This window comes from Zalophus californianus, chromosome 10 (assembly GCF_009762305.2).
Source record: "Zalophus californianus isolate mZalCal1 chromosome 10, mZalCal1.pri.v2, whole genome shotgun sequence".
NCBI classification, from domain to species: domain Eukaryota; kingdom Metazoa; phylum Chordata; class Mammalia; order Carnivora; family Otariidae; genus Zalophus; species Zalophus californianus.
In genome coordinates, this window is record NC_045604.1 from 27,360,142 (window position 1) to 27,429,142 (window position 69,001).

At 55.2% G+C, this 69,001-nt stretch overlaps 3 protein-coding genes and 1 pseudogene across 9 annotated transcripts; 3 read left to right on the forward strand and 1 right to left on the reverse strand.

The window, feature by feature from the left end:
* The first annotated feature begins 2,635 nt into the window (after positions 1-2,635).
* CHI3L1 (chitinase 3 like 1) lies at positions 2,636-9,639 on the forward strand. Its single transcript, XM_027611239.2, is given in 10 exon segments — positions 2,636-2,755; positions 2,993-3,022; positions 3,959-4,160; positions 4,675-4,731; positions 5,502-5,652; positions 6,480-6,604; positions 7,743-7,866; positions 8,328-8,510; positions 9,114-9,230; positions 9,462-9,639. Coding segments are annotated over 10 exon segments (1,155 nt in total). The 5' UTR covers positions 2,636-2,730; the 3' UTR covers positions 9,603-9,639.
* Positions 9,631-21,369, forward strand: MYBPH (myosin binding protein H). Of its 4 annotated transcripts, XR_003523032.2 has the most exons (12): positions 9,631-9,768; positions 12,117-13,334; positions 13,419-13,553; positions 14,262-14,429; positions 16,852-16,940; positions 17,305-17,500; positions 17,683-17,822; positions 18,394-18,553; positions 19,846-19,982; positions 20,109-20,405; positions 20,621-20,668; positions 21,084-21,369. XR_003523032.2 is itself a non-coding variant. In XM_027611238.2 (11 exons), the coding sequence occupies exons 2-10, from the start codon at positions 13,127-13,129 to the stop codon at positions 20,635-20,637; spliced, it is 1,527 nt and encodes a 508-aa protein (XP_027467039.1). In that variant the 5' UTR covers positions 9,631-9,768; positions 12,117-13,126; the 3' UTR covers positions 20,638-20,668; positions 21,084-21,369. The 4 variants fall into 4 exon arrangements, 1 of the variants encoding a protein (XP_027467039.1); XR_003523031.2 differs by having other exon boundaries at positions 12,117-13,553; XM_027611238.2 differs by having other exon boundaries at positions 12,117-13,553; positions 20,109-20,301.
* A 151-nt stretch (positions 21,370-21,520) lies between these two features.
* Positions 21,521-56,236, reverse strand: ADORA1 (adenosine A1 receptor). Of its 4 annotated transcripts, none has more exons than XM_027611240.2 (3): positions 55,527-56,236; positions 54,266-54,663; positions 21,521-23,682 (listed from the first exon to the last, which is right to left on the reverse strand). In XM_027611240.2, exons 2-3 carry the CDS (start codon positions 54,604-54,606, stop codon positions 23,043-23,045), a joined length of 981 nt encoding a protein of 326 aa, XP_027467041.1. In that variant the 5' UTR covers positions 54,607-54,663; positions 55,527-56,236; the 3' UTR covers positions 21,521-23,042. The 4 variants fall into 4 exon arrangements, with proteins under 4 accessions (XP_027467041.1, XP_027467042.1, XP_027467044.1 ...); XM_027611241.2 differs by having other exon boundaries at positions 54,266-54,698; XM_027611243.2 differs by lacking the exon at positions 55,527-56,236 and adding an exon at positions 55,004-55,433 and having other exon boundaries at positions 54,266-54,698.
* On the forward strand, positions 34,883-35,033 carry LOC113933817 (annotated as a pseudogene).
* Positions 56,237-69,001: the final 12,765 nt, after the last annotated feature.

Below are 69,001 nucleotides of genomic sequence, written 5' to 3' on the forward strand. Positions count from 1 at the left end.
CTTATGCACATTGTAAAAGATTCGGGTTTCTTAAACTCAGAGTTCCTCTGTTGTGGTGCAAGACGTTGCATGCACAGCATTCATCTGGGCAGCTCCAACGTTACCCCCCCTGGAACGTGGGGCCAACGGAAGTGTGATGGGGCCCCACAGCTGGTGTGTTAAATGAAGAAAATGCAGATTATAACCTGCTGAATGAAGAGGCACAAGTCATCCACATGGGGTCGGCCGGTGGGCGCCTTCAGCATCAGAGCTCCCATTTGGGGGAAGTGAAAACCCTGGGGTCATTTTGACTGAAGGCATGGTTTCAATACAGTCACACAAGGGAAGTTAAGTCACAAGATTTTTTTACTTACAAATCCCAGAAACGAGGGTAAACGGCCATCACCAGGGAGAAGGGCCATCCTTTGTCCCAGGTCACGAGTGGGCAGGAGATAGAGAACAAGTACCTATTACTTATAAGGTGGTTGGGGCAGAGATAACTTTCACAGGCTCAACTCTAAGTGGTTATTTTAAAAGGTATATCGGGACAAGCCAAGCAAGAACTTGTGGCAGGAATCCTAAGCTTGGGTCCTTACCTAAATGTCCAGACTCTGAGTGTGAGCAGGGTTGTCATACTAGAAAATGCCCAGACAGCAATTCAAAATGGCTGCTTTCTCATCACAGAAAATGACACAAACATGAAATTCACGCTTCTTGCTGTGCCATGAATAATAAGTCCTTTGTCTCTGACCTAGGACTCTCGTGTCTTCTGTCAGAATCCATGAAACTGTGGCTGTCTCATTAGTTTGCAAACAGCATAAAACTTCAGGCCCTTCAGTTATTGATAGGCACGTCGATGGCATATGCAAAGACCCTGTGGTGGGCAAGGGTAGAGCAAACGTAAGGATATGAAAGAAGGCATGTATGGGTGGAGTGTAGGGAAGAGGAGGATATGAGATGAGCCTGGGAGGGGCTGAGCCATGGGACCCTCAGCCGTTGCTGCTGAGGCAGGCCCAGGGGTATCTTGGCCATTTGTTGTGACAATGCCACTTTCCTGTAGAACACGTGGAATTAATAAACGGGTTTGGAGAGGGACATGGGACAACAAGGTTTGTGCCAATCTGAGCCTATGAGATCATTTTTAACAAAGGAAGAGTGAAAATTGGAAGTGTGTTCTTAACATACTTCACCCTGTAATGAAAATGTTTTTATTGCACACTACTTTGTAATACTTCTTTTAAAGATTAGAGGATGTCCACTTCTCAGCACACAATGAACGAGGAAAAGTTATCACTGACTGGCATTGCTGTCTACCCTGTAGGGTCCAAAAGGAGGCACTTGCCTTAAAAGGGAGAAGCAGGGACCCTTTAGTACGTACAGAGTGACTCTGGACCAAGCACTTTTTATCCACTCCTCGACCAATAAAGAGAGGTCGTTCCAGTTTTATAGGGAGAGGAAAGGAGAGAAGGGGGAGAAGGGGAGAGACCTCACTCACCAAGGGAGGGCTGTGAAACTGCGGTGGCTAATGTCAGATTATTACCTAATGTTACGGTTAGGTAATAATAAATAAATAATAAATAAAAAATAAAAGGACTTTGTTAAGAAGCCCTCTGACCCACTCTGGCTCTTAGAGTTTGGAACATTTCACTCGCCGCCTATTCATTAAATTTTTTTTTCGCCTATTCATTAATGTGCAGCCTGCAAAGAATGGAGACATCTTGGATCTTTGGCCAAAGAAAGTATCCCTGAGCAGAGGGCAAAGCCGCACAGACTCCTTAAGAAGCTTTGGTCTTACCCTGACAGTGATAAGGAATCATTCAAGGCCTTGGGGAAGGGGTGACATCGTGAGGTCTGAGTGTCAGAAGCATCACTGAAAGAGATTATGGAGGTTCTCGATCTTCTGGGACTGTCTGCTCCTGGGGGAAATCTGGGGCTGCGGGGAATTGACTCCTTGATCCCTCACTGCAGCCCCAGGCTTGCAGCAGAACCCCTCTCGCTCCCTGGAACTGGAATTTCAAAAATGAAGCAAACCAGCATCGGGCCTCAGAGCAGCCGGGGTGGGGGGGTTCCATTCTTCCTCAGATTTCCCTTAAATTATCAGCACAGCAACTGCTCCCAGGCTGTCAGACCCTCACCTGACTCTTGGGCCAGGCTGTGGGAACCAGGCTTGGAGAGAGAAAGTCTGAGGGGGGAGCAGGTCAGGCAGGATGCTGCGGGCCTGGAGAGAAAGTAAATAACAGCCTTGTTTGGGACACTGCAGGCTTCAGAACTCAACTGTGCCCTGTTTCCACCTGGCCGAGGGCCTGGGCCTAGGGCTTCGTGATGCCAACCGAGAGGCTGCCAGAAAAGCCCGGAAACGGCAGGCAGAAAAGTGGGGGTAGGGCGTGGGGGGTGCAGAAGGCAATGAGGAAGGTGGCTGAGAATGAGGCTGGGTCACTCACCCGGGAGCCACCGTCTCGTCACCCCCGTGGGTGGCAGTTGCCTCCCAGAGACCTGGCCCAAACTCTCCAAGCTTTCTCAATCTTCCTCTGGTGGCCCACAGTGCTCCTCCCTTGCCCCTTCCCCGCTGGTAAATCCTTCCTTGAACAGCTCAGTTCCCATAAATGGGATGTTTGGGGGCTTGTGGAAGTGGAAGGGGACAGTATAAAAAGGAAGCGTGAAACCCAGGGAAGAGGCCCTGTCTAAGTGCCTAGACAGAGAGCTGAGGGCACAGGACGCAGCCACAGCCCGGCCCGCTCTGCTGCAGCCAGGATGGAGCTGAGGGTGCCTCGGACAGGTGTCTGGGCCGGTCGAGGCTGGCTTGGTTGTGGGCTTTCAGGCTGAGAGGCCCAGATGGCCCAGGGAGCCACTGCACCAAGGGGCTGGCCTCCTACCTGCTGGGGGAGGGGGTGGGAGGGAGGGGAAACAGGGGCAGGACAACTGGTGTTAACCCCTTGATTGCCTGGGTGGGGCGTGGAGCAGAAGGAAGGGCAGGATATCCTTGCAGGGGGTCTGACTCGGGATTTCCCTTCAGGCTTCGTGGTCCTGGTGCTGCTCCAGAGCTGTAAGTAACTCCTCTTTCAAGTCACGGGAGACGGGGGGTGTGCTAAGGGTGCTTTGGAGGAGATCTTGGCAGAGGCGAGCACTTTCCAGTTTCTTCTGTGATTCACATGGCTCAGAAATATTAACGTATGTCAAACCAAGGCGATATGCATATGGATGTTTATTATACTATCCTCTATTTTTCTGTGTATTTGGAATTATTCAAAATAAAAACCCTTCAAAGGTTCTGGTCCGCTGAAGGCCCGGACTCGTGGTCTGGTGGGCACCGCAGTTGGGCCCAGGGGCAGCATGGGCGGGTGACGCCCGCTGTTCTTCCTCTGTAACCGGAAAAGGCTCACTCTGCAGGAGGAGGACTTGGAATGGGGAGAGGAAGGACTTTCTGGTCCACTCTGATCGTGCCCCAGCTTGGGGGACAGGTTGAGGGGGGCTGGGGACTGCCCCTCTCGGTGAGTTGCAAGTTAGGGACACTCCTGCAGGAAGGCAGAGAAAAAACAGAACCTCCCAGATCGACGACCCCCTGCAGGTTCCGCAAGGCTCCACTCTGAAGGCCAGGGTCTTCTGACACTGGCTGTTTTGGGCTGGATCCCTCCTCTCCTTCCCTCTCTCCTAAGCCACTGCCTCCAGGAAGCCTTCTTTACTTGCCCCGAGTCCCATTTTACCTTTATTCACCAGCCCCCACGCTCACTGCACACAGTGCCCTGTCCTTAGTCTGCAGGATATTCATCTACTGCATTTAATCTGTTCAAAGCCTTTTCAGAATAGGCCTTATTGTCATCAGAGGCAGAGGGAACTGAGCCAGCCCCTTGTGTTGAGAATGCTAACTTGGCTCACATCTGGGCCCTGGCCCCCAGTACTCCATCGGTGCTCAGTTCAGGGCTCAGCCCGAGGGCCCCTGGCTCCGTCCTGGTTCAGGCACCACCCCAGACTTCTTCTCCAGATTCTGCCTACAAACTGGTCTGCTACTACACCAGCTGGTCCCGGTACCGGGACAGTTTTGGGAGCTGCTTCCCAGATGCCATCGACCCCTTCCTCTGCACCCACATCATCTACAGCTTCGCCAACATAAGCAACAATGAGATTGACACCTGGGAGTGGAATGATGTCACCCTCTATAACACACTGAGCATGCTCACGAACAGGTTGGGCCCCAGGCTGCCAGGACAGGAGGCAGATGGAGGGCTAGACTGGCTGGTCCCAGGGCAGGGCGCCTCTGCTCGGGAGGCTGTGGGACGGCCCCCAGGGACCCTGGCTGGGGAAGTGGAGGGCCTAGGCTTTGGTGGGAGCAGATGATGAGGGTACGTGCTAGGCCATGCCTGGTGGTGACAGAGGCAGGCTGTAGAACAAGGCCAGCTGAGCTCCCCTGGGGAAGGGGAGTCCTCTCCCCCACTGGGGGTGCCTCTCCAGGGAACGTGGAAAATACTCATGACCCTATTTTGCCATTTCCTGGCTTCCCCACTCAGGGGAAACAAAAACGGGCAGCATACCTCAGAGTAACTGCCGCAAAGTCTATGCCTCCTAGAACCCTGAATCTCAGGGTTGGAAGGACCTCCCACCCGATGCTGGAAGCCTGCAACAGCCTCCCACACATGGGGCCAGCCCATGTTACAACAGCTTCACTCCACCCTGGCCCTCCTGCCTCCCTGTGCCCCACAGGAACCCCAACCTGAAGACCCTCCTCTCTGTTGGAGGATGGAACTTTGGTTCTCAAAGGTAGGACCCACTCCTCAGAGGATGATGGAATGGGGAGAGAAGGCATAGGTCTCCCTTACCCACTGTAGAGGGCCACAGGGGCTGCAGACAGGTTAGGCACGGGGGACTAAATGGTTGCTGGGGGCCCGCCCCGTGTACAGCGAAAAAACCAGAGCCCAGAGAAGGAGAGAGCCTTGCCAAGAGTCACACAGTACGTTGTCCGTGGATATTCTGACCCCCGGCCGGTGTTCCGTCTACTGCCTCTCAGACCTGAAACCACAGGACTTCTGGGAGGTACTGCCCTTAGGGCTGGAAGGAGAGAGATGGAAGGAACAGAAAATTGGGGAGTGTAGAGAGCCTGGAGGGACTCCCTGGAGTGGGTAGGGTTGGAGCAGGGCTGAAAAGGGGGGCAAGACATGGCCCTAACAGCTCCCACTTACTGAGTGATGGCTCAGCTTCAGCCCCCCGTCTAGCCACAATCACAGGGGATCCCCACCACAGCACCGTGAGACACGGCAATTATCCCCACTTCACTGACAAGGAAACTGAGATGCAGGTTATGACCTTTCCAAGGCAGCTTGGCTAGTAGGTGTTAGAGCAGGGCCTGGAACCCAGACTGGCTGCTCCAGAGCTCTGTCTGAGATGCCTGGGGGTGGGTCCCGTCCCAGCCATGCCCCTCTGGAGTTCGGGGGTTCAGGCCCCTGCATCACAGGCCTCAGAAACCCCTGGAGATGCCCGAGGCCACCAGCATGTCAGTGCTGAGCACGTCACTGGGGTGATTTGGGCCCTAGATTTTCCAAAATAGCCTCCAAGACCTGGAGTCTCAGGACTTTCATCAAGTCGGTGCCACCATTTCTGCGAACCCACGGCTTCGACGGGCTCGACTTGGCCTGGCTCTACCCTGACCGGAGAGACAAGCACTACTTCACCAGGCTGGTCAAGGTGCTGGCCGGTCGGGGAGAGCGGGGGCGAGGGGCGCTGGCACAAGGGGACGGCCGCCTGAGGGCAGGCCGAGAGGGGTCTGAGGCCGCCTGGCCACAGGGTCCGGGAACCCGGACTGGGGAAGGACAAACTGGCTTGTGCCCTGAGATCTGACACAACAAGGAAGACATCTTGTGACCACGGTGGGAAGTGCGATGGGGTCCTCAGAGGCAGAACGTCACTAAGTGGAAAGCCCACCTAGTGGGGGAGCATCATTATCCACTGTTTGCTCCCAAATCGATGCTGCCACTCCCCAGCACGCACTGCCTTGGGGACACTTGGCCACATCTGATGAGGGCAGCCCAAGCATCTCCAGGGCCGCAGGGCAGAGTGATTATCTAAACAAATTGTCCACAGCACCAATATCATTTTAATTTTAAAGACCACTAAATATAAATCTAAAGACCACTTTAATTTTTGTAGTCTCATGTACTGGCAGGAACAAAACACAGACTGAAAAACAAGTTTCTTCCAATACAATCTGTGGGCCACCGAGGACCACTGTCTGTCTTCATAGTCCCTCTCGGGCAGGGAGCAATTGAGCGTTGATGGGTGTGTGTGGGGTGTGGGGATGGGATGGGTCCAAGCAGTGTTTTAGGAGAAGGGTGGGTGAGCCCCAGGTGGGACCACCAAGGGGCCGCTCTAGCATTCGCCCTGAAGCGCAGTCAGGCTGGGGTCCCAGCAGATGGGGAAGGTCAATGACATGCTCGGAGACCTCAGCCTCTCTCACAAGACTCCCTCGCACGTAGCCGGGGTCCCCATCACTCACCTGCCTCTCTCCCAACCAGAAAATGAAGGCTGAGTTTGCGAGGGAAGCCCAGGAGGGAACAAGACAGCAATTGCTTCTCAGCGCAGCAGTGTCAGCAGGGAAGGTGACCATCGACAGCGGCTATGACATCACCCAGATATCCCAGTGAGTCCCCAGCCCCGCCCGGCCCCAGCACTCCACGTGGAGTCAGAAGACTGGATTTCTATCCCCGTTCTTCCAAAAACTTGATGTGTGGCCTTGAGCAAGTCACTTCTGCTCTCCATGCCTCAGTCTCCCCATCTGTCTAAAGGGGCACCGTAATCCCTGTCCTTCCGTTTTTACATGGCGTATTGTGCTAAGCAGTTGAGAGAGTTTCTGTGAATGCATTTGTGGAAAAGGAGGTAGGAGATGATACCCAAACCGGCCGGCCGCTGCGGGGTGTTTTCTCCACCAGAGCACTAGTCACTGGAGACACAGCTCAGTAGCAGTAACACTCTGCTTTGCTAGATGCCTCGAGGTGCCTTCACACACACAGGCGAGCCCTCCCCTGTCCACCCCTCCTCCTCACCCTGCCCCCTTCTGCACGTGAGGATGAGCAGTTCACAGTCCCGAGGGGCTGATGTCTTAGTGGAATCCGAAGACCTGGATCTTAGGAAACACAGGAATAAAGAACAAAGGCTCTTCACTATGACTTTTCAGAATCTTCTTTATGATCTCGGGGAGGCATAGACTTTGTTTAAATTGATCGTTTAGGAGGTGGGAACTAGGTGGCTCTCAACAATTTGCCCCAAATATCCGAAGCTCATATTCATGCAATCCACATGTGGTCCCTCTCACCTGGGGTGTGTGTGTGTGTGTGTGTGTGTGTGTGTGTGTGTGTGTGTGTGTGTAAACCTTCCTCCCCACTCCAGTGGATCATAGGTTCAGGCCATCCTTTGGTCCAGCTTTTTCCCCACCAGGCTATCTGTTGATGTTACTCTTTAATCTGCTTTCACTAAGATGAACGTGGCAGGTGGCAGGCAGGGGAGGGTGGAAGGCAAGACAGAGGCCAGCTCCAGATCGTGTGCCGGGGACATAATAAAAGAACTCCATTCTTGCCTTAAATGCACTCGTGGGGCTCTGAGCCCACTCCCGGGTGCGGCGGAGGGGAAGTGGCCAGGCAGCTCAGACAGTGGATCACAGGGCTCTACGGGACCTGCCTCAGGGTTGCCTGCCTGCCCTGCTCCCACTGTGCTGGGGTGATGGGTGTGAGGCCAAGAGCCTTTCTAATTTCCTGTCTCGCCCTCTGACCTCTCTTCCCCAGACACCTGGACTTCATCAGCCTCATGAGCTATGACTTTCACGGAGCCTGGCGTCAGACCACAGGACATCACAGCCCCCTGTTCTGAGGCCAGGAGGATGCGAGTTCTGACAGATTCAACAACGCTGTGAGTGCCTGGAAGGAGGGTAGCTGGCCAGGCAGGGGTCCACAGAGACCTGCCACCTGCCAGTGCTCACACACCAACGCTGTGCCCCTGGGGAATCCTGCAAGGGGGAGCTTAGGGGGCCCACTCCACAGATGAGAAAACTGAAGCCCAAAGTCTGTGAGTGCTCCATGCCTGCAGAAGGGAGGAGGCAGGAGTCTGGTCTAGACCAGCCTTGCACTTGCATGTAACCCGAGCTGATCACCGGATTGGTTGCCAATAGTCATTTACCTAAGACCTTCTTTGGAGAATGCAACTACAAAATGCATTTTAGATTGCGATTATCAACTCCCAGGAGGAAGCGTGTCCCAGATGCCGGGTACGCCTGGAACAACTGTCAAGGCAGCTGTGGGAGTACAGTCTTGCCCATCCTGCACCCCCAGCACTGCTAACAACTCCTCCCCTCCCCCTGCCCCCCCTCCTAGGACTATGCCGTGAGCTATATGTTGAGGCTGGGAGCCCGAGCCAATAAACTGGTGATGGGCATCCCTGCCTTTGGGAGGAGCTTCACTCTGGCTTCCTCCAAGACCCGTGTGGGAGCCCCGATCTCAGGGCCCGGATTACCAGGCCGGTTCACCAAGGAGGAAGGGATCCTGGCCTACTATGAGGTATGAGCTAGGGAGAACGTAAGATCCCCACACACCCAGAGGCCCTGAGGAAGGTGAGCCTCCCAACCCCCATTTCCTCCTTTGGGAATAAAAACATATGTTCCGGTGAACTTAACACCTTGAGGAGGAGGAAGTGGGGAGGTCAGGCCTCTTGCTACTAAGTCTCCTGCAGGCACACCGGGTCTGCACCACCAAGCTCCCAGACACCCCCCCCCGGCCCTAGTTGAGGTTTTCCTGCCAGCCCAGAAAAGAGCAATGGCCCAAAGGCGGGTTCTTTTTGGACCCTGCCTCTGCTACTCTGTATTGCCGTGGGCCAGTCCTTACGTCAACCCATCATCTCCCACATCCCTGTTTAAGATGCCAGAAGCAAACCAGAGTCCCCTTCATGCCCTCAGGCTACAGCACCCCCAGAACCCTAGGGTGTCTGCATCTGGTTTACATACATCAGCATGAGGACTGCAGTCTGGGGGCTGGGGGCTAGGGGCAGATGTCCTGAGCGGGATGAAGCAAGGGGCTGAAAGAGATGTGGGGAGGGGCATCTCCCTGGTGACCTGCACCCTCTCACCCAGCTCGCCATGCCACCCGGCCCTGTTCTCTGCTCAGATCTGTGACTTCCTCCACTTCACCACGGTCCATAGACTCACTGGCCAGCAGGTCTCCTATGCCACCAAGGGCAACCAGTGGGTGGGGTACGATGACAAGGAGAGCGTCAAAAACAAGGTAGGTTCTCAAGGCCACGCCCCAGGATGAAGAGGGAGAGGGAGCCCCGCTCCAAGCAGCCAGATTCAGGTCCCCTGCACTGAGGGCGGTGCTGGGTTGTGGGGGCGGGGTGGCTCAGGTCTTGGGTGCCCGCTGTTCCCTTCCCTAGGCAGGGGCCCAGGCAGCACGTCCGCCCCGTGCACACTCTAGCCCAGGAACCCAGCTCTGCCCCCTCTGGGTCTTCCCTGCCAGGTGCAGTACCTGAGAAACAAGCAGCTGGCCGGCATCATGGTGTGGGCTCTGGACTTGGATGACTTCCGGGGTGCCTTCTGCAGCGGGGGTGTGCGCTTCCCTCTCACCACTGCCATCAAGGAGGCGCTCCGCGCGGCTTAGCCCCTGTCCTGCACACGGTGGGGCGAGGGGCATCCCTGCTGGCCCAGAGCCTCATCGCCCGCCTTGCTGAGTCCCCGACTGAGCCTCAGTCTCCCTCCCTTGGACCTCACACGGAGGGCCGCAGGGGAGCCGTCTGAGCTCAGCTCCAGTGGACCAACAGGTAGAGGTAAGGCTGTGGGCAGCTAAGGCATGGGGGCCAGCACGGTGGAAGCCCCGGGGTCAGCACACCACTGCTGATTCATGAAAATGCTCAATGACCCCAGGCCCACACAAGGAGATTTCTGGGACTCCCCTACCCCCAGGCCTCCTTGCCGAGGGGCACCATGTGGCCCGTGCAAGCAGCACATCTCTCACGAAGCAGCGCCACACGAATTACCCCTCTGCAAAGCCCAGCTTGACACCTGCACTCAGGAGCATGATCACGTCTCCCCTCCCACTTCCCTTCCCTAAGTCCGCAGCTGCTGCTCAACAAAGCGCCAGAGCTTCACGTGTGTTGGCACTTGCGTCAGTCTCTTTGGGCTTCCCTCCCTCATGTCTTCTGGATTCCTCTCTCAGACTTGGGGGCTTGGAGCTTGTAGAAGGTGCAGAGGTGAGGCTACCCTGGCCTCTGCTGGGCCCCGGGGAGTCCCTAAAGGAGGCCAGCCTCCTCAGATCCATCCGCTGTGGACTTAACTCAGGAGGGCTGATGGCCTTCCAGATAATAAAGTAGTCCAGACCTCTTGCCGTAGTTCCTTGTTGAAAGAAGACTTTTCTGTTTTTCGAAGGTTAGCAGGTACTAGGAAGGCAGTCACATTCCAAACCTTCATCTCCTCTGAGCCCCTGGGAGGGGGTAGGGAGCCAACCCAGGGCCAGGTTAGAGAGCCCTGACCCTGGCCGTTCAGGGCTAGAAGGAGACCTCCGGCACCCTCCTTCTGGCCCAGGCCTGGAGTCTCTGCAGGGTGCTTGAGACATGGCCATCCAGCCTCTGAGACTCCCAGAGACGGGTAGGTGGCTCATGACCTTTAAAAACCCCTTCCGTTGCTGGGCGGAAATATGTCAGATGTCCTACGGCTGCCGCTCAGCCCTCTGTCTCCCTTGTCTCTCCTCTTGGGACACACTCGGCCCTCAACCCGAGTAGAGACAAGGCTGCTCTGCTCAGGCTGTGGCCGGGGACATGAGGTGGCAGACAGGTGGGATGGGAATACAGATGAGTTGGGATGGGCTTAGAAGACCCGGCGGTCTTGCAGCCTTTATGAGGTAGAAATGCTCTCGTCAGTTTTCTGTAGAATTCCCAGGGCCCCAGGCATGCCTTGTATCTGGAGTCCAGAGGCACACTCCAAAATCAAAGAGAATTTATGTGTGGATTCCCTCATGTTCCGATTATCCGTGCCTTGGTTTGTGACACTGGTTTGAGGTGTAGGGAAGGAAGTACCTATTGGCCACCCTGAAATCTGAACCAGCTGGAGCTGAGCAGATGCAACTGATCCCAAGGTCACAGCCCTGCTCAAAGCAAAGAAAGTGAGAGCTTGGCCAGAGCCTCGGCAGGGTACCTGGCATTTCATCGCGGGCCAGTGGGTCCAGGAAATCCCCAGTCGCCACACCTTGCCCACCCCACCACACAAGGGTCTTCCAAACCCCCTGGGGCTGCAAGCCCTCCAGGGCAGCCAAACCCCTCCTCCTCCCTGGAGCCACCCTTCCCCCAGCCTGGGACAAGCTCCACAGGGCTGACTCAGGGTCCTGCAGAGTTAGTCACATTCACTTATAGCTGCGGAGTCAGAGGCCAGGGATGGGGATCGGGTCTCCGGGGCCCGCCTCCTGCCTGGCAGGACACTGAGTCACCTGGCAGAGGGTGCGGGCACCCAGGCAGGGCCGGACCCTGAGGCTCCCCAGGCCCTCCGCTACAACGAGGACAACCGGCAGTGAAAGGCAGCCACACTCCTGTGTATTTATTTTTCAATGTTGGATGTTGGGATATAGCATACATGCTAAAGAGTGCATAGAATGGATTTGTTTCATTTAAAGAATTACTAACTCGTGAAAACCTGTGTAACAGCCCCCCCACCCCACCCCGGAAGGGAAACGAAACCTCAGTAGTGCCCCCTGAGACCCCACCAGCACAGACACCCTGTCCCTCCGCCTGGAGGCAGCCGCTCCTGACCTCCCCCTGCCTCCCCCTGGGGTCTCACCACCTACAGAAGCCCCTGGAAGCAGAGAGTGTGGGGTTGCCTGCCTTTGAATTTAACATGGGTGGGATCCCACTGTTCTTGAGCCTTCCTCTCTTTGTTCACCCTGAAACTATTAGATCTGTTAGGTCGCCCCCGAGACTGCAGTTGGCTCATCCCGTCCTGTATTTTGGATTATACGTGCACATGTGCTCCGCAGTGAGCTGTGGAGGGACAGGGGCCTTCCCCAGGTTTAGGCTATTACAAATAATACTGCTGTGCAAATTGGCACGCATGTCTCCTGGGCACGTGTGATGTTTTCTAGGGCCGTCACTGCTGGGTCGCAGACATGCCCATTTTCCGTTTTTACCAGATGCCGTCTCCCTTTTTCCAAAGGGAAGTCTTCGACCGTCGCTCCCACCGACAGCGACCACCCCTGTGGCCTCCCCTCCTCCCTGACACGTGGTATTTTCAGGCCTGTTAAATGATTGCCGGTCTGAATGTTTTATTGGGTGAATGAATCCGTGACTAGACATTTGGTTGTACCTGCCTCGTAACCCTCCCTGCTTCAAAGAATCTAGAAGTTTCTGAGTGCCGTCCTCCTCCGGGGTCTCTTCCAGCTCTGCCTCATGACTTTATCTCACTGCCAAGGGCTAGGGGATTGTCACAGGGATTGGGGAGACAGGGTCCTCTCCAGCAAAAGCGGTAACCGGGGGCCTTAGGCCCCCTTCCTGGGGCCCCATTGCCGGAAGACCTTCCTCCGACCAGCCCCACCTTGGGCATCCCAATCCCCCCCCCTCTCTGGAACCTTCAGCCCCACACGGCACATGTGAGAATGCCCAGGGAACGGGAGGCCGAGGGGAGTGTGGGATCCCAGAAGCAAAGCTGGGGGAAGGGAAGGCTGCTTCAGGCAGTCTGGGTCCCAGCACCTGGCTGAGAAGCCCTGGGTGCAAGTGGCTCCGCAGAGGCCAAACACAAAGCGTGATCTGGATTCCTTCTCCAGATGGAAGCTCTTGTTCCCATTGGCCTGACTCTTGGCACCGGCTCCTGGCAATGCCCCATCTCATCTATCTGTGCCCTCCTCCCCTCCGGGCACCGACACCATGGCTGCCGAGATCCAATCCGAGCGATGCACGGGGTAGTGCGCTCCTCAAGGGACCCTGCAGTTCCTCCCCCCAAGCTATTCCTGGCCTAGGCGTCTCCCTGCCCCCCAGTCCCCCTGCCTGACCTGACCCCACAGCTGGGAACCATCATTTGGCTGGGGGTGGGGCAGCCCCCGACTATATAAGTCTGGCCCTAGATGTCCCAGGCACCCTGGAGGCCCAGACCCTCTCCTGCTGACCCCTGCACACTCCAGCCTGACCACCCTCAGCCAGCCCAGCAATGACAGAGAAAGCCGCCTCGGAGGCCCCCACCTGTGGTCCGGAGGAGACCTCCTCTGAGCTGGCCAAGGCGCCCACCACAGAGCCCTCTGCAGAAGCGGCAGCCCTGGAGTCCGCCGGGGAAGAGCGGGCTCCCACGCCACACGCGCCTGCCCCCACAGCCCCTGCGGCCCCCGCAGCAGCCACTAAACCTGCCCCTGCAAGCGAAGGTGACAAGAAGGTGGGGCAGGGAGTGCGGGCGGGGGAGCGTTCTCCACCACAGACCTCTTCATCTCCCCCTACTTCTCCCCCAGATAGGCCCAGTGCCCCGCTGCGGCTGGCCTTGGAGGATGTGAGCGACAGCTCGGTGACCGTGAGCTGGGAGCCACCGGAGAGGCTAGGGAGGCTGGGGCTCCAGGGCTATGTGCTGGAGCTCTGCAGAGAAGGAGGTGAGCTCTGGGCTAAGCCCTGCACACCCCCAGGGGAGGTGGGCTTGGGAGTCACAGCAACAAGCCCCCAGACCCTGCAGCTGGGCCAGTCTGGGGGGAGATACAGAAGAAGAAAGTGCAAGCGGTCCCCTCAACCCACTCACCTAACACTTCTTGCTCACCCCATGGACCTCGGAGGCAGGAGGATGTCCAAATGACCTCAGGAGACACCCCCCGACCCCATCCTCCAGCTCCAGGGAGCCTCTGAGTAACAGGGAGAGAGGGGTCGGGGCTGCTGGGGGTGCTGGTCTGATAGGGAGTGAAGGAGATGCTGAGTCTCAGAGGAGCCTGCCCGGGGAGGGCAAGCAGGAGTGGGCGACAGAGAAGCTGGGAGCGGGCGTACTTAAGAGTAGGAGACAGTGAAGAGAAACAGGGGACCAGGGCAATGGCCCAGTTCCTGTTGCCTCTGTCCTGTTCACCTCCATGGCGGCCAAGTTCAGCCTGGCCCCTGCCTTTGTCCTTACCTTGCTACATGACTTGGCAGATGTGTCCAACCCTCTCCGGGCTTTAGGATACATTTGACAAGAAGTCAGGGAAGGACAGCAAGGGGAAAATAAGGCCCGGGGTGGGAGGTCTATTGCCCCAGATCACCAGGGAGGAGGAAAGCCCCACTGAGAAGGATGCCCATGGCCGTGAAGCCGGGGCCTTGCATGCTGTCCATTTCCCCAGGCTCAGAGTGGGTGCCCGTGAACGCCCGGCCCCTGATGGTGACCCAGCTGACCATGCGGAACCTGGCTCTGGGGGACAAGTTCTTCCTGCGTGTGGCTGCAGTGAGCTCTGCAGGGGCTGGCCCACCAGCTGTGCTAGAACAGCCTGTCCACATCCAGAAGATCATCGGTAAAGCCCATCCTTTTATCTCCTGCTCCCAGCCCTTCCCGGGCACGTTATGTGATAGGTAGGGAAACTTGAGGCTGTTGGGCAGAGGAAACAAGACAATCATCTTCCCCCATCCCACCCTCACATGCATAAGCCACATGCTATCACCATCTTGCCTTAAGAAAGTTCCAGGTTCCTCAGCAGCAAGCCTCTGGAGGTCAAAGAGGCCATTTCCCTGAGTGGCCCAGCCCCCAAGCGTTGGGGGAGGGTGTCCCTGACTCCCAGAAATGAAAGCTCAAGCTCCCCCAGGTCACCTGCCTCAGCGTCCCAATGCTAAAAGCCATTTTGTTCTTCCTCCTATCTAATCTGAATCCCTCCAGCGGCCAGGGAAGTTCGTGTTCTGCCCATTTTCTGCTCGTGTCATATGGCCTGGGTTCCAGATCCTCCCAAAGGTTTTTGAACAGAGAGAAGTCTTTGCTTGCCTCTTATCCCACCACGTCCCTAGTGGGAGAAACAGACGAGAGCCTGCAGGCCTGTGAAGTTTTCTCCATCCCCAGAGGGCAGCGGTGTGCTGGGGACCTTGGAGGCCAGCTGCTGTCCCTTTGTAAGACTTCTATTTGCAGGGTGCATTAGCCTCAAGCCTACCCTTGCTCCCTTCCCAGAGCCGATCGGGTTTCAGCCCGTTAATGGCAGTGAGTCATTTGGTCTGATCTGAGGTCTCTGGGGACAGCCCAGGGCCCGGGGTGAAGAGAGACACAGGCCAGCAGGTGGCCTGAGGCCTTCTCTACCTTCTTTCTTTTCCCCTGCACCCACAGGAGGCCTCCAAAAAGAGTGGGCTTCAGAGCCACAGGAGAGGTCAAGTTTGGATTCAAGGAAATACTTCTCAACTTCAAGGCCCAAGAGATGTGGGAACCACGGGGCTAGAGAGATTAGAATCACGGGCTATGACAGGGGGTCCATCCAAGCCAAGCAGGTCCTCAGGGGCCCGAGACTCCCTCGAGGTCACTCAGCCTATTAGCAGCAATCCCAGAACCTGCCTCCCATACAGGACCATTCCTGTGCCACCAAGCGTCCGGGAGTCTTCTCTGGGACCCTTCCATCCCTTGAGTCTGGGGCAGACATGACCCCCACCTGGCAGCCACAGTATGGACATGTCGACTCTAACCTGGAGGTGCCAGGAAGCCCTCCTGGTTGGGAGGGTCCTGGACCTGCCCCAGGAGCTCAGACTCTGAGAGGGTACAGGAGGCCATGGCTCTCTACTCCAAGGCCCAACATTGAAGGAGCCAGCCAGACTCTGCACCCACGACTCCATTATAATTCCTCTGGCAGGAGAGAAGGGGATTTCCTGGAGAGAAGAGGGGGAGGAGGCCGCGAACAAACAGGGACCAGCCAGGCCCTCCTCATGGGCAGGGCAGGGTGGGGACCTTGTCCAGAATCCTCGGCTGCTCAGCTGTCCCTTCTTAGCCACCTGGAGCTGCCAAGCATTCCTGCCCCCCTGCAGCTGCCCCTAGATCGTTCCACTCCTTATGCCCCCAGAGCCAAGGGCCTGCACAGCTAATCCTCGGAGACACAGTGTTCCTTCTCACCATCTCCTCCCCTCCGGCCTGTGTGCCACCGACCAACTGCTGCCACCTGTTTGCTGCCGAGGAGCCTCAACCTCCACCGCTCCTTCCCCCGCCCGGGGCAGGGAGCGGGGAGGATGGCAGGGGCTGCAGCAGCCTCCCCTTAGAATGCCCAGCGGCTTTGGTGGCTGCACCTGATTAGGTGACGGTCAGGAAGGTGGCTCCCCCCCATAGCATGGGACTGAAGTGAGATTTCAGGAAGGACTTCCCAACTGTGAGACTGAAAGGTAGTGGGAGGGGTGACAGAGAAAGAAGGGGTATAGCTGCTCTGCCCTCATTTAAGAAGGGAAAGATCCTAATCCTCCCATATGGCCTCCGACAGAGAAATGGGCAAACGGATCTCACAGGGGCTTCTCTGGAAGTTCTGGGCTGCTGTGGAATGGAGGATGCTGGATAAGGAGGAAGAAGGCATGGCCACCTTTCCTGGGAATGCAGGCCGACAGGTGCAGCACCTGCTTCCCACTAGGGGGAGCCAAGGAGCCCGCCAGGACCCATCTGGAGCCCTGGCATGCCTAAGCTGCAGGGTAAATCCCAGCCTGGCAGGGGCAGGGCGCCAAGGGAGTGCCCGGGATGCTTACCAGTTCACACCATGGAGGCCCTGCCCTCCTGGAACCTCCCAGCTCTCAACTCCCCAAGGGCCTTGAGGGATTTGGGCCCCTGCATCTCCATTAGCCTTTCCCACAAGCAGGCAGCCCCAGAGCACAACTAGGAGCCCTCCTGCCCAGCCAGCGACCCTCACCGGTTGTTTCCTATGGCTACCACAGTAGCCTCCAATCAGCAACCCCGTGCTGTGCTAAGCCTAGCCTCTCCCTTTGATGCAGAGGCCCCCAAGATCCGAGTCCCCCGCCACCTTCGTCAGACCTACATCCGCCAGGTGGGAGAGCCAGTCAACCTGCAAATCCCCTTCCAGGTAGGTGTGGCCCCTGCCCAGGATAACAGCCTGGAGGGAAATCAGGGCCCCTACTTGAGGTGTGTCGGAGGAACCCTGGAAATGTCAGGATCCTCATGAGAGGCCCTCATGAGACCCACCAAGAGAGCAGCACCCTCCCTCCGTTGTACACATGACTCAGTTGTGATTCTCCAGCCTGTGGTCGGGATGGGTGGTCCCAGGGTTGGCTGGACACCTGGAGAAGGAGGCTGTGAACAGCACCTGCGTCTCCTGGAAGGGCTGATGGGGCCAGCTCCCCTGAGCACAGCTCCAGAGATCCCCGGAATTGAGTGGGTATGGGGTGCTGGTGCCTCCTGCATCTGCCCTGAGAGCTCCTCCCTCCCAGGGGAGTCCCAAGCCTCAGGCCTCTTGGACCCATAATGGCCACGCCCTGGACAGCCAGCGAGTGAACGTGCGCACCGGGGACCAGGACTCCATCCTCTTCATCCGCTCGGCCAGGCGCTCTGACTCAGGCTGCTATGAGCTCACTGTGCGTCTGGAAGGCTTGGAGGCCAAGGCAGCCATCGACATCCTGGTGATTGGTACGGGGCCAGGCGAGGCGGGGCTGCCATGCTGGGGACCCAGAGACCCCATCTCCTACCCCAGAGCTGACCGCTGACGGGATTAGGCCAGGGAGTGTGTGACAGGAGCCAGATCTTGGGTGTGGGGATTTTGCAGCAAGCCCAGCCTTCCCCCTCACCCCCCTCACACTCTGGCCCTGCAGAGAAACCTGGACCCCCCAGCAGCATCCGGCTACTGGACGTCTGGGGCTGCAACGCTGCTCTTGAGTGGACACTGCCCCAGGACACAGGCAACACAGAGCTCCTGGGCTACACAGTGCAGAAGGCAGACAAAAAGACAGGGGTGAGGCCCGCTGGAGCAGCGTGCGGTGGGGGGGAGGTGGCCAAGGTGGCCAGGAAGGCCCGGCCCTCCGAGAGTCCAGGGAGCGTGCTCTAGTCTAACTACCACTAACCTGAGGTCCTCATGTGGCTTCTTAGCAAGATCCCTTTCCTCTCTGGGCCTCAGCTGCCTCCTGAAGACTGCAAGGGGGGCTCTCTGCGGCCCTTCAAGGTCTAAAGCAGTGCTTCTGGAAATGTAATGTGCCTATGAATCACCTGGGAATCTTGCTAAAATGCCAATCTTAACTCATTAGGTCTGGGGCGGGGGCTGAGATCCTGTACTTCCCAGAAGTTCCCAGCTGATTCTGAGTATGCAGGTCCTCAGGCCACACTTTGAGCCGTAAGAATCTAGAATTCTCTGAGGACCCCAGCGAGGTCATCTGAGTATCCAGGGACCCTGTCTCCCAAAGCTGGATGGTTCAGCTTCCTCGGGATAAGGCCTGGAATGAGCACCTCTGAGGAAGGGGCCCCAGGGTGAGCCAGGAGGGCAAGGGCAAGGGTCAGAGGAAAGGATGACCAGGCCGGGGTCCCCGCAGCAATGGTTCACGGTCCTGGAGCGCTACCACCCAACCACCTGCACCATCTCTGACCTCATCGTGGGAAACGCCTACTCCTTTCGGGTCTTCTCGGAGAACCAGTGTGGGCTCAGTGCCTCGGCCGCGACCACCAAGGAGCTAGCCCGCATCCAGAAGGCAGGTGGGTCTGGGCCCGGGGCCAGACACCAAACCAGGCCTGCCCTCCTTCCCTCCAACCGCCCCCCCCACCCAGCCAGGCTCGGCCTGTCCTGGGGCATCAGCACCCCTCCCTGTGGGCTCCCCGTGGGTGCCGCTCGCCAGAGCATCTGCTGCCCTCTCCACACCCACTCCACAGCTACGCACACGCTCACGCATTCACACAAGGGACTATAAAGAAATGGATGTGGTTGATTGATTTTAACACACACATCAGAGCAAACCCGTGCAAAGGAGATGCGCCCCTTGGGAGGCTGTGCACTTATTCCAAAGTTGCTGGTGGCGGCCAGCATCGAAGCAATCACGGGGGCTCATGCGCGGTGTCCCAGGGGCACTACTCTGAGGGGCGGGGTGCGTGGGTAGGTAGAGTCCGGTGAGTTGGCTCAAACACAAGCCTCCTGACCCTCAGATAACACCACACAGATGGACAGGAGAGATATGGGTATTTACTGTCTCCACACGGCCACGTGACGTGCTTGCGTCAGATATGAAATGCCAAGCCCTTGCTCCCTGTCACCCTGTGATCTCCAGCACCCCCACCCCCCGCCCCCCAGCACGGAGTCTGTGTAGGCTTCGGAAGGCACACGCAAATTTTTAACACCAGCCTGTGCTGCACAGAACGAAGAAGATATTTTTGTTTAAAAAAGGAAAACCAGTCAGGTCTCCAAAGACAAACAGAAATGAAGTGTGGATCTCTGGGTTGCAAGTCCCCAGCCTCGGCCAAGAGCAACTCATCTATCCAGTTTTCCTGCTCGTTGCCCTCTCTGTCCTCTCCCTGACCCACCCAGGCACGGTCCCGACATTCCTCTGCTTCTTTGAGATCTTCTGTCTCTAAATTCTCACATATTGGCCATGCCTGGCTTCCCGAAGATCCCAGGAGCCTGGGGTCCTGCCACGGAGCTCCTTCATCCCACGGCAGCAATGAAATGGCTTGTCTCCTGCCCTCGTTGAAGCTAAGATCCTCCTCCAGACCACCAGCTCTCTGCCCAGAGAGCCATGGTCATCATGTGATTGTCTACCCTTTAAGCCCCAAACTCACTAAGTGATATTGGGCAAGTCACTCATCCATGAAGGGCCTTAGTTTCCCGTCTGTCAAATAGTAATAACAAACTCACTCTTGCAGAAGGATGCTAAGTAGAATAAATAAGACACCTAAGCGTAAGCTATAGTGGTTATTTTAGGAAAATGGATGAATTCAGTTCTAAGAGGTCTACTCTTGTAACCTTAAATTTGCACCCCTTTCTCTCCTGAACCCAGATATTGTTGCCAAACCTAAAGGGTTTGTGGAGCGAGACTTCTCAGAAGCCCCCTCATTTACCCAGCCCCTGGCTGACCACACCTCCACTCCTGGCTACAGCACTCAGCTCTTCTGCAGTGTCCGAGCATCGCCCAAGGTAAGGGGTGAAGCCCCCCTGTGCCCTGGGTGGGGGCAGTGGGCTGGGGAATCTTTCCAGACAGCTCCTTCAAAGCCCATCCCACCCCACAATCTCCTCAGCTCTCTTCTGACCATGTTCCCTTAGCCCAAGATCATCTGGATGAAAAACAAGATGAACATCCAGGGTGACCCCAAATACCGTGCCCTCTCTGAGCAAGGCATCTGCACCCTGGAGATCCGGAAGCCCAGCCCCTTTGATTCTGGGGTCTACACCTGCAAGGCTGTCAATGTGCTAGGGGAGGCATCCGTGGACTGCCGGCTGGAGGTCAAAGGGAAAGGTACGAGGAACGTCCTTCTCCAGGGACCATCCCTTAATAGAAGCCACCTCTTCTCCTGCCCGACTAGATGAGGCTGGGTGCTGGAAATCAAGGCAAGACAGACGGTTAGTAAAGATGGAGAGATCTGGCTAGTGGAAGGATTTTCCAAGTGGGAGGACAGCCCAATGTAAGGAACGGAGGTAGTAGAGTCTGCCACCCAGACTGACTGATTACCTGGGGTGAGGGCGTGTAGCCTTGAGCCCCTCTCATCCCACTACCCCCAATTCGGGTCCCCTGCAGACGCGCCCCTCCCCCACTCTGACTGTGGCATCTCTTCCAGCATCAGCCACACACTGAAGAGCGACAGGAGGCTGTGACGAAGAGGACGGTAAATGGCTGGACCCTCGGTCTCTGGGGCCAGAGGCCAGAGCAGGGGGTGGGGGTGGGGGCCGGAGAAAGGTGGCATTCAGCTCTGGGGACAAATCTGCAATCCCGGGCAACGTGCGCATAGGACAGGGGTCTAGTTCAGGGCATTCCCTTGGGCCTGTTTCCTTGTCAGCAAGAGGGGACAACAACCTGTGGCCCACCTTCCCTCCCAGGTGGTTCTGAGGCTCTGGACACGTAGGGAAGGTTCCCTGAGCTGCAGTGGCAGAGCTAAGCGCTGGGCATTGGGCCCTTGGGGTGGGAGGCCTGGGAAGGAAAGAGGGGTGCTCTGTCCCTCTGCCCCGTCTCACTTCTTCAGCAGGTCAGGTAGAGCCCGGCTCTGTCTAATCCCAGGGCTCATGAAGCATGTTCTCTGCCAGGTGCTGCAGACCTGGGGATTCGGGGCCACCAGACTCAGAATCAAGCTCCACGGATGCCCCAGAACCCCGTTCACACGGTGATGGCTGATGGCTTTCCTCCCTGGTACCTGCCTCGCCTCCCTCCCCTAGAGGCCGGAGCCCAGGAGCCTGGGGTAGGCCTGGCAGGTCCCAGGCCCGGCTTCCTGGGCATGAGGGGGCCTGGGAGGTGCAAAGACTGGATGCCCCTGCAGAGAGGTGCACTCTGGGTGAGAACCGCTCAAATAAAGGTGTGTGTTGTGTTTCAGTGCGGGGGGCCTCTGTGCCGGTGAGCGTCGTTGTGATGGGGGAGGCGCTGTGTCGCAGCGAGGGGGATGGAATGCGTCACGGGGAGGGGGTCTCCACCTGTGACATCAGGAGGAAGACGTCAGTGGGAGGGGACTCAGGATCTCAGGGGGGTTTCCAGACATGAGATTTTTAACATCTTGCTTTCACATTCAGGGTTTTCTATGCCAAGAGCATAACTATAGGAAGAGACACACTCTTCTCTGGAACCCTCCTTGCTCTGAACGCCTCCATACCCCCCTCCCTGCTTCGCCCCCCCACGCCCCCCACCCCCCACTCTCTTCTGCTGAGGTTGTCTGCTTCCCTCAGATGGCGGTGGGGGTGGGGAGCCAGGGGCATGCTCTCCATCAGGGTTCACGGTCTTTATTAGTCAGGTGGCCCTCCCTGGGAGCCAGGGCACATCCTACCTCCGAGAAAGGGAAGGGCCTGGAACCACGCACAGAACCCCACCCCCACTCCTCCGTACAAGGGCCCCCAGAGCCTGGCAGAGGGTGGACTCTTCCCTGGATGTTCTGAAGCCTACACTGTGCCACAGAGCCCCAAAGCCCCTGAAAACTAGTGCCAGGGATACTGGGGACATTTAAATGCCAGCGAGACCTCCCTGCCTCACTCTCAGGGGTGTGGTCTCCCCTGGCCTGTCACAAGTCATCCCATGAGTACCCACGGTCAGCACTTTCCCTTGTCCACCGCCCCCCCACAAAGGCAGGCAGAATGCTCCCTCATGTTGGCATGTCTGGGCCTCTCCTCTCCATCTGGCCCAGAAACAGCAGAGATGGGTGTCACTTAGGAGAGTTCAGGCCATCATCAGGGGCTTAGTGGGGCTGGTAGCCCAGATGACAGGTAGTTATAGCCCAAGCTCCTCCTTGGGACACTGGGACACGCCGGACCAGGGCAAGGGCTCAGTGCTGCCACCCGGTGGCTGTGCGAGGCCGGCTCTTAAACTCCACATGAACTCCAGGGGGCTTGGAGCCCCCATTCAGGGTCCCAGGGCTGGTGGAGAATAAAGCAAAAGTTGGGAATGATTTCTGAACCCACTCTTTCTGCCTCTTCCAAGTATAAACCTGGGCTCCCCGGGGCAGGGAGAGCAGACACCCTGGCACCCGGCATGGCTACCGCTCAGGGTCCTGGGAGGCGGGGACTGAGGCTCCATGATTCCTGCCCCTCAGTGGCTCTGCCACCTTCTACAGAAAGGAGAGAAAGCAAAACCATGATGTCCAGTTTCTCTCCCTCCCTCCATCTTGGAGGGGATCCTCTCCTCTCCTTAGGCTTGGTCCCAGGGTTGACCCACTACCACCAGAGACAAGCAGGCTCCCCTGACTGCCATGGGAGCCCAAGCTTGCCCTCCCAGCCCACATGGCCCCTTTGCAGCCTCAGTCTCCCCAGGTCCGTCCAGCCCGAAGCACTGGGTTGCCCGTAGGATGGTCACACAGCTGGGGAGGCTCAAGCCACTTTCCTCCTCTCCTCAGGTTACCTGGTTCCTTCCCCATGGACCACCCTCCCAAACCTCCTCCAGGACCCGAGGTACAGGGCACCCACACCCCACAGCCCAGCCAGGAAGGCTCAAGAGCGGGACCAGTGGGGAGGTGGGACTGGGCTGAGATGCCCCCGATGTGGGCAGGCAGGATCGGAAGGTGGAGTCTAGTCGTGGGGCCCCTCTTCGGGGGGGTCCTCGTCAACGGGGGGTGTGGGCTGGCAGCGGAAATGGTCATGCCAAATCTTAAGGAAGGTGACCCGGAACTTCTGGATGCGGAAGGCATAGACGATGGGGTTCATGGCCGAGTTGCCGTGGGTGAGGAAGATGGCAATGTAGGTGAGGATGCTGGGCTTCTGGCAGGAAGGGCAGAAGAGGGTGATGCAGTTCAGGATGTGCAGGGGCAGCCAGCTGAGGGCGAAGAGGAAGAGAATGAGGGCCAGCGACTTGGCAATCTTCAGCTCCTTCCCGTAGTACTTCTGCGGGTCACCAGAGGAGGCCGACACCTTCTTGTTGAGCTGCTTGCGGATCAGGTAGAAGACCTCCAGGTAGATGAGGACCATGAGCAGCAGCGGCGGTAGCACCCAGACAAAGAAGTTGAAGTAGACCATGTACTCCATGCTGATAACCTTCTCAAACTCGCACTCAATCACGGGCTCGCCCTCGGTGCCGTTGGCTGCCCAGGCCCGCTCCACCTCCCCGAGCCGGTTCCAGCCGAACAGGGGCGTCAGACCCACCACGAAGGAGAGAATCCAGCAGCCGGCGATGGCCACGGCCGCCCTCCGGGGAGTCACCACCGTCTTGTACCTGGGGGAGGGGAGAATAGAGTGTGAGTCCCCCCAACCCAGGCTCCACCAGCCCCCAGGGGTCTCTAAGAGGAGACCCCCTCCCCAGCCAGGGCCCAGTGAGCAGGGAGCTGCGGGTCTTTGGCTAGAAGTCCGAGTCTTCAGGATCTAAGATTTGGGCCACAGCTTTGCATTGCACTGGCTCATCTCGCCCACAGAGGGTGGGAACCCTGGGTCACGTAAAAATCATGATGAACTAAAAATCAAGGTAAAAATCATAACAGAAAATAACAAAGGACCTCCCGGAGGAGTTTTAATAAAATCACCAAAGTAAAAATCATGTGTGCCCGGCACATCGCCATTGGTCACCTCATCATTGCAGCGTGGTGGTCCTGTTAAGGTAGGAAAGCCTTGACAGATGAGGAAATTGAGGTTCAAAGCAATCACATGATGTGCCCAAGGCCGCATGGAAGGTGGCAACGCTTTCCTACGCTACGCTGACCCAAAACAGCCAGAAAATCAGTGAGCCGCTCTTCCCCTTAGGCCAGCTGACAGCTGACACAACTGTCCAAAAAAGCCTTGCACACCTCCCTCCTTCCGGCTCTGCCCCATACCCTCCTACCAGTGCCCCCACCTCCCCTTCCAAGCTTACCTCCCCTTCCCCCGTCCAATCACCGCGCAGTGCTTATCTCCTGAGGGCTTGTGCTCAAGCACCAGCTCTGCACCCCCAAGCTAATGGGGGAATCATTCTCAGGAAAGACAACTCATGTTCACAGAGCATTTGCTACAAGCGAGGCACTTGCGTGTATGCATGCACGGGGGTGCATTTGCTCAGCCAAATGCCAAACATGCGTGTTTTCTGTGCCAGTAAGAAAGGATCTCTGCGGCTCACATTTTGGGTGAAGAGGCCGACAACACAATGTCCTGGGAGCTCCCCACTTCCCTTTAAACCAGTGCAGCCTGCAGCCAGCGTGTCCTCTGCCCACATGCCGCCCCGGAGAGAGTGCCAGGGGCTGGGGCCCACCCAGCTCGGTGCTGGAGAGCCAGCTCAGCACAGGTGGGCTCAGCTTGCCCAGTTTATTTTCCAGTGCGGCTTCTGAGATGGATGGAGTGCCCCGCTGAGCCTGTAAGCAGCTCCTGAGACCCATGCGGATGAAAGCAGAGGCCTCCCTCCGACTCTGGTTTCTCCTGTCGTGTGCTGCAGCATCGGTGGTTTTCTTCTTTACAGTGACGTTACTTACGGCGCCTCTCACCCTGGACCCCGTTCTGTGCACCACAGCCCACTGATCCGGGAAGGCTTTACGGGGAGGGGGAAGGGAATGACTTGGCAGGGGGGAGAAACCAGATCCCCCCATCCCATCAAGGAAGCAAGCACTAGAAGGGATCATGGAAGCTCTTTTCCAATCTCCTCATCGTTCCAATGGGAAAGGGAGGAACCTAGATGATTCCAACACGTCAGTGTGATGACCCCTCCCCTACTCTGTGATCATAGGGCCCTTGTGTCCCCAAAGCACCAAGGCACCTTGAAGGCACCCAGTTCACTGGTGCCTCCCTAAGTTTTCTTACACATAATCCTTGCTATCTTGCAACTGAAGCCCATTCCCGCCTCTTGGATCCCCAGCAGGAGGGCCAGCCTGGTGCACACACTAGAAGTCAATCTGCAACCTACTAGATCAACTCTTTCTCAGTAAAATGAGACAGCGGACCCCGCTTCAGAGACTAAGGACCAGATGAGACAACATAAGTGAAATAGTCTGTAAACACCCCACCAATATTCTTGTGCCCAAGCTCCTCCCTTCCAAGCCCCTAGTAACACTCATACTTGGAAAACCTCCCATATCTCTAGATGCTCAGCCAACAGGACCTAACTGCTCTGCACATATCTGGCTCAGGGCTTGTTAGTGATGATCTCAAAGGGCTCCCCACACATCCTATGGTGAAAGAAGCTCTGGGTGAATCTATAGAGCAAGACCAAAGAGGCAGAGATCATTCTGCCAAGACAGAAGGCTGAGGGACACTGCCATGGCTGTCATGAGGTTGGGGTGGGGGGCAGGTTTCCAGGGTGAGCCTCAGCAGGACCTAATCAGGCTGCAGCTGCAAGAGGAAGGATGGAGGCCAGGCACCTGCCCTTCCCTGCCCACCCGCCCCGGGTCACAGCCCATCGCACGTATGATTTATATCATGTTTATCATTTACAAAGCCCTTTACATTCATGTCTCAGGTCATCCCCGTAACCACCCTGTGATGCAGGACATAATGGGATTACCATTTCACAGATTAGGAAACCCAGGCCCAGAAATGGCCAATAACTTACCCAGGTCTCCAGACTCTAAGACCAGCTCTCCTCCGGGGCACCAGGCTCACTATGGGTCACTTAGATGTGGGATGATTGGCAGATTGCAAATGTCCCCTTCCTAAGAGCTTTAGAATGGGAACATCTAGACCCTGGTCAAGGAGGGTATGCCCAGAGATAGGGGGGTGGACAAGGTGACCTTGTGCTGCCGTGCAGCCTGGGGATTGGGGGTGGGGGGAGGCTGCCCAGGACCCACATCTGAGCAATGATGACCACTGAGAGAAGAGGTGGGTCCCGACACTGACCCAGGTGCGAGAGAAGGAGGAAGCAGCTTCTCACTAGGGAGGCGCCCACCCCCCTCCTCCCCTCGCCCTTCTTGACGGCCTGGAGGCCCAGGGTTAAAGCTTTCCTGGGGCTCCTCCAGGGCCAGGTCCCAGTAGACCTGCAGCTTAGGGTATCAGTTCTCATCTGTTTTTCTTGCTATTTTCTCCATGGTGGGAAAGGGCTGGACCCAGGACCTTGGCTGAGGTGGGGCAGGCTCCCACAGGAAGGACTGCGTCCCAGGGCCAGGGAGAAACTCACCTCTCCCCACATGTGGGAAAGAGAAGCAGAAGCTGCAAGTCCTGGGGCGCACATGGGGTAGGGCGTCGTTGAATGTGCCTCCAAAGCTTGGGAGGTCCCTCCCAAGTTGGGGTCCGCGGCCTCACCCCACCCCCGGGGCTGTGGTGGGAACTAGCCAGAAAGACAGCTGTCCTCAGGAGCGTGCAGTGTCCCATAGACACAGGCGGGGGAGCAACAGAATGGACACATTGAAACACCAGTGGGGCCTTGTCCACAGGCAAGCAGGGCGGGCAGCTCCTTACAGAACCAGCCCCATCACCTCCAGCGTCTCCCTCACGGTGCTTAAAATCCCACCATGGGTGAGCCATTCATTTGGGTTAAGAATTGGCCCCTCTGTGTGTTATTTTTAAAAGCCAAGACAGTACTAATTCCAAAGTGTGAGTTAGTCTACCAGCCAGCGCCTTCCTGATGATGGTGATAACATGCATACTGTGTACCTGGACCGGCGGGAGGGGGAGGGAGGGCTTCAGGAAAGAGGTGGAAGGGGGTTCCCGGGCTGGCTGAGTGGGGAGGTATCTCCCATCACAGATGCCACCAGAATAAGTGTGATTCAGAGGTGGACAAGGTGGGGCCGGGGGGACTACCAATCCCGCACCCAACAGGGCAGGGCAGAAGACACCTCTGCCACACCCCTGCACTCTGGCAGGGCTGCTACATAGAAGAGGGAGGCTCTGAAGGCTAAGGCGGGGGAGGGGCATTGAACAATAACAGCTAACTGGGGCATCTGGGTGGCTCAGTTGGTTGAGCGTCTGACTCTTGGTTTCGGCTCAGGTCATGATCTCAGGGTCGTGAGATCAAGCCCTGGGTCAGGCTCCACACTCGGCAGTAAGTCTGCTTGAGAGTCTCTCCCTCTCCCTCTGCCCCTCCCCTCCCACTCATGTGCACGCTCTCTCTCTCTTTCTCTCTCTCTCAAATAAATAAATAAATCTTTAAACAAAAAGAAAAATAACAGCTAACTGATCAGTAATAATGACAACAATAATGCTAATAAGTTAACATTTATTGATACTTCTTGCAGACCCGGCACTGACTAAAGATAGCCCCATGAGTCAGGTATTATTATGATTATTATTTTCATTTTCTAATTACAGTAACTGAGACTCAGATTATGAGACCTGCCCAAGGTCCCTTACCGAGAAAGACGTAGAGACAGAATTGCTAAGATTCAGATCTTTCCAAGTCCAAAGCCTGGCTGGACCCAGCCCTGGCACTCCCACGGGATGGGGTGGAGGGGGCTTGGAGGGTGGAGCCTCAGAGTGGCAGGGAGCCATGGCGAGCTCCTTGGATTGAGCAGTTCTGAGGATGTCATTAGACCTGCCTGGGAGCCCCCCACCTCCCTCCAGGTCGGGCCTCTTCATAGACCTCAGGCTGGTCTGTTGTGAGCTGCCTAGCTGTTTAGTGGTGGGTGTTGGGGTGACGAAGCAAACAAGGTACCTCCTTTTGAGTCATTAAACAGATATTCCATGAACACCTTTAGGTGCCAGGTACCAAGTGGTAAAGGTAGGGTTCAGAAATATTGAGGAGAACAGGCTCTCGTGAAAGTAAACTTCTAGAGGCAGGGGAACAGGAAATAGATGTATAAACAAATAAACGGATCATTTCAGAGAGTGAAATCAATAGGACACCCGAGAGAGTGAGTAGCTGGTGGGCAGAGGGGCCTCTCTGGGAAGGATGTGCTGAGCTGATCGCTAAATGATCACCAAGAGCCACCCAGGCAAAGATCGGGGTGGGGGGTCAGGCAGAGCCTTCCGCGCAGAAAATACAGCAGGTGAAGGTGCTGAGGCTAGAGGTTAAGGAACAGAGAGCAGCTAGTGAGGCCGGTGAGGGCAAGGGTAGGGAGGGTCAGTCCCAGCTGTGGTCAGGGACAGCCACCTAGGGCTGGGAGGGCCACAGTCAAGGTTCTGGGGTACATTCTAAGTGCAGGGAAGCCATTGCAAGCAGAGGAGTAATATCCTCCAATTTCTGTTTTTAAAAAAGCTAACTCGGACCACCCTGTGGAGAATGTATTATAGCAGGGAAAGCAAGACAACCACAGGGAGGCTATTTTAGCTATCCAGGCAAGACAGGAGGTGATGTACTCCAGTTGGCGCAGCGGCCGGGGGGAAGTGGACGGCTTGAGGTGCACTTGGGAACAGATCCAACAGGATCTGCTGTTGAGTCTGGCTGTCCAGCTGACAGAAAGAATCAAGATGATGCCCAGGTTTTGATCCTGGCCACTGAGCAGAGAGAGAGATTCCATTTCCTGAGTCTCCTGGATCCCTGTCTCCTCAAGGGGCCCCTCCCCTTAGCCTCAACCCCACCCCCTTTGCTGGTGAGGTCCACACCACACTGCTGGACCCTCGTTTGTGTCCACCCAGGGGCCTTCACCCTTCCTGCTCATCTCCCCTCATTCAGATGCCACCTCAGATGTCACCTCCTCAGAGAAGCTTCCCTGACCAGAAGGCAAAAACAGCCCCCACCACTCTGTACCTCTTGCCGTGTTTAACTTTCTTGACAGATCTGACCACTTCCTGTCTCTCTCTCATTCTCTCTCCATATATATGTATAGATTTATCCAGCAGAATATAAGGTCCATTTAGGACAGGGCCTTTGTTTTACAGGTTCACCACTGCAACCCCAGTACCTAGAACAGTGATCAATCACTGTCTGCTGAATAAATGAATACATACGTATAACATCGGGCAGGTGAATCCATACATCCATATATACAATCACTTATGATCTATTATCCATATGATAAATAAAATTCAATGATAAATAAACATGATTTATTCAATCATTTGTGATTGATTGAGGATCTACCCCGTGAGTACATCTTGAGAACCAGAAATGGTTCTGCCCAGTTAGAGAAAGTGGTTGCTGCCCAGTTAGAGAAAGTCAGAGGAGAAAGGCATAGCCGTCGCTCTGGAAGCAATCACAGCGCCCTGGATGAGAAGAATCATGCCCTGGGTGACTCCCTGCCACACTGGGAGCTGTGGGGAGCCCGCTGACGAACTGGCTAACAACTGGCGCCCCGCTTAGGTGCTGTACCATAGGCCGCTCTGATGAGGGCCTCTTAGGGGAGGTATGAGCCAGTGCCAGCCAGCCCCCAACACACCCACAGCTGCCCAGGCCCCAGCGCTGCAGCCGCATACTGCGGGATCAGCAGAAGCTCCCCTGGCCAGACCCAGCTTCCCCGGAGTCTTCCAGCCTGCGGTCCGGAGAAGCCGTGTCTCCATCTCAAGCTAAGTCCTAGTGGGAGCCATGAGCGTGCCCAGGCTCCTGGCTGGTCCTGTGCCTCATGAATAGGCCCCTTTCACAGATAAGATCACGTCCAGTCGGAGGCCCTGGCTGAGCACCGAGGGGTGGCCTCTCCCAGCCCACAGCCTCAGAGAGGGGCTCTTTCCCCGACACCACTGGGGACTGACTTTCAGGCTGACTCTGAGAACGTGAACCAAAAGCCTCCAAAGAACAGGAAAAGTGCAGAATGTCATCAGGCGATGAACAGACCCTGAGGCCTAGGCAGGAAAGAAGCATTTGACAGAGAAAAGAGAAGGGGAGGGCAGTGAGGCCCCACAGAACTCTCTTTGGTGGACGGAGAACTGCCACCCAAAGGAAGGCGCTCAGAGCAGCCGCTCTGTCACGGCTCAAACAAGACTGGAGTGTGCTGGGCAATGTCCACAATAGCCAAACTGTGGAAAGAGCCAAGATGTCCATCGACAGATGAATGGATAAAGAAGAAGTGGTATATATACACAAGGGAATATTATGCAGCCATCAAAAGGAATGAGATCTTGCCATTTGCAACGACGTGGATGGAACTGGAGGGTGTTATGCTGAGTGAAATAAGTCAATCAGAGAAAGACATGTATCATATGTATGACCTCACTGATATGAGGAATTCTTAATCTCAGGAAACAAACTGAGTGTTGCTGGAGTGGTCGGGGGTGGGAGGGATGGGGTGGCTGGGTGATAGACATTGGGGAGGGTATGTGCTATGGTGAGCGCTGTGAATTGTGCAAGACTGTTGAATCACAGATCTGTACCTCTGAAACAAATAATGCAATCTATTTTAAGAAAAAAGAAAAAGAAGAAGATAGCAGGAGGGGAAGAATGAAGGGGAGTAAATCGGAGGGGGAGACGAACCATGAGAGACGATGGACTCTGAGAAACAAACTGAGGGTTCTAGAGGGGCGGGGGTGGGGGGGATGGGTTAGCCTGGTGATGGGTATTAAAGAGGGCACGTTCTACGTGGAGCACTGGGTGTTATGCACAAACAATGAATGATGGAACACTACATCAAGAACTAATGATGTAATGTATGGTGATTAACATAACAATTAAAAAAAAAGACTGGAGCGTGCTGTGCCTGAAGCTGGCTCTCCTCAGCCTCCCTCCCCGCCCTGCCCTGCTCTGTCTCAACAGGGGCTGAGCCCTGCAGGCTGCATCTCCGGAGCTCCCGTGTCAGCGGGGTCCACAGCAGGCACTGGGGCACCGAGGGAGGAGAGGAAAGCCGGGATATTTCCAGCCCCCTCTCTGTGCCTTGGGCAGCTGTTACCTCTCCTTGCGGGCTTCCCCTCCCAGCCCGCAGGTCCACCTCGTTTCCAGTTCCTTCTTTGTCCCCCAGCCCAGGGCTGACTTCCCCTTGTTGCTGAGCTCTGGGTTCCCTCATGGTCCCCTTGACGTCTCAGACGCTTCATCACCTGCATAACCAATCCCTCCGCCGTAAGCACCTCAGTGACCCCTGAGCTCCAGGTTAGACCCCAGCCGCTCAGGAGTGAAGCCGGAGTGGAAAGAACCGAGTGTAGTCATCACGAAGAACTCCCTGCCAGGGGCAGCAGAGAACTGACCAGACTCTTAACAAATCCGCATGGACTCAGAAGGGAGAGATAGAGAGAGAAGCCACATGGTCGGTCTGGAAAAGGCTAGATGTGTCTCTGTTGGAAGATAAGGGTGATGAAGTGTTCTGTCGACTGCTGAGGCCAGGGCAGGGTCGTCAGGGCTGGCTGGCCGTGTTCCCCAGTCACGTGGCCAGAGCACCGGGCCGAGGACTGGAGCAGGGAGCGAGGAGCATGTTTCTGCACCCCGGCAGTTTGGAGAGTCAGGAACCGAATCCTTCGTCTCTCCTTCCCTTTTCCTCTGTGTCTGAGAAGGAGCAATGCTACAGAGCTCGGGTCCCCTCCCTCCTGCCTCCCTTTTTATCAAGGATCTGGACCACTTGCAACTGGAAACCTGGGTCTCCAACCAGGGAAGTAAGGCTTTCAGACTATTAAACTACTTCCTGCAGAGAAATTCTTCCTCCCCAAGGAGAACAGGAAACCAGATACAATCAAAGGCGCTGGGCACACTCCAGGGGCCAAACATTTAAGAGTAATGCTGCCCAGGGGAGTCTGGATCGGGGGCCGGGCGGGGGGGGCACAGGATGTCTGGGTCCTAATCACCCTGCCTCGAGTCTTGCTCCCCTCAGACCCTGTGGCATCAGCTACCACCCATATCAGTGTCACCCATCCCCAAAAGGGAAACCGGTCTGACATCTCCAGGGCCAGCCTGAAGGCTTACAGAGAAGAGGGACAGATGCTCGGAGCTCCTTGAAAGAAAAGAGCTGAATAAATTGATTAGGTCATTAGTGTAAATGGGCCTTGGAAATCACTCCTGGTCACTTGCTGGGGACAAAAAACTCCACAGCCTGGTGGGAAGACAATCAAGGGCACATATGTGACTCCGGGACCAACAACCTCCCCCACCTTCCCTGCTCCAGATGCAGAGCCTCTTCCTTGGATCTGGCAGTGAGCAGAAAAAACCTAACTCCTGTCTTCAAGGAATGTTCTGTCCGACAAGGGGGCACAGCGCTGCCCAAAGCGGGCAGCCAGGCTGACGAGACAGCAGCACGTGTTGAAGCCCACAAGGCCAAAGCTCCCGGGACCCCCCGCCCCCGCCCCAGACTCACAGGCTGCACGGATGCCCAGCATCGCCCGCTCCGCCACAGGCCTGCGTGCCTTGTGATGGAGCCCTCTGCTCTCTGGCGTGTTCTCTCATCCTTACAAGGGGGCCTTTGGATTTGCTCAGAGCTCCAAAGGAGGCTCCTGGGAGGACAGGGGGGTGGATGTAGGGAGCGGGATCTCAGATTTAAGGGAGGCACGTTTTTCAGCTATATCTGCCTGCCATCCCCAGGCCTTTCCCCCCATTGAGGGTGAATCAGGATGTCCCCGTACAGACAACGGAGACCCAGGGACTGCATCTGAAACAATGCCGTGCGTGATTTTGAGATGCGACCCCCCCCACACACACACACAATGGGAAGCAGCTCTCTGACTCCCAAGGCCGGGTGGAGCCCCACATCCCAGTGACTGGGTGGTCCTTGAGGAGGAGGGTGTCTGACCTGATCAGGAAACTGGGGAAACTGGACCCAGCCTTCCTGGCCATTTCCTGCCTGAGACTTGATTCTCTCCGGCTCTCAGGTAAGGAAGGCCAGGGTGGCAAAGAGACCAAGGCCATATGGCCCCACCTGCCATGGGTGACTTTCTGACTCATCCGGTGGGTGGGACGGAAAAACCTGTCCTGTCCGTGTGTGGATTTAATGACCTGAGAGTGGCTGGTGCAGTGAGGCCTCACCGTGACGACCATGGAGGGAAAGGGGCCAAATTCCTTTTCCAGTGAGGTGGAAAGGCCTGCCTCTGGCGAAGGGGAGCCGATTGGATCATTCCCACAGGCCCCCGTGGCCTCTGCAGACAGTGGTCACTTACAAGAGGTGGCCAGGGATCCTCCAGTCTGGCTGGCCCGTCGGCAGGGCCAGTGCAGGAGGGTCCTGGGAATGTGCGCACTTCCCTGGGCCCAAGAGAACAGAGGGGTCCGCGCTGCCCGTTGAGGGGTGCCTGCCCGCACCGCAGCATCAGGACCCCCCAAAGAGGGAGAGCTCGCCCGTGGAGCACCACCTCCAACCTGGTGTGGATCAAGAGACCCAGGTTCTGGTCTGGGCTCTGCTGGGAGTGAGCAGGTCAGGGGGAGACCCCTCCCCTTTGCAGCAGACGTGTCCTCATGGAGATGATGTGGGACTAAACCAGATGTATCCCAAGCTCCACAGGTCGTGTTCCCCTCTTCTGGAATGATCATCCTACAGGGAGAGCTGAGCTTGGCGTTAACAGAAAGGAGAGGGGAGCCCTGAGGACCAAACTCCTCTCCCAGTTTGGGGAGGAGGGACCCAGGGGCTGGGGTTGAGGCACCCACAAGTCCCCAGAAGGGAGTCCCTCCCCTGAGGTTTCATGTTCTAGCTATGCGCCCCACAGAGAGGAAGACTGGCAGGAACCTAGGATGGAAAGAGAAAGAAGTATATGGTGGTGGGATGAGTGAGTAAGGGACTGACTGGCTGGCAGAAGTGTGCTGTGGAGTCACATCGGCCTTCACGCTACAGCTCCACCAGTTAACAGCTCGTGGCCTTGAGCAAGTCACCATCCCTCGAGCCTCAGTTCTGTCCTCAGCACAAGGGCTTGAGAAGATGTGCTTGGCAGGCTCACTGTGACCATGGGGCTGGTGCGCTTACTCATCCGGGCCCTGGTACCTGATAGCAACTGGTGCCCAGCCTTATCACCTCGCCACCCAGAGGACATCCCTGATTCTACCGGAAAATACAGTCAGCTCCGAAAGAGATACAAAACAGGTTGCAAGGACACAGATAAAAAAAAAAAGTGACTTGTTTCATTTTGGAAGCCTGGTCACAGGGCTTTCGTTTTTATTTTGCAGTTAGCTCTCCCACCTAACCCAACCTTGGTACAGAATTAGCCTGTGTTCCTGATCCGTCTGAGATGGGGAAGGGGTGGGGTGTGGGAGCTCGCTCAGCCCAGCACTAAACCCCACACAGGGCCCTAGAGAAGGCACACTCCTGGCTGGGCCCAGCAAAGCTCTCTTGGGGGAAGTGGCCAGTGTGGGGGTTGGAGACACGGGCAGGCTGACTCGGGGAGCCCATGCCCTTTCTCCTTCCCACTCCTGAGTATCTCCTGGCCTGTCAGAAACCACGGGATACTCAGCATCTGCCTGAAAGCCTATATCCGTCAAGGGACCGTAATGTAACCCCCAGCAGGGAGACCCCATGCAGACTCCAGGGCAGCCCAAAGTAGGTAGCCCAGCTGGGACCCAGGAGACGGGCCTTCTGCACAGGTGCCAGGCCTGGAGTCATGGGCAGTGCCCCTTCTGGGCCTCCCCAGGCCTAGGAGAAAGGGATGCTCACCCTGGCGACGCAACTGTTCTCATGGGGCGTGGGTTCTTTTTCTGTTTCTGCTGCCTGGGCCTTTGGGGCTGCCTAAAGTTATAGGCTCTCTTCTAGAAAAGATGTGACAGCTTTGCACAGCGGCAGTATCGTAGTCAATGAGGTTTATCTGAGGCGCGATTATTGCTAATAGAAGAGATGTGACAGACGGCAGGATGTGGGAGGACAGAGAGGACAGAGGGAGCTCTCCATCTTGGAAATTTTCTGAAAGAGTCCACTCCCACCATCAGACCGCCACTCCACAGCGTCTCCTTGTCTATCAGAAAATCCTCCTTGGGTCTAACTTCAGTCCCTTCTGCTGCCTCACGACCCAAGGTGGTACTTAGCTCTTCGGACCTGGAAGAAGCTGCCTATTCTCCCAGGTCCTGGCCCTTCTCCCCCACTGACATCCAGGTCAGTGGAGTTTGGAGCCCAAAAGCACTAACAACAGTGGTAAGAATTCCAGCACTTTTCAGCAGTTGCTCCCGGGTGTCTCCTGCTGTCTTGTTTGCCTCGGGTCTCACTGCACGCATGCATATTCACCCAGCCCCACATGGCCGAGTCCCAGGCCAGGCCCAGCCCAGGCTCCAGTCCTTCCGGGTCAGCAGCCGCCCAGACAGCAGTGCACGGCAACCCTGGTCCTGCGCCCCTCCAGCCCCCCCTGCATCGGCTCTGGTGCCCCCTCTATTCTGCCCCAGCCATGGAAATGAGCTGGGGGGCACTGGGAGTCTGATGCAGTGGCAGGCTTGCCCGGGGTGAGGGGAGGCAGGGAGGGCCTAGCTTTCCCCTCCCAGGAGAGCAGGCGGCGGGAGGTAGGATGTTGGATCTCCTGGGTCACAGTTGGAGGCTGATGCCCTCCTCCTCCCCACGTCGAACTTTAAGGTGAGCTCTGTTTTCCTCTCATGCGTAAAACTGCAAGTACCCCGAGAGCAGGACGCAGGTGTGGTTCAGTGTTGTATTCCTAGCAGCTGCCACAGTACCTGGCACACAGTAGGCACCCAATAATATTTGAGGAAGGAGAACGCATCCATATAAGATGCTCAGTTAAAACCAGAAGTGCAGAAAAAGAGGGGGCAGGAGGAAGGAACAAGGAACAAATCCAATGAATAGAGAACAGTTACAAACACGGTAGATACCGCTCTGATGATAGCAATAATCACTTTAAATGCGGATCAAGTAAGTCAGAGGGAGGGTCAGAGGTCTGCCCAAGGCTCCCCGCTCCTCTCCACACCAGCCCTTCCGGCAGGCAGAAGAGTCTGCACCCAGCGCACACAGATCAGGCACCTTCCAGAGGATCTCCAGGATCCTCGGGTCCTGCCTCCGTCACCCAGCCCTGGTACATTTAAGCCACTTAATGAGGTAGTTCTAGCAAGAGTCTAACCACACTTCCTCCTGCGGCAAGACCAGCCCTTCTCCTCAGGGCCAGCCCTGGGTGGGGGTGGGGAAGAGAATGTTCTCTGGCCGTGCAGGGAGCTGGCCGGCACCCCTGTCATTTGCCCCGGGAGAACAGAGCGGCCTGAGCCGTTGGCAGCGTCCCAGTGCAGGGTTCTGGCGAGGCAGCTTCTCTGAGGGCTGATCAATAAACTCATTTTCAGTTACTCCCACTTCTGCAAAGCCCTCTAAATCATTCACATCTGTCACGACCCTGGATGGGGGAATCTCACATTATGATGTGTGTGGGGGAGGAGGAAGCTTATTAAATCAAAGCCTTTTTTTTTCCATCTACCATTCACGAAAACTTCAAAGTGCCGTGTTCAGAGCTGGGAAAAGAAAATGCAGAGAGCTGGCGGTAATGGGCCTTGGAGACTCAGCCAGGCAAGAACCAGGCAGGACACGCACCACAGCCCGGGGTCAGGGTTGGGGGGAGCTGGGGCCGCCGAGGTGGCTTCCATGTTACCAACACCAACCATCCGGGCCGTTTGGAAGGTCCTCCTTCAGGGCCCCCAACATTTAAATCTTGCAGGGGCCTGACCACCCACACCTCTCCCTCCCCTGACCTCCACGCTGGTCCCCACCTCTCTGATGGAGTCACGCCAGTTGGCCAGGGAGCAAGAAGCTCTGGGCAACACAGCACTTACCAGGCACGTGACAGGCATTAGAGATGCCGCAGAATCTGCATCTCCACATCTGTAAAATGGAGCTGAGATCTGCCCAGCCCAGCCCCCACTGTGTCCTTTGTCACCACCTGGCACAGAATTTGGCACACGGTCTCTCCTTCCGTCCCTCCTCAGTCGTCCCAGGAGACGGAGTGATCTGCCCAAGGTCACAGGGCCGGTGGCCGGAATTGGAATGGCAACTCAGGTTGGCCGCCTCCAAAGGCGGTGTTTTGTGTTTCACACACTGATGTTTCCAGGAGGCTGTGAGGGGAGTGAGGACAGGGACCAGCGTCTCTCCGTCCTTAGTGTCCCATATTGCCTGAACTTATCAGACTAGAATATGCGTGAGGGGCAGGACCCAGTGGCCCTCAGCACAATATGTGGCACAAAAGTAACCGTCCTTGTCCTTGTTTGGGGAGGAGGCCGACCGAGGAGCCCAGAGACAGGAAAGGCATTGTCTTAGATCCTACAGGAAAGAGGAACACAGACCCCTGCCAGGCCCGTCGCAAATCCACTTGTGTGACCTGTTTCTCTTGATGGATGGCTAGCTCCACCGTGCACAGAGAGAAAAGGCCAGGAGCCAGCACTGGAGGAGAAGGAGGGGAGAGAAGCTCCCCATCTCGGCAACATGATAACGACACAGCCCAGCACCACTCGCAAAGCGCTTCCCAGCCAGCGATCCAACTTGTCGCAAACATCAGCTTGCCACATAAACAAAGAGTGGATTGTTGCCATTTCGCTGATCGGAAAACTGAGGCCCAGGAAGGTTCCGTGAGTGCCCAAGGCCGCAGCTCGGCCGGTTAGCGTCTGTGTTGACACTGAACCCAGGCTCCTCTGACTCTGGCCCAGTGCTCTTTGCAGGATGCACTCTACCTGTGGGCGGCAGAGAAGGTCCTTCTGAGCCCCTCACAGCGCCCAGCCCAGGACCCAGCCCAGGGCCCACTGGGCTGCCTCCCTAGCCCATCTCCACCACTCTCACCTCCGTGGACCGCGTGGGATCATTTCTGCTGCTGTGATGCTGGCAACACCTCCGGATTTAGCTTCCCTGCCTTTGTGACTGAGGCAGCCGTGCAAATGAGCACACGCAGGCCCTGGGGCTTGCGAGAAAGCAGGCGAGGCCTAGAGGAAACCGGGCAGCAGGCCAGGCCTGTGCCCACGGGCAGTCTCTGCCCCGGAAGCCTCAGCCATCTTAGCTCAGTCTGTGCTCATTTCCCTCACTATCTGCAGAATCTTGTGTTCTGTGTCCATCTCAGCCTAGAAGCTCCCTGAGGACAGTCGGGGCTGTGGTCCCCAGTCTGGAAATCCCCGAGGACAGTGGCAGCGGGGAGTGGGGCATCCCACCCATGGCATCCACTTTGGTATCTGGCAGGCACCAAGTTCCATTCTAAGTTTGGCTATTTATGAGCTGGGTAACCATTTTCAAGTGACTTTACCTCCCTGGTCACCTATTTCTTTATGTGTAAAATGATGCTGATCTCAGCCTTGCAGAACTACAGAAAATTAAATATGCTGCCAGAGAAGGCACCCGGCGCTGCTCTGGACACTGAGGAGATACTCGACATGCCGGCACTCCCCCCACTCGCCCAGGCTTCATGTCCCCTTCCTGGGGGCCCTCCAGGCTCCTCCCCTGGCCTTGGGGAGGAGCCTGGAGCAGGAAGGGAGGTGCCCAAGGTGCTGGATCCAGAACAGCGCTGGGACACACCATTACCTGCATGTAGGGATTCGGGCGCCTCCCAGCCCGGCCACGCGGCCACTTCCCCAAGGGTCTCGGCATGCATGTAGAGGAGCCCCTTAAGCCACGCTGGTGGATGGTGTCAGCTGTCCACCCCAACCGCACCAGATTCAGAAGATACACACACACACACACACACACACACACACACACACACACACAGACACAGACACACACACACACACACACCATTATCCATCCATCTTCCTCCCTCCCACCAAACAGCAGGAAAGGGGAAGAACGAGCCCCATGATCCTGCAGGGAGACGCTGGGTTTGCACGTTCCTTTTCATGTCTAACAATGGACAGTCTCATGCGCTAGATACTATTACTTCCATTTTTGTTCGTAACAATTGAGGCTCAGAGAGTTTGGCTAAGGTCAGAATATGAAAGTAGCAGAGGCCAGACTAGAAGAGCAGTGTGGCCAGCCTGGCGGGGAAGCGGGTGGGGGCCATGAGTCCTCTCTACCAATGGAGATGCAGGTCCCATGGGGCGAGGGGAGGTGGCTTGTCCCAGTGGCAGACCAGACGCCGAGATCTGGCCTCCTGGTTCCAAGCCCCCAGCCTCCCTCTGTACTGGCCAGATGGGGAAATCACGTCTCCCCCAGCCTCCCCTGGTTTGGGCGAAGGCCCCCTGTTCTTGATACTCCTCACAGGTGTTTCGCTGGAACATTCTTTTTTTCTCCAAGTCTTGCCTACAGACTGAGTTCAGGTGCGGGCCACGTTCCAACAGGAAGAATGGGGCCCAGAGAAGGCCCTTCCTCGCCTAAGTGACTCCAGCAGTGGGAGCGGACACGCTCTCTTGTGCAGGTGGCCCCCCGGGGCTGGCCCCTCGCTGAGGAGTGAAAGCCCTGCGCCAGGCTGAACATGTAAGTCATTGTCAGTTCCTTCGCCACCAACCTCAAGGCACACTGCCCCCCTCATGTTCCACAGGGAGCCTTGGCGGTGTGCAGCCTCCATTCTGCCGGCATGCCCTTGCCCGGGGAGCGTGCTGGAGTCAGGAGCTGTTGACAGCTTCAGCAAGTGGTAGACACCCGAAAGGGAAGACACTTTCTCTTTCAACATCAGCTCCAAAGGCAAACTTGGCTCCCCTGCCAGGCGTGCGGCAGCACCCACTTCCTGACCCTCCCCCACCTCCTCGGGGCATCTCCCTCTGGCTCTCAGGGCCTCTGCTCCCCTCACGCACCTGCAGCCCTGCAGAAAACATCAGCTCCTTCTGCTACCTCCGTGCCAAGCCATCAGGCCCGCCCTAGGGCAGCTCTTGGAACCACGGGCCAGAGAGCAGAATTGGGCTGGGGGTGAGGATCACAGTAACTCCTCCGTCCCCCCACATACATCCCAGTGCCAACGTAGTTCCAGACAATGAAACCATTCTCCCCTCCCATTCCAAGAACACTGCCTCACAGATAACTCTTTGCGGTAGGGATTGGAATTAGGCCCATTATATAGATGGGAAAACTGAGACCCGGAGAGGGAAGTGATTTACCCCAAATCAACCAGAATAAGTGTTGGGAGTCAAGGCTCAAATACAGATCTTTTCATTCATCCATTCAGATGTTCATTCAGCCATGTGCCTGATAGCATGTTGTTCACCTTGCTGAGCCTCAGCTTCTCAGAAACTGTGGAAATTAGGGCTATATTATACTACTAATGTCAAACACTGTTAGTGCCTCTACATAAAACGGTGCATGGATTTAAATAAGAGAGTCCATTCCCTCTCCCTCCGCACCCCCCTCCCACTTGCACTCTAAATAAATAAATAGAGTCCATATGAAGTATGTAGCCCAGGGCCTACCACATATTAGGTGTTCAAGAATCACTTGTTACTATTACCATCCATTCACTGATTCATTGGGCCAGTCATCGGATATCAAAAATGGGCAGAAAGGGGCGCCTGGGTGGCTCAGTTGGTTAAGCGACTGCCTTCGGCTCAGGTCATGATCCTGGAGTCCCGGGATCGAGTCCCGCATTGGGCTCCCTGCTCGACGGGGGAGTCTGCTTCTCCCTTGACCCTCCCCCCTCTCATGTGCTCTCTCTCTCGTTCTCTCTCTCTCTCTCAAATAAATAAATAAAATCTTTAAAAAAAAATGGGCAGAAAGCACGCTGGGCACTATGGAGACAGAGACGAATAGGTTTGGACACCCTCCCCTCAACACACACACAACACACACAAACACACAAACTGCTCACAGGCAAGTGAGGGAGATTACCCGCATGCAATTTGACAAGGGCTGTTTAAAGCCCTTGAAGAAGAACCGTAGGAACATGAAGGCAGATCAAGGAAGGCTTCCTGGAGAAGGTCTCATTTGAGCTGAGTATTAAAGAATGCGTAGGAATTAGACAAGAGAAGAGAAGAAAATAGCTTCTGGGGTGCTTGTGTGTGTATGTGTGTGTTTAAGATGTGGTCTTACATGTTAAATCCCCTTCTTTTATCCTTCTCTACTCCAAGGATAACAGGGTAAGAAGCGACTGGCCCAAAGGCAGGGAAAGTAAGTTTTGAGCACAGGTACAAGGAGGTGTGGGGCTGAGCATCCTGGCTGGGGGAGTGACCTTGGCCTTGTGTGCCTGGGTGCTGGCCAGGCCTGCTCAGACCTCTTGCTGCATGGCAGCTGGTAAACCGTGTCCCACCCACCAAACTGTGGGTCTGTGCCCTTGAGGACAGGCCCTGTGTTGTCAGAAAGCACGTGTTGACTTGAATCCATAAACTGTGTTCTCATGTCAAGGAGGATTAATGGTGGGGGGGGCATGAGGACTGGGGGTTGGGGGGGGCCACAAACAGGAAAGGGACTAGCTGGGCTGGGACTCTTGCCTGGGCCTCAGAGAGCTGGGGTGCGGGTCGGGGAGAGCAAGCAGGGTCAAATGAAAGGGCTTCCAGACCCTCCAGGATATTGTTTTTTATTTGTAAAGATAAAAATAAAAAGCTATAACCCCTCCATAGACACACACTCACACACATGCACACACCCAGCTGTGCACGGGTGAATGCACACGCATACCCCGCTAGGAGCCCAAAGCCACAGTGGCCTCCTGTCACGATTACAGGTGGTGGTAGCAGAGACATCATGCCTTCACACCCCTTGCTGGCTCGCTGGCTCACTCCCAGACTGTCAGCCCCTGGGGCCTGACGCGGCCACTCTGAATGGTGTCTGTGTCTCTCCCCAGCCCTTGCTGGGCCACTGTCATCAAGGGAGCCCTCGGAGCCCAGGACGTGGGGGGTGGGGGGGGTTGTGTTTACTCTGCAGAGGACGAGCCACCTTGGCCGCTGTGTCTGCGAGTCCCCAAACACACTGAATGTTCCCCCCCAACCCAGGGAGCAGTTACGGAGCCGCCGGTCCCCCAGGGGAGCCCTTGCTTCAGCTCCCTCAGACACCAGCCCCTCGGGACGACAAGGAAGGCTCAGGAGGGGCTGCTCACACCATCCCCTCATAGAAACAGGAGCATGGGGACCAGAGGGAGCCAAGCTGAGGGCCATAGACCAGGATTCTCCCTGCAACTTGCCGGGGAACCTCAGCCCTCTGCCTCCCTGCCCCCATCCCCACCTCTGATCTCTTGGGAATGTTTTAATGAAATAACCTTTCACGCTCCCCAGTACCTGCCTCTGCCCTCTATGGTTGAATATGAAAGATCCGACTGACTTCTTCCCAAGCCGGCCACTCCATCTGCCCCACCTAGGCCTCCTTCGTCCCTGCGAGCATTCTCTCATTCCTTCCCCGGACAGACACTGACTTAGCCACCTGCTAGGCGGCAGCCGGGCATGTGTTAGGTGCTGGGATACAGTGAGCAAGACAGATGGAGAGAGCCACACCCTGCCCTCACGGGGCACACAACCCATCTGACACGGACCTGAGCCCAGTGGGACCCCGGCGGTCACGTCACATGGAGCGGTAAAGGGAAAACGAGTCAGGGTTATTGGACACAAGGAAGAGCCCCCACTCACTGAGTGCCTACTACGTGCCAGTCCTTCAACCCAGCTCATCTCTAGGCCTCCTAACAACCCTTGGAAGGAAGTATTAAGAAGCCTCTTTGGCAGAAGAGGAAACGGAAGCTCAGAAAGGTTAAGTAAACACTCCAAAGTGGCAGAACCATCGGTCTGGGGAAACTGCTCTTACCCTTCATTCCACTGATGTATCTCTGTAAAGCAGGGCAAGAGAGATGCCTCCCTGAAAAGGGGATCGTTAAAAATATCTGGCATAGAGGGGCTTTTTTGCAAATAGACCTTCCCCTCTCGTGCCCGCCAGAGGATCATTGCCTGGGGAGTTCCTGCTCCAGCTGAGTGGGTGTGCATCAGAGCTCCTGGGTCTGTTGGGATATAGGCAAAGAAAGGGCCTGAGAAGCAACTCTCGCCTTGCTGTAGTCTGGGCCCCTCCTCGGGTGGCAGAGGGGAGAATTGGAACCCGGCAGCCTCTGAGATCAGGCTGCACGCTGCACGCTGCCCGCCGCGAGGTCTGGCCTTCGGTCCCTGTGCCAACCCAGCCAGCTGCCCTGCAAAGCACGAGGCAAAAGGAGGAAACTGCTTCTTTGTGGAAGGACAGACAGGGCTTCTCCAGCAGCCCAGGGCGCCAGAGACCCCGATGCGGCCCCCCGACCCCCGCGTCCCACTTGCTCTGCCCATCAGGGCAGGGCCGGAGCCGACACTGGCTTATTGCCTGGTGACTGACCGACCTCTCTGCTGCACCCCTCGGGGCCCCACCGTGGCTCTGCGGCAGGGGGGGGGGGCTGTTGTAGGGTGGGGGAGGGACAGCCACCACGCCGGGGATGAGCACAATGCAGAGTGCCAGGCCTGGTGGGCTGCAGCAATGCAGGTGGGAAAGGAGGCTCTGAGGCACACAGAGTCCGGGGAGGGTGCCATCCAAGGGACATCCCGAGGGGATATCCCTCCAAGGGAGGATGGACAGAGACTCGGGGCCCTTAGCTATCCCAGAAGCCACTGTGTCTCATTTGGAATGGAGCCTGGCAAGAAGGAAGAACCCCCAGCCCTGCTGTCTCCTTCTGGAAGCTTTAGGGAGCCCAAAGCCATGCATCCTTATTGGTGCAGTTCCAGCCTAAGAAGCCAACGGCCTCCTAAGAAGTGAGGTGGGAAGACAGTAGATGGAGAGGCTGGAGGCACCCAGGAAGCTGGCTGGATATTTGAGCGACCCCTTCCTCACAGCTGTGTGGGGGAAGAAAGGGCCACCTGCCGGACCCCATGAAGAGATGAAAGCTGGGGAACGAGCAAGAGAGACGACCCGCTAGCATATCACCTCCACTTGAGTATCTAGTACGGTCTGAATCTCCTTCCAGTTTCTTCCTTCCCCACCTTCTCTCCAGAATCGGCACCACCATCTACCCAATGGCTTCAAACATAAACATGGTGGTCACACTTGACCCCTCCTCCCACTTTGCACACCCAGTCCATCACCAGTTGGTTCTAACTCTAACACACCCTAACTCTTTCCAGTTCCTTCCATCTCCACTGCCTCCTGGGATCCCTGCCCGCCCCCACCCCCGCCTCTAGCCATGACCTCCTACAGTCTTCTCTTGCTTGTCCAGCCCATCCCCCACACAGCGGGCAGGGTGACCTTTTTATGTTAATGTGCTGAATACACTGACTGAGTTCTTTCCATGTGAAACCACCCTTGCACGCATGCAATAAACCCTATTTGGTTGTGATGTATTATCCTTTTTATCTATCACTGGATTTGATTTGCTAATATTTCGTTGATGAATTCTGACCTTTTAAAAAGGTAATTTAGATACTGTTATTCCCTGCTTAAAGCACTCAGAGGCTTCATCGCACACTTAGAATAAAATCCAAACTCTTGACCGTGAACCACAAGGCCTACAAGGCCCTACCTAAGTCCTCGGGCGCCTGAGGGTCTCCTTGGACACTGACTCAGGGTTTGGAGACACCAGAGCCTGCCGCAGAAAAGAGCAGGGTGGCTACCTTCCTTGAATTTTCCTCGAGTTATGATTGTAGCCACCTGCTCACTTAATCTGTGTGCTGGCCCTCTCCCTCCACCAGTTACTAAGCCCCAGGGACCAGGGCCCACTCCTTGACCATAACCGTGATGAGACACCTAGTGCCTGGCCCAGAATCTGGCCCTTCTGGATGAATGCAGGAATGAACTCTCCACCTTCTCCCATGCTTGCCCCAGTGCAGCTGAACACGGCTGGTGATAAGCCCATAACCACGCGGCTGGAGTCTCCCTTCAGATTCATCACCGTGAACCGTGAACTTCTGGCGGGCCCTTCAGGCTGCCCCCAGTTATATTCCACTTCCCGAGTCTAGTCCCTTCCCCACTTCCAGAGAATTATTTCACACTTGCTACTCTCCCTACCTCCTCCTCCCGCAACCTCCCTCCCAGCCGATGACCTTGCTCCTCACTTCCCGGAGAAAGCTGAAACACTCAGAAGAGAACTTCACCTCTCAGCATCCGCACCCACACACTCTGACTTCCTGCCTGATAGGTGACCTCCGAGCGCCTCTAAGCCAGCCCCTCTGCGTGGGTCCCAACCCCGCCGGCCGAACCAAAGCCATCACCCCCGAAATTCTCTCCTTAGCTTCAATGTTAGTTTTGCAGTCTCTGCTGGATGGTTAGTCATCAGTACACAAATGTACTAATTTCCCTCCAATCTTAGAAAACAACACAAAACAAAATGCCTTGTTCCCAACTTCTCCTGACGGCTTCTGCCCCATTGCTTTGTTCCCATTGTAACAAAATTCTTCAAGAGTAATCTATGCCAACTGCCTTCAATTCCTTCCTCTCCTCTCTTGAGCTTTCTCTAGTCAAGCTTTCCGTTCCCACCATTCCACTGACGTTGCCCTTGCTACATCTGGTGGCAATTCTCAGTTCTTATCCCACGAGGGCCATGGACAGCCATCTGCAACAGCCAGTCCCTCGCTTCTCCTTGACATACTTTCCAAGCTCCCCTTCCTGGGGCGCCAGACTCACTCGGGGCCCTGGGTTTTCCTCCTACATCCGTGCCCTCTCTTCTCTCCAACCTCTCAGTGTGCGGGCCTCAGGCTTCATCTCTTCCGCATCTGTCCTTTCTTTCTGAAGATCTCATCAAGGCTCCTTGGGGATGTATACCCCATCGACATGCAGTGGCTCTCATGTTTGTATCCCCAGCCCACATCTCTCTCCTAAACTCCATCTTTGCATATCCGTCCAACCACCCGCTCAACATTGCAGAGCTATTCAACAGATAGCCCAAACGCAACGTGTCCAAATCTGAACTCCATTTCTCACAAAACCTGTACCACCCGGCAGCCTTTCCCGCCTCAGATAATGCCAACTCCATCCAGCTGGTTGCTTAGGACTGAAAGTCTGGTCAGGCTTGACTCTTCTTTCTCTCACATCCCACATCCAATCCATAAGCAAATTCCTCGGCTCTTCAAAACACATCCAGAATTTTAACAAATCATCGTGCATTCATGCAATGGAATTCTAGCAATGAGAAAAAAAAAAACCACAAGCCATCCAACAAACAAAAAAAGTCCTACTGTTTCACTCAATAACAAGGATGAATCTCAGACATAATTTTAAGCTTCAGAAGCCAGACACAAAAGAGAACATACTACTTGATTCCCTCTATAGAAGTTCAAGAATAGGCAAAATCAATCCATGGGGATGAAGGTCAGAATAGTGGTGACCTTTCAGAGGGTATGGGAGGGACACAAGGGAACCTTCCGGAGTGCTGAAAAAGTTGCAAATACTGATCGGGGTGGTGGTTACATAGATATATCCACATGCAAAAATTTATTGAGCCATATGCTTAAGACTTAAGCATTTCAATATATAAACATTTTAGGTCAATAAAAAGTAAAATTTGAAAATGCACATCTAGAATTAACCACTTCTCACCACCAGCTCGACACCTGATTCTGAATCAGGCCACCTCCCTCTTCCCTCATGTGATTACTGCAATAACTAACTAGACCCCTGCTTACCCCTACGGTGCATTCTCAATACAGCAGCAGAGTGAGCCTTTAAAACCTAAGTCAAATCATGTGGCTTCTTGGCTCTAAACCCTGCAATGGCTCCCATTGCCCTCAGAATAAAAGCCAATGTTCTTCCAACAGCCTCCCAGCCAGTGGGTCATTATCTTTCCAGTCCTATCCCCGACCATTCTCTAGCTTTATCACTCTACCCCAGCTGCACAGACCTCCTTGCCAGTCCCCAAACCCTTCAGGTACATTCCTTCCCTAGGACCTTTGCTCTAAGTATTTCCTCTGTGTGAAATATTCTAATATCTGCCCAGCATAGTCCCTCACCTCTAAGGTTTTGCTCAAATGGCATCTTCTCAAGGGAGCCTCTGTGACCACCCCATTTAAAACTGCAACCTTTTCTCCCCACCCCCACCCTGGCATCCCTGGTCCCATTTAGCCTGTTCTTTTCCTTTTCCCATTGGCACATCCTACCTTCTAACACTCTGCATATCAGGTATTGCGGTTATTACTCAGCAGCTGTCCTCCAACCCACCAGAATGCACACTCTAGGGGGATCTTTGTTTTGTTAATGAACGTATCTGTAACAATGCCTGGCACATACGAAGCATTCGGTTAAGTATTGGTTGAATGAACGAATGAATGAACGAACGAATAGATCTATCTATATCAGGGCCCTGTGTGAGGACAAGAAAGGGTAACCAGTTGCCCTCTCTCTCTAAGGACAGAGAAGTTCTGGAGGCAGGCGGCAGGAAGATAGTCCCGAAGGGCCTCTCCCACATGACATGGGCTGCAGAGAGTGCGTGTGGAGTAGGGTCCAGCTATGCCACCCAATCACCGTAAGGTGTCAGGGGCCAGTCTCCTGACACCCCCACTCCCATCACAGGCAGGTTGGGGATTTGTCCTCGGCCACCTTGGTCTGCAGGAATCCACAATTTCAGCAGTGGCTGAGAGCCTCCAGATGGAGGGAGAGACCAAACCAGCCTGCTCATCTTTGTATCCGCAGGCGCAAGGCCTGCAAAGCTCCTGGGACATGGCAGGGGCTCAAAGTCAGTTTATGAAATAGATCTGTGGAAGTCACCATCTCCCTGACCTTCTACCTCTACTCCTGCTAGGGGTAAAACTCCCAGGGCAAGGAGCAATGCAGGAGAAGCTGCCTCAGCTCCTCTTCTTTGGGCTCAGGGAAGGCCCTTGCTGCTGGTTCCACCTCCCTGCCCACCCCCAAGCTGGTATTTCCAAGGGGGCATGAATGCCAGGGCCCACCCACCCACCAGCCTCTCCCACCACGCCCCACCAGCTTCCTCTTTGTTCTACAGCAGCTGGCAGCCTCCTCTGGGCTTGAGTTAAGGAGACTGAGGCTGAAGAGGTAATTCACGTAGCCCAGGGAACCATCTGTCCTCCTTCCTCTACGCTCTGTACCCACCCTGCCAAATAGGGCCAACTAGAAAGTGCCACACTCTGAGCCATTCCCCGGGGGTTGCTCTCCTCACTGAGGGGCAAAGAAACAGGATGTCCACGCCTCAGGGACTAGAGACTAGGTAATGAGAAGGAGGCTGGGCCAGCCCGTCCTGCCCTGCCCAGTCCAGAAGGGCAAATGGACAGAGGAGTACCAGACGCACCTCTGGGGATCTGCAGTGTCCGTGAAATTGGGCAGGAGGAGTGGGGAGAGGTGGAGTAAAGAGAGAGGGGAAATATTTAACCTCATTTAAAAATCCTGACAGATGGAAGCTGTGCTGTCTACCAGAAGGCACACCCAGGGCTCTGGGCTTGGCCCTGACCGCACAAACAATGCAAATTGTGGGTACTAGTGTAGTGTTAATCGTGATAATACAAAATCAGTAACAATCCAAACAGCCAAAAATATAAGAATGAATCAATAAAACATGAAATTCATTTATTCAAGGAATGTGTCCAGCATGCCTACTCTGGGCCAGGCACAGGAGATACGTACACAGATGGGGTCCTGGCCCTCTTGTGTAGCAAACTCAGAAAAACCACCTGGACCATAAGCAACAGGGAAGATGTAGATGCAAGCTGAGTACCTAACAGAGGAGACTGGCCTGGTCCAGGTGGAGAGGGGGTCAGAGATGTCCTCCCAGAGGAGGGGCTGTTTTAGCTGAGACCTAAAAGATGAACAAAAAGACAATCCAATATTTTACCCTCATAAAATTCTTACAAACTCATTCTTATTGACATAGGGAGATACTTAGGATACAGTAAAGTAAACAATGTGGAAGATAGAGCCACACATGCTCTCCACCATGTAAAAATTATATTTATATCTATATATATTTAGAGATACAGACATGTATATATAGATACATGTGGAAAAAATTTCTGGAACACCAAAATGTTAACACTAGTTATCTGTAAGTGGTAGAATTACTGGTGACTTTGTCATCTTTGTTCTTCCTTATATTTCTCAACATTTTCACCATGAGCATGGATAGCTTTCATGCTCAGAAATAAATATCAAATGTCAGGGCATAGCCTCCAAGCTTCCACCCTATGACCCTTTGGTCGAGGGGTTCTCTAGAGGGCATCGTGGTCATTCCGCCTGCTTCCAAAGCAGCATTAACACCTGGGCAGCTTGCTCCTAAAGCCCTCAGAGGCCTCCTGGAAGCTGTTCCAATGAAAGCTTGGGGAAGCTTTCTTTCATCCTTGAAACTCATCCACATTTGTCTCAACTAAAATCTCTGTCCCCCCTGCACTCAGCAGGCTCTTTAGCATAAGCCACCTGAAGGCTAGCCCTCATTCAAACAAAGACATTTCCCTTTCCATCTCAAAGTGACATCCTCTCTTCACTGTCTCCCTCGAAGACCACCACTGATTTGCTGACTTCCCCTGCGGAGGCTGCACGCTCTGTTCTGTTCCTTGAGGAGGGGCAATTGCCAAGGGCTCCTGCTGCCCAAAACCTTCTACACCAGAGGCTGGGGTTGGACAGCCAGGATTGGGAGGAGGAAAGGGCTCCTAGCGGAATGACCTTGAACATGCTGGAGCCCTGGGCCCCTGTTGTTTCCCCTTCTGCAAGTGTGAGGAAGTCAAGCTTCAGGGCTCCTCTCCCCCCAGCCACTCTAGGCCTGTGACTCACCCACCCGTAGGGGGGCTGGAGACAGACTACCACCCCTGGAAACAGACAGCACCATAGAGAACAATTGTTCTGGGACCCTGAGGCCACAGGCGGTCGCCTGCTCGGGTACAAGCACAGGAGACACCTTGGTTAGCCAAAAAGCCCCAGGCTCACCAGGGTGGGAAGGGCTAACTTGATTCCTAACAGCGAACATGTCCTGATCTACCAGATTTCTACCAGAAATCTACCAGATTTCTCCCCTGCCCCCACATGCTGGCCTCCAACCCTTTCTGCTGGGCGCCCCCGGGTCAGCAGTCCAGTCGGGCAGGCCTCCAGCTGTGGACAGAGGCAGGCCAGCCAGGGGCTCCGCTGCCCACTGGAGCGAAGGTGAGGACTGAGGGAGGCGCGCAGCACGGCCCAGCGGAGTGCAGAGGCCGTTGGCAGAGATCAGAGAAGAAAAATCACCCCACGGACAGCCTTGAGGAAGCTCCTCCATAAGTCCCACAGCTTCGTGCGGCTGATTCAAGATACATACGTTCTCACTGGTGAAAGACATCTGTTAGACAGGCCCGGATTCAAATCCTGTCTCTGCTCCTGACAAGATGTTTGCCTGGGCAAATCACTGAAACTCCCTGGCCCTCAGACTTCAGTTTATCTACAGAAGTGTCCACGGAATGGGGATAGCAATACTGTCTACTAGTGAGAGCCTAGGAACACTAAATGGGATGAAGCCTGTACAAACAAACACGTAGCATTGTGCCTGGCTCAGAACTCCGAGGAATTAGAAGACACAACCCAACACAAACTTTCCAGGGTCTCAACACCACATTAGCAGGAGTCATGATAAGGAAGAACCATAGAGTTAGAGCTGAAAGGAAGCTCAGAGGCCTCAGATCTAGTCCCGTTATCTAACAGATGAGATGGGGGGTGGGGCTCAGAGAGGTTGAAGAATTTAGCCAAGGATGCACAGCTAGATAGTAATGGAGCAAGGCTCAAATTCAAGGTTTTCTGACTCCCAGAGGCCCACCACCCCTTCCTACCACCCCGACCTCTCTGGCCATAGACATCTCTTGCTCAGGGCTCCTTCCCACAGAGAGGGCTTTGGTGGGGGACCCCCCTGTTGGCACCTAGCCCCATAACCAGGCCCCTGGAGTAGGCCACAGAGTGCCACCGAAGAAACTCAGGGTGAGGGGTGGTAGATGAATGCTGGAGATTCCTAGAAGTAGGAACTCAGGGGAATAGGGTTTGGATTACCAGGCATGTGGAGGTGCTATGCAAATAAGATGCAAAACACATGTAAATGGCCACGGGCTATTGATGAATCAACAATTTGAGCTCTTTCTTTCTTTTTCTTTTTCTTTCTTTCTTTTTTTGTAACTGGATCATATTATGTGATGTGAAGCTTTTTTTTTCGCTCTTGGCTTTCTGCCAAATGGAATGAAATAAAATTTGTGGTTGGCTAACCAAACCATGCTTTGCTTGTTGAGGGGCCCAAGCTCACTCCTGTCACCCGGCTGCCCCACAGATGCCTCACCAGCACTTGGTCAGTAGTACTCCTCAGTGTCCACGGCATCTGCCTCCGCCTGGCTTGTCAGGGCAGCAAGCCAAGTGCAGGGGGACCTCTGGCTGAGAGATATTCTCCCAGGCCCAGCAGCCTGCTGACTCTAACTGCCCAGGGAGGGAGGGTCACGCTGTTCTTCCTTCAGGGGGGCCAGGCAATAATGGGCCAGGGCCTGGAGTGGCTCAGCCTGTCAGCCCAGCCTCCAGGATCCTGGCTTTAGAAGCTAGACCCCAACAGTCTTTCTCTCCCTGAGGAGACTCCTGTCCATGGGGCAGGACCCTCCCAAACACTGCTGGGGTGTGGCTCCAAAGGAACGGCCTGAGCTATGGGGGCAGCTGTGGTCAGATCCCTGAAGGAGAATGCAGGGGAGGTCTAGTTCCCAGAAAGAAGGTTAGAGGTTAGACATCTGGAAGGCCTGATGGAGGCTCAACCCTGTGAGTTCTGAAAATTCATCCAATTCAATTCACATTTACTGAGTGTCTGCCTTGTGCCAGACACTGAGCTAGGCATTCTGGAGAATTTGCAGAAATGGACAACATGCAGTTGCTGCTCAGGTCACTGCCCTAAACACACTGACAATCCACCAAGGAGGAAGAGACACGTATAAATATAACTCAGCAGTATTTTGAAACCTCCCTGGAAATGCACTGTGTGTGTGCGTGCGTGCATGTACATGTTTGGGGGGGGTGGTTGTGTTGCTGTAGAAGAGCATGAGTGTGTGGGGGGCGGGGCACCAGGGCTTGCTTATTCACACCCACTTTGAGCCATATGTTAATAATATTAATAAAGCCACACACATAAACATACCACTTATAGCTTGCAGGTAATACTAAGTGCATTATAATAGTACTGTTTTATACATAGGAGTTTATATTCTTCCAGTCATTTTAGGAAGAAGGTAGTATTATTTCTTTTAAATGATGCTTACTCATTTTATTTTATTTTATTTTAAAGATTTTATTTATTTATTGATGAGCAAGCACAAGCAAGAGAGAGGGAGAAACAGGCTCCCCACTGAGCAGGGAACCTGATGTGGGGCTTGATCCCAGGACCCTGGGATCATGACTTGAGCTGAAGGCAGACACTTAACTGACTGAGCCACCCAGGTGCCCGAAGAAGGTACTGTTATTAATGTTCCTTTTTATAGACGAGGTAATTGAAGCTTCAGGAGGTGAAGAGTGGCTTTCCCAAGGTCACACAGCTAGGAACTCATAGCAAGGATTCGAACCTACGCCTGTATTCTTAGCCTCTAGGCACCCCCCTACCTTGACCCTCAGAAGACAGCTCCCCAAGACCCCCGGCTCTTGGAGGCCAAAGCAAGGAGCAACCACTGCCGCGCCTTGGAAGACCGAGCCTGCAGTCCTGCCGGCTCAGCCACCCCCATCCCCACAGGGCGAGTAGGGCACGTTCTGCAGGCCTGCGACCACTGTCACATCAGGATCGGGCCTTTGGTTCACCTTGGCACCCGCTCAGCGACAGAATTTCTCGAGCAACCCTCCTACATCTACATATCTGAGTGAGTTTCCTAAGGTGGCAACACTTTGTTATAATGGTCCGGCTCAGAGGCCCAGGCCGCTCTAATGGGCTGAGACCAGCTTCCTCTGCACGGCCCAGCCACCGCTTAGGATGAATGGCAGCCGGAAGGCCCCTCCGCAGCTGCACCTGTGGGGGGCTTCAGGGCCCCCTTCTCCGCCTCCTCCCCGTCCCCTGAGCAGCAGCCTTCGCCCACCTCCCCTGGGAAGCGAGGTTGTGAGGGAAGTATGCAGGGCACGGAGACTGGCATGTCGGCGCCGGGACAGGGGGAGTCAGGAAGGAAGGTGGGCAGTGGAATCTAGGCTGTGCTCCCAACCGGCTTCGGGAGACCCTCTGGGTCTCTCCGAAGTTTCTCCTTTACCAGCTCCTTCTCCACCTCCCTTAGAGGATCATGGAGAGGATAGGAAAAAAAGTGGTGCTTGAAGAAAAGCTTTGAAAAGGTAAATGTGCACAAATGCAATGCACACGGGAGAAACGTGGGCGCCTAGGCCTGCCCGGGCAAGTTGCCAAGTGAGGCCAGAGGCCCCATGTCCCAGATATGGAAGCTACTCTGGGGATGGCAGGTGCCAGGGATGGTCGGAGCTCCCCCGTAGAAAGGGAATCTACTGGTGACCAGACTCAAAGAGGGGGCCAGCACACCTCCCAAGAGTGTCCCAGCCAGGGCCAACATGGATTGGCAGTGCGCCCAGGCATTCACTGGCACTTGGTGGCCCAGGCACTGCCTGGTGAGGAGATTATGGCCTGACAGGCCCCAGCGTAGACCAGACACCCGCCTGAGGACCGCCACTGTCAGGCCACCCACCCTGGTGCTGCCTGGACCCAGCATCAGCTCCTCTGAGGTGACTGGCAAAGCCACACACAGCTTAGCAACAGGACAGGGACTTTAAAAGCAGGCACCTGCATCTGTCCCCTCTCCTGCCTGCAACAGAGATCCCGTAAGTGGAAGTTGGGCAGAGATCATCAGACCGCTTGGGTTCAGCGGGACAGCCGTGGAGGGTGGAGTTGGCTGCCGCAGACTCCAGAGAACACGAGAACTGAAGAGTGTGTTCAGGAAGCCTGCCCAGGGCTGGCTGGAGAAGCAGCTCTCCTGCCCCTGGGAGGCCATACTCCGGACACCCTCACCCCACTCTAGCCATCTGCTCGGCCCCTTCCACATCCCCGGATGGGAGCTCAGTTTGTTCCCACCCCGCACTCACTGTGACTGTCTTGGTGGCCCCCTCCAAGGCCCCCACCCCAGGCTGGACAGGCAGCCTTGGCTTCCCTGGCCATGTCAGGGGAACAGCAGCGGCTTCGGCTCTAGGGTCCTGGGCACTGCCAGGTTCCCATTTGCCCAGCTACCCAGCCCGACCCCCACCCCCACTTCCACTGCGGCTCAGCCTGGCACTGTAGAGGTGACCGAAAGGCCAAGTGAGGGCTGGGGCACAATGGCCCAGGGACTATCTGGCTTCCGTGGGGTCTTCTGCTCTACCGTTTATCCTCTCTAGATGGCCCTGGAGCCACCCAGCATGTGGCGCAGGGTGGGGCGCAGCGGGTACCTTCAGCGGCTCTGGACTCACCGGAGGGGGATCTTGACGCGGAGGTAGCGGTCCACGGCAATTGCCAGCAGAGCCAGGATGGAGCTCTGGGTGAGGATGAGGACCGGGCAGGCGACCATGAGGCAGGTGTGGAAGTAGGTCCGTGGCCCGATGTTGATGAGGATGGCTAGCGGGATGACCAGAGCGCCCACAGCCACATCAGCCACCGCCAGGGAGACAATGAAGCAGAAGGTGGCATCCCGCAACGCCTGGTTCACCTTCACTGCCCAGATCACCAGCACGTTCCCGGGCACAGAGACCAGGGCGATGAGCACCTCGATGCCAATGTAGGCGGCCTGGAAGGCCGAGATGGAGGGCGGCATGGCAGGCACAGGCCAGGCACATCAGCAGACGGGCACCAAGGGTCAGGAGGCAGGCACCTGTGGTCACGGAAGCCTGGGGTGGGGAGGCCTGCCTGGGAGGGGCAGGGGGAGCCCAGGCAGCTCAGAAACCCGGCTGCCTTTGGAGCGGTTCCCCACTTGGCACATCTAGTGCCTGCCCAGGCTGGAGGGGAACCCTGGCCCTTTCTCTGCCTAATCTTTGTCCCCTCCCCTTACCATTCCCAGAGGTTCCGTTCAACAACTTAAAATAGCAGTGCTCACTCCTCCACTGGCTTTTTTATCAGGTGTGAGGCAGCTCCCCCGCACGCACACACCCCACAGGGGTCCGCGTGCCTGGCTCTGCCCACCCATCCCACAGAAGAGTCTGCAGGGAGCTCACCATCCTGCCCGCTGGCCACCCGGGGGTCCCGGAGGCGGTGCCCAAAGTTCTGGGCACCTGGTGGCGCGCAGAGCTGCGGGGCGGCGCCGGGCAGGGCTGGGCTCCGGGCACCGCGCACCGGCGGCTCATCGTCCCCGGCTCCCGTCGCAGCTCTCCCAGCCCGGCCTTTCAAGCAATCACATGGTGCGGCGGAGGCTCAGCCCCAGGCGCTTTTAAAGAGGTAGCACCCTGGTGTCGTACCTGGGACTGGGCAGGCAGGCGTGGGGCTGGGGGACGGAGCCCAGCCGCAGATCGGGGCGCGGGCTCCCCTTTGCCCGGCCGGCGCGCACACGTGCCCGGCGCCACCGGCCCCAGCCACTGCGGGCGCCCGCCTCTCAGCAGCGCCCGGGTCCCGCTCCAGGGACCCTCCCAGGCCAGGGACTCTCGCCTGCTCCTGCCCCAAGGGGCATTCCGGTCGCCCCTCTCAGCCCTCTCCTCCATCCCCCATTGGGGAGCCAGGGGGCGAACCGAGGCACAGACTTACCCAAGGTCACCAGAGCTGGCAGAGCTCCTAGCCGCCTGAACGGTCGTGTCCAAGCGCCCTCCCAGCTCGACGCCGTCGGCAACCGCCCGCTCCGGGGATGCCTGCACGATCTAGGGCCAGCCTGTCAGATCCAGGGGGACGGTCGCTGGCTGGGACTGGACTCGGGCGCCGGCGCCTCCGTCGCCCCCGGCGCGGGAGCTGAGTGAAAAGCCGGCTCGGCACACCGGGAGGGGCGGGGGCGGCGGCGGCACCCGCGGGCCCCTCCCTCCTCGCCCTCCGTCTCCTCCCCCACCCCCTCCTCTAAACAAAGGAAATGATTCTGGGTGAGAAAAGCTGGGAAAATGTGAGCTTTTCCAGGGTCTGGTGTGTGAATCCAGCCTCGGGAGTGGACAGACGGGCAGCCTCCCTGTGTTCACTGGCCCCCTTCTCAATGCGTGATGCTCGGCCTCGGGCGACCCCTGCATCCGGCGTGGCCCGGCCTCTCACCTGCAGGGCTCCAGGGTGTCCCCCCCACCCCCCAACAGTCAGCTAGAAGCCCGGGGCACACGTTCCCACCCCTCACTGCTGAAACCCTGCTCTCCCATGAAACCAGCCCCTGCATATTCTCAGGAAGCCTTCCAGAGCACGTTACTTCGCAGGCTCTATCCTGAGTCATTATATTCCTATCTCCTCTGTCTTTCAGAACTGCCTATTCGTCTATTAGCAATGTCCATTTTACAAATGAGGGCACTGGGACTCAGAGATGTGACCTACCTTCCTAAGATGATCTCAGCCACTGTCACCCCCCCTCCCCCTTGTGCCCCTTTTCTTTCCTCCTCCTCCCTCTTCGTTGCACAACACCCAAGCCAAAAGGTATCCAGTCCAATCCCCTCATGTTACAGATAAAGAAGCGGACTCCGGGAAGGAGGGGACTTCCATAAGATCACACAACAAATCCTAAGGGGACCAGAGTCAGAAACCAGGCGCCTGACTCCTGACACAGTGCTCTCCACACTGTGCCCCACCCCGATCCCTCCCTGGGCTGTCTCCTGCTGCACTTACAGTTTAGGCGGCCCACTGGTACCCACCGAGGACCACCGGGGGGGGGCAGACCCTCACCCAGAAGACTGTGGCCTTGCAGAGACCCTGACCTGAGATATCCTTGTTCGTGGATATTGGAGATGGGCCTGGGAGGGCAAAGAGAGTCAGTGCCGCCCTACCGGGCCGCCACCAGTCCCTGCGGGCATTGCCCCCTTGTTGGATCCCCAGATATCAAGAAAAAGGTTCTGCCCAGAGGAGAGTGAGCACACGGCTTCTGTTGAGGGGGTCTGCGCTGAAGCACTGTGCGGATGGACTGGGGCGGGAAGCTGAGCAGCTAGGAGGAGGGGTCAGGGCAGGTTGAAGCTTCCAGGGGGAGGAAGAAGAAACCCAGCCTGGGGAAAGATCACTTCCATTTCTGCCTTCAGGGGGAGCAAGGAATCTGTGCCTCAGGCAGCAAAATTGCAGTACTCCCCTGGAGCCCAGCTGGAGAAACTAGGAAGTGTCCACTCTCCTTTTGCCTCCTTTCCCTTGGCTTCCCCTGCAGACTTCCTCAACACTCCCAATGGCATCCTGACATTCTGCTTACTCCCCATGCCACGGGAACACGCCAACCTGCGCGTCGGTCCGCCTGCCTTGAGCCCTTGCCTTGGCCCATGTTTTTTGGGGATCAAGGCTTTCTTTTGATTTTCACTCAGCCCCCTGATTTTCACTCATGGAGCTGACAGAAAAACCCCAGGAAGACCCAGGCAGGTCTAGGTTGGGGCAGGGGGTGGGGGAGGGGGAGAGGTGATTGCATCACCCTATCTAACCTTCCAGCATCTTCAGCTCTGGAGGGCACCTGAGCCCACCCCCGATTCTTCTTTCTGTGGGTGCTTGACAGGTAGTGGATACGTTTGCATAATACCTGTAGATCATTTGTTTTTCTTCAGTTCTGGGTAAAATGAACCCAAACCCTCTTCCCTTCTTTCTTTTCTCTCTCCCTCCCTCCCCTCTTCCCTCAACCTCTGCCTGTTCCAAGGGCCAGGCCTTCTGGGGGATCAGACTGTCCTGTTTGAGAACAGAGCTGGCCCAGTGAGGGTCCATCCCAGAGAGTTGTTCTGGAAAAAAACACACCACCTCCTCAGAGTCTTCTGGGCAGGAGGGAGTGGGGGTGTCCGTGGTAAACAGAGTGCTCCTGGGCAGCAAAGCCATTTGGTGCCCTGAAAAGAGCACTTGATTAAGAGTCAGAAGAGCTGGAAGCGGACTTCTAGGCCTTACCCTGCCACTCACTAGATGGGTGGTCCAGGTAAATCACGACTCCTCCCTTGGCTTCCGTTTACCCATTGGTCAACTTAGACAAATGACATCTTTCATCCTCTCCTGCTCCAGCAGCTGGGAAGTTCATTCTAAGGTGGGAAACATGGCCAAGATGGAGACCACGGGTGCTAGGCCTTTCCACCTAGAAACGTTGTGAGTCCTGGCTACCCCATCTAGGGCAGATTCCAGGACTGAGAGGAAGAGAGTATTGTGGCAGGAGAAAGGGGACATCAGAGGTCTGTAGTGGGAAAAGGACAATGTGGGAAGGTACACGCAGAACAGCTGAAACAAGATATCCAGAATTTACATTGAGCCAAAAACTCTCCGGCTTTTGAAGTATGTCCAGGACCCCCTGACCAGATGACGCTCCCCATACCAGGGTCCACTCGTGCTCTGCAGACACATGACCCTCCATGCTTTCCCCTGCCTGGAACAGCTGAGTCTTGGTTTCCTCATCCATAAAATGGGCATAAGAATGCCGCCTCGGTCCATAGTTGCGAGGGCGTAATGAGCTGAGTTATGGAGCGGGGTTAGCGCAGATATTTTATCCACAAGGCAAGTAGGCAACCCCAGGCGGCTGGAGTAGTGTCAACAGTAAAAGAGTAGGGAGTGCAAAATTCTGGAATCTGCTCTGTGCAGCCAGTCATGCTAAATCCCACAAGTACCAGATTTGGGGGCTCCTACAGGTACCCAGTGAAAAGCGTCTATCTGGCATGTGGCTCTGGGGGTAAGATAATATCACGGTGAGTCTGAACACTCCAAGGGGACTACTCTTTACCCCCTCGCCCCTTTACTTCTTGGTCTGACTTCTTTCCTTCCAGAGCCCCATCCTGGGCTTCTCCAGGCCCCTCACCCCTACAGTCTCTGTGCTGAGGGCAGGGGTGTAGGGAGAAGGGGGGGCTGAAATGTAGCACCCCTGAGGGACAACCTTGCACGCCCTCCTTCCTAGAATTCTCAAAACTAGACAGAGAAGGACCTGTCCAAGGAGGGAAGCCATTCCTGAGCACCCTTGCCTCAGGATACCAGCAGCAATGGGGGGTAGCAAGGCCAGTGAGGCCCCCAGAGAAGTCTGGGGGAGTGGATGAGGTTTTAAGATTTGCCTCTTTCCCTTTCCAGCAGGTAGGAGCTTATTTTCGTTCCCTGTGGTGTTTCTCGGCATTGTCCTGGGCAGTATGTGTCTGAGGAGGAGGGGGAGGAGGGCTGCGGGCAGGTTGGAGGGGAAGGATTTCTGGATGGCTGGGAAGCCCCTGGCCTCCCGACCACCCCCCTCCCCCCGCCCCCGGACCCCACCTCCGCGGCCCTGCTGTGCCTTCCTCCAAACTCCCTCCCTCTTCAGATCTGGAATCTAGGTCTCTCTGCCTCCTCACCCTTCTCCCCTCTCCCAGGTCAGAGGCTCCTGTGGGGGAGATGCTGAGGGAAGGAGCTTCACCCCACCCTGAGAACTCCCCTGCATGCCCGCATGCTCCGGAGGGCAGGGGAGGCATGGCCTAGGTCGGGGCTGGTTAGTCCAAGTGCCTCCAGACGGTTCGGAAGTGTTCCTGAAGCAGGATGTCACTTTCATTTCTTTCTCAGCCTCACTGTTCCTTTGTTCATTCATTCATTCTTTTATCTTATTCAACAAACATTTATTGCCCCCCTTTTTTGTATCAGACAGTGAGCTGAGCACTGGGATTAGAGAGCTAAGAAAACCGAGTCTCCCCCATAGTTTCCAGAAAGAGCTCCGATCAGGTGGGGAGCATCGGCTTGAACAATACACATCCTTCCTGTGAGGATCAGGATGTCTTTCTAACCTCGGTCTTCCCTTCCCTCCCACCAGTCTTGTTGAATTTCAGCAGGGATGAAAGAGAGCTAAAAATGCCGCGGCTGGAAGGGTGGCCGGCAGCCCTCTCACCAGTGGGGTGGGGTGGGCAGGTAGCACTGGGTGCTGAAGACCCTTCAGGGCTTGGCAGAGGGCCTCAGGACCTCCGAGGCTGGGAAGGAGGGTCAGGTCTTGGAGGCTCACAAAGCCACCCCTGCTTTAGCTAGAGCACCTCTGCTCTAACTGATCTCACATGTGGGTTCCTGGTGTGAGATTTTATTTGAATATAAGATTTTATGAGCTCTGTGGCTTTAAAAAAACTTGAAAATCTGAAGTTCTACTCAACGTGTTTGTTATATAGATAAGGAAACCAAGACCCAGAGAGGCAGTAAATTTGGTCAAACCCACCCACGAGATGGGGAAGAGCCTGGTGCCAGGGGGAGACATCCAGAAATGAGCCGCACTCTGGGCCCTGGCCCCGTGGATCCCTCGGGGAACCCCTTGAACACCAGCCCTTTAAACCCCAGCTGGCGTTCACAGCTTCCCCAGCTCAGAGGGGAGGGAGGGAGGCTGCTAGCACACCCAGACAGAGCCAGCATCGAGTGGATGCACACTTCCACGATAATAAAGGTGTGCCAGGTGCACAGCAATTGAATGTTTAGAAAGACATACGTTATGTCCCACATAGAGCATCCCATTTAATGTTCACCACACACCTGGCAGGTAGCAAAGCCATTGTCAACTGAAGCCCAGAGAGGTTAAAGGGAAGCCAGCTGGCGGAGCTGAGACTGATACAGATGTGGTGTGTTTTACTCCTGGAAGGAGGGTCAGGGGCTTATTAGAATCGCTGAACCCATTGGTCTGGAAGGGGTTCTTGGAGAAGAGAACCTCCAGCAACCTCATCCACTCATTGGCTTGCTCAACTAGTATTTATTAGGGACCTACAATGAAGATGGCACTGTTCCAAGGTGCCGTCCAAGAGCTCAGAGTGTGGCACCCAGAGGACAGGGCTAGCGTCAAGCCTGCTTAGAATTAGCTAGAGCTCCAGGAGGTACGTTCCAGATGCCACAGAGAAGGCAGAGAGCTCACTGGGCTGGCCCGGCCTGGGGGCCTTGGAGGAGGAGCAGGATGCTCTGTGTTTGTGGAGAAGTTCTGGTGGCATGGAGGAGGGCTTTCTGGGCAAGACCAGGGCCTTGGCTAGGGCGCTCACCTCAGGCTGGGCTACAGGGTGACAGCTGGTGGCCTCCCAGGGGAGGCTGAGAAGACTCACGTGGGCCATGCACCCAGTTGAATCCAGAAGGCCTCAGCCCCGGTCCCGGCTCACCCTTCTAGCACTGGGTGAACCCCAACCACTCACCGCACCCCTCTGAGCCTTAGTCCTTTTTTCCATAAAAGAGGAATAATTACTTTACCTGCTTTATTTGTGCAAAAGTACTTTTCAGGTTGTCAATCACTAGACAGATATCATGACCTATGCTATTAGTGATGGGAAGCCTCTGAGTATTTTTGAGCAGGAGGGGGAAGGATCTGAAGGATGCTTTGGAAAGACCATTCTGTGACCCTGTGCAGAGTGGACTGGAGGAGGGAGTGGTAAAACAGGAAGACCTGTCTTGGCCAAAGAAGATTAAAAGGCAAACATGAGAGGAAGCTGTGGAAACCGAGAGAATGGACGAGAGAGACATCACATGGGACTCTCAGGCTCCTGGGCCAGTCACGCAGAGCAGCCAGGGAGGACGGAGAGGCTATGGCTTGGATTTCTAGCTGGGGCTCCTGGGGAATGCTGGCGACTGTGAGATGGACACAAAGAAGGAGAGGCAGCTTTCAGGGGCTGGGGGCAGGAGGACAGACTGGGCGGGATGGGCCTAAGGGGACATCCAGGCGCAAGGGCCAGCAGGCTTGTGGAAATGGCCCAGGAGACAGTCAGAGCTCCAGCTGGGTCATCTCAATCGAGGTGGCAGTCAAAGCTCTGGGGGAGAGGAGATCACTCGGGGGGGCATGCAAGAAAAATTGGAACGAAGCCAGCTCTGCCCACGGCACCGAGAAGAACAGCCCGGGCGGGGCGGGGGGGGCAGGCTAGCAGGTGTTTCAGGAAGAAGGGTGCTGAGTGGTTCGAGCCTGGAGAGCAGCCGTGAAGGATCTGAGGGGGAAGTGGTAGGATTTGGTGACAAGAAGGGGGAGGAGCGGGGGTAGAAGCACCATCTCCAGAGTTAACATTGGAGCAGGTAGGGAAAGGGGGGCCGCGGGTGCAGACAAGGCTTTGAAAGAGCTTGGCAGGGAAGAGAATAAAAGATGGACTGTTAGCTGCAGGAGAGTGGGGTCAAAAAGAGGTTGGTTTTAGGTGGGGAGATCTGAGCATGCTCATAGCCTGAGGGAGTGAAGCAGGGGCAAAGAAGAGATGAATCAGAAGGAAGAGAAACTGAGAACAGACCCCACTTGTCAAGGATCCTAAGTGGTTGATGACAGCTGGCTGGGCACAGAGCTCTGGATGCTCACAGACCTGGAGGTACTAGCTTCCACCATCTCCAAGCGCCTCTCCTCCCACCCCCACTGAGTCTTAAGGGCAGGCCCCTGGGCCTCCTGCCCCAGCCTGTCTCTCCCCCACTTCCCACCGCCCCCCCACCGCCCCCACCAGACACATGGCCAGCAGTTTGCCCTGCCACATTGCAGACCAATTAAAGAATCAGCCTTCCCTAAGCACCAGCAACCCCTCATCTGGCAGGCCATGGTCTGGCCCCACCCCTGACCCCAGCCCACAGGGCACCAGCCATGGATTTCTTGGCTTCTCTGGCCCTGACTGCAGCCAAAGAAGTACCTCTGTGCAGTCCACCTGGCACCCCAACACTGCCTGGAAGATTCCCGAGTTGGCTCCACCATGTAACAGACTCATTAGAGCTCCCTGCACAGCCCACCCCCTCCCGCCATTCTCCCCACCTTTCTGGCCTCCCCAGATACCATCTCAGGAATGCAAGGCCCCGGAGCCCCTGCTTCCTCTCCCCACAGTGGGCAGAAGGGGCAATCAAGGCAGGGGAGCTCCTGTGGCTTCCGTTGTAGGTTAGGCAGGGTGGCATCCAGACTCCCTAAATGCTTCCTATTCCTTCCCACACATCCAACAGTACCCTTGCCCCTCAAGAAAGAGAAGTAGGCCCATTACCTTCTGTATGTTCGGAGAGAGAGTAGAGGGCCATGAGGATTGGGGAAAGAGGGAAGGAGGGGCAGAAGGAGAGTTTCTAGATTAAATTCAGAACACCCAGTTGCATTTTTTAAACAGCTTTATTGATGCCTAACTTACCTATCATAAAGTGCACCCACTTAAAGTGTACAACTCAATGATGTTTCAGCATAATTACAGAATTGTGCAGCCATCACCATTGTTTAATTTGAGAGCATTTTCATCACCTTCCCAAAAAACCTTGCACCCACTGCCTGACTCCTATCCTCTCTTACTCAGACCCAGGCAGTTACTAATCTGCTTGCAGTCCCCATGGGGTTTCCTGTTCTGGAGCCTCCATATGAACGGAACCATACAACATGTGGTCCTTTGTGGCTGGCTTCTTTCACTTGGCATAATGTCTTCAGAGTTCACCTGTATAGTACATGTGTCTTTTTGAGGACTGAGTAATAGTCTTGCGAGCGTCTGTACCACACTGTTGATCCACTCATCGGTTGATGGACATTTGGGTGGTGTCCACTTTGAGGCTATTATAAATAAGGCTGCTGTGAAATTCGTGTATGAGTTTTTGTGTGAACATGTGTTCTCACTTGTTTTGGGGAGATACAGACAGAAGGAGGGGCCGGACCACATGCCTGGACCTTTGTCACATCTATCCGAGGTATCGTCCTGCTGCCTGGTGCAGAACCCAGAGGCTCGGAGGGAGGCCTGGGACCACCAAAGGCTGGCACTGAAACATGAGCTCCGGCCTCCCATTCCCAGGTTCTTTGCAACACATCACGACGAGCCCCTCTCAGTCTGCGGTCCAACCAAGGGAACAAAACATCCGGAATTTGAAAAGCAGCATAACCAGTGTGAACAGTCACCTGGTCACACTGAATTCCTCATCAGGTGCTTTGGGGACTGCGTCCAGGGGTGGGGGGTTGCTGGCTGAAGTTAAGGCTTCTTGGAAGGAGCAAAGTGGAAAGTCAGCCATGCACACAGGCTTCCACTGTGATGGTCTGACGGAAGACCCGCCCAGCAGGGATGGGAGCCAGAAGCCCAACCAGTAGGCATCGACTCCATCACACTGCAGCATCCAAACGGGGCCATATTCTTGGGAAAACAACAGACAAGAGACCTTTGAAAAATCTCAGGCTTGGCCACAGCTTCTGGCTTCAGCCCATTCTCTCAGCTCCAGGCTTTAGCCTGATTTTAAGCAGAACTCTAAATGCTAGTTGGGGATTATTCCATTCACATTTGCCTTGCCCCTGTGCCCTGAGCCCAAGGCCCTGTCACCAGAGAGCCCTGGGGTGTGAAAGGTCTTTGCACTAAGTGCATTTTCCTACAGTCAGGGGGAGAGGTGGGCTGTGGCCTGGGCTCCCTGCCTCCTCTGCGGCCTACCCTAAAGTCCCAAATTCCAGGTCAGAGGAATAAACAGGAGCTTGCTGGACATGTCCACCCACACCGAAGAGCAACCCACTCTATCTGGTCAGGGGCTTGGGAGGCACAGAGGAGCCCTCCAGTTGCCAAGCCTTTCCATTTTTACCACTGTCCGTGGCCCACAAGTTAGACAGGCTTCATCCAGGACTAAAAATGGGTTTCTAGTGCCTAGGAGAGCTCCAGAAACATTTATTGAAGGCTGAATGATCAGGATAACATAGTACAAGAGAACAAGAAGAAAGTCTAGCAATGCTTTATTGTCTAGAACTCATTTAACTCTGATAACATTGCTGATGAAGAAAGTATAATTATTTTCCCATTTCTCAGACCAGGAAACTGAGGCTCGAGTGGTGTGTGGATCTGCGCACCCATGGCAACCGCGCCCAGAAGAAGCCGCCCCGCTCAGGGCCGTTGCCTGGGCCTCGGGCTCCCCCTGCTGGCCGAACGGAAGTCTGGGCGTGGGGCGAGTAGCTGGCCAGGGCCGGCCCCCACTCCCGCAGCTCCCGCTCCCAACCCTAGCCGGTTCTGTGCCGCCTTCCTGAGGCTGGGAGAAGGAGCCATATCCGGGCTCAGGGGGGTAGGGCGACTCGCAGGTGCACTGCGCCAGGCGTCAGGGGAGATGTTCCACCGGCAGAATGCACCCCGCCAGAGGGAGATGGAGTCCCTGCACCACCCCCCGATCCCCCCCCGCCCCACCCCCGGAGTCTTTGTCTTTGTCTTGCCCATACGGAAAGCTGTAAGACAAAGAGGGGCTGGGGTCTAGGAATGCCAGCAAACCTGCCCACCCGGAGGGAATGGAGAGACTCCTATCTCCTGATGCTCAACCCAAAGTGCTCGGTTCCCTTTTTTCCAGGCCAAGTCTCCTAAACCAGTCCAAAGGGATGGGATTGCTCCTATTTGGGAAAAACTCCATAGAAAAGGATTTTCTAGCTTCCTTTACCTTCCACCCTACCTCATCTAACTGCTCTCAATTCTGACAATGAAAAAGACTCACTTAGGCCCATCCACCTCTTGCTCCTTCTGGAAATGGGGGACTGCTGGCTCTCAGCTGAGCAATTTGTTCATTCAGTCCTCCTCAAAGGTTATGAGTTTGGTCTCTTGTGTCAAACAAATTTGACATCAGATCTTACTTCTGTCCCTTCAAAGTCAAAGTGTCTGACTTTGAGCACATTACTTAACCAAGAAGCCTCAGTTTTCTCACCTGTAAAATGGAAGTTATAGTACTTTCAGAGCGGGCTGTTGGAAGGATACAGTGATAAATTACAAAATCAAAAGTCCTGTGCATACCGTAAGTGTTCTGTAAATGTTACTAATAATCATCACTATATTCACAGTTCTCTTACTTTTCCTACTCTTTCACTTAACTAAAGAGAAATGGGGTGAGGTGCCGTAGGCAGATGGGAGTTCTGGGCAGAAAAGCATGGACTGTCCTGTCATGTGTTCATGACTTCCCAACCTGGTCACCTCCTCCGTGCTCCTAACCCTTGTCTGCGGGGGGGGGGGGGGGGGGAGGGCAACTGCTTCCCTCCCCTGCCCCAGCCCTGACCCAGCCAAAGGCCTGGCACAGCTGCTGGAATGGCCCAAATGCCTCGGGTTTAGGGCTAGGTAGAGGACAGCTGGGAATGGGGGAGGAGGGTAAAGGCAGAAAAGGAACACTCTCCTCCCTCACCATGTCTACTCATCCTGCTGCTCCCTAAGCCTTTCAGGTCAGCCTGGGACCTCTGACCTCCCCCCCCTCCTGGGTGGGTGGGAGGAATTCTCCCTCTTTCCCTCCCTTATCCTCTGCCCTCTCATGCGTCCTCTCCGTGGCCGGCCAGACCCACCCACCCAGCCCAGCCCCGTGCCCCTGCTCCCTCTCCCGCCCACGTGCCGCCCAGCTGTCCCCAGCCTGACGCTGGGCACTCCGCCTGCCTGCACCACTCATGAATCGCCAGCATTCACACTCTGGCCCCAAAGCCTCCACCTGTTCCCCTCGGTCTGAGCAGCAAGGCTGTGTGGCCCCATCTGTTGTCCTCCATCCAGGATTCAGGGCAAGAGACTACACTTCAAAACCCTCAGCTTCCACCTGCTGGGATGGGGGTGGGGAGGACTGGCTGAGAGGGAGGGACTGAGTCAGGGGCCTCCTCACCTCCTGGGAGAGCTTCCCCACCCTGGGCCCACCAGTACTGTCTGAAACAACCTACATACCAATGGGGGGCGGTGAGCAAAAAGCCCACTCTTCCCAAAAGGACATTTGCATATTTAGCAGCATTCTCTTATTACGTTCCATTTCCTCCCGGACAGCGCCTGAATCCGGGCTGGTCAGTGTACAATGCAAACAGAAAGACACAACAGTGGCGACATTCATTTAATTAATTTTTTTGTTATACAAGCCATATGTGAATACATTTTCCTTGATTAAAACAAAAATGAAACCACTGCAGTTCAGGCTCCGATTCCCTTTGATTGGTCCCCCAAATCCACACCTTTTCTCCTAAACAGAGAGGTGATCACTGTTACCAGCATGTATGTCTGTATATATCCATAGAAAATATAAGGTACTCATGTGGGTGTAGGTTTTGCTGTTGTTTTTTTATATAAATTGTAACTACAAATATTCCGCAACTAAATTCACTAAAAAAAAAAAAAAAAAGGCTTATCTACCTAAGCTGGTACATACAAATCTACAACAATATCTTTATTTTTTTTAGATTTTATTTATTTATTTATTTATTTATTTTAAAGATTTTATTTATTTATTTGAGAGAGAGAGAGAGAGCGCGCACACATGAGAGGGGGGAGGGTCAGAGGGAGAAGCAGACTCCCCACGGAGCAGGGAGCCCGATGCGGGACTCGATCCCGGGACTCCAGGATCATGACCTGAGCCGAAGGCAGACGCTTACCCCACTGAGCCACCCAGGCATCCCTACAACAATCTCCTTAAGTGATACATAATATTCTGAGCATGGACAGATCATGGTTTACTTAGCTATTTCCCTATCAATAGACATTCGGGTCATCTCTCTTTTTCTTCCATCACAAACATTGTGTCCCTGTCATAGGCTTGAGCCTTCTCTCATAGTCCTACCTAATCCTATGTTCCTACCCCTTGTGGGCAAGAAGGCTTACCATTTACAGTTTTAAGGGTACAAAAATAGCAAAAGTGACCTTGGGAGCATTTTATAACCAATTTGTAGTAATTTTTTCCCCAAAATCCTGGGTCCTGTTAAGATGATTTCCATATCCACTTGGGGGCAAATTACTGTTCTAGGAGACAGCTGTGGTCAAGGAGGGGAGGTAGAAGGAGACACAGGAAAGAGTGAAAAGAGGAGAAAGTAAAGAAAAGTGAACAGGGAGGAACAAGAAAAAGAATTTTGTAAAAGATCCTGTGTATTACGGCACTCTCTGCAACAGGGAAAAACTGGAATCGTCCAGCAGAAAGGAAACAGTGAAGTAAAACTTGGCGTATCTTCTACGGAATATTATGCAGCCATTAAAATGATAATTATGAAGACTATGTAGGAGCATGGAAAATGTTTCTGATATTAAGTTAAAAAGTAGACTACAAAATTAAAACTGCATTATGATTACAACTCTGCAAAATGACATGGGCAAACAAAGATGGGAAGGGAATCTAAACAAATGAAAACAATCGGATTTGTTGTGGTAGCAGAATTGTGGGTACACTATTATTATCACTTATTTCCCTTACCATTGCTATAATATTGTTTTGTGCAATATATGATTAATGCTAAATAGCAACAGGCAGAAGGAAGGGAAGGCAAATGAATAAAAGAAAAGAAGAAGAGAGGATGGGAGGAGCGCATAGATGGAGAGATGAGGCAGGGAGGCTGGAGTAAAAGCCCATGTTCTGGGGGTTGGACCATCTTTAGCAGCCATGTCAGCCACAGTGTCGACTCGGGTTCTTCCTCCAGGGTCTTTGGGCTGAAAGTAGTTTTCACTGCACACAGATGTACACCTCCCTCCTGCTGCCTCCAGTATTTTTTAAAGCTTACCAAGGAGTTAGGAATCCCACGCTCAGGATTTTAAGGGACTCGAGCCTAGCAGGTAGGGAGAGAGGGGGGCATAGATATGTAAGCAACGACAATCAACAAATGCTCAACCAGAGATCTAATCCTGTGAAGCTGGAGGCTCTAGAGTCCCAGAAGTCCTCACGAGCTGGCTCTCAAAGGATGGCAGGAGATTGGCAGGTAAAGAAAAGGGGTAGCATCCCAGGTGGAAGTCACATGTGCAAAGGCAAGGAAACCTAAACACACACACACACACACACACACACACACACACACACACACTGCACATACACTACCATTTAGCCTGGCTAAACAGAGGGCTCAGGAGAAACAGAGGCATGTGATGAGACCTTGAATTATTCAAGGTCAAAGAGAAGCATTGCAGTGTTTAATCAGAACAACAGCACACTCTCAGTTGTACCTTGGATAGATGTCCCTTGAGAGGATGAGGAAAGTGGGCGGGAGTAAGCCTAAGTGGAGAGAAGGAACATCAGTTAGGAGGTGACTTTAAGAGTTCTGATGGGAAAGAGCAGGAGCCTCAACTGGGGCAGTTAATGGGACAGGGACAGAAGGACTAACTCAAGAAATTCTTATGTAGAAATGAAAGGACACTATTCATTTATCCCATGAACATCTTTTGAGAGTCTGCTATGGCACTGAGCATCCAGAGATGGAAGACAGTCTCTGTCCTCAGAGGGGAAGACGGACAGGGAGAGAGATGGTTCCAGATCGATGTGAAAAGTGATGCAATAGTGGTAAG

What these genes read in the sequence shown, in the direction of transcription:
- MYBPH (XM_027611238.2), top strand. Translation starts at nt 13,127, where the DNA reads ATGACAGAGAAAGCCGCCTCGGAGGCCCCCACCTGTGGTCCGGAGGAG. An exon ending in ACCTGCAAATCCCCTTCCAG is followed by an intron (nt 16,941 to 17,304) that starts GTAGGTGTGGCC and finishes CCTCCCTCCCAG; the next exon opens with GGGAGTCCCAAGCCTCAGGC. An exon ending in CATCGACATCCTGGTGATTG is followed by an intron (nt 17,501 to 17,682) that starts GTACGGGGCCAG and finishes CTGGCCCTGCAG; the next exon opens with AGAAACCTGGACCCCCCAGC.
- ADORA1 (XM_027611240.2), bottom strand. Translation starts at nt 54,606, where the DNA reads ATGCCGCCCTCCATCTCGGCCTTCCAGGCCGCCTACATTGGCATCGAG. An exon ending in CGCGTCAAGATCCCCCTCCG is followed by an intron (nt 23,683 to 54,265) that starts GTGAGTCCAGAG and finishes CCCCTCCCCCAG; the next exon opens with GTACAAGACGGTGGTGACTC.